This window comes from Amia ocellicauda, chromosome 8 (genome assembly GCF_036373705.1).
Source record: "Amia ocellicauda isolate fAmiCal2 chromosome 8, fAmiCal2.hap1, whole genome shotgun sequence".
NCBI lineage: Eukaryota > Metazoa > Chordata > Actinopteri > Amiiformes > Amiidae > Amia > Amia ocellicauda.
In genome coordinates, this window is record NC_089857.1 from 1,892,462 (window position 1) to 1,953,409 (window position 60,948).

At 41.0% G+C, this 60,948-nt stretch overlaps 2 protein-coding genes across 2 annotated transcripts in view; both read right to left on the reverse strand.

Annotated features, from left to right (window-relative positions):
• il12b2 (interleukin 12B 2) overlaps window positions 1-1,940 on the reverse strand; it is a 6,583-nt gene extending 4,643 nt beyond the window's left edge. Inside the window, exon 1 of the mRNA XM_066711702.1 lies at window positions 1,827-1,940. The gene's annotated coding sequence lies outside the window, so the exon portion shown is untranslated. The remainder of the gene's footprint in view (window positions 1-1,826) is intronic.
• An 18,839-nt stretch (window positions 1,941-20,779) lies between these two features.
• dqx1 (DEAQ box RNA-dependent ATPase 1) lies at window positions 20,780-59,532 on the reverse strand. Its single transcript, XM_066711682.1, has 12 exons — window positions 59,407-59,532; window positions 39,959-40,276; window positions 39,148-39,341; window positions 37,158-37,542; window positions 33,024-33,269; window positions 32,154-32,253; window positions 31,762-31,917; window positions 31,491-31,682; window positions 30,900-31,025; window positions 27,030-27,220; window positions 25,557-25,747; window positions 20,780-23,229 (listed from the first exon to the last, which is right to left on the reverse strand). Exons 1-12 carry the CDS (start codon window positions 59,530-59,532, stop codon window positions 22,983-22,985), a joined length of 2,472 nt encoding a protein of 823 aa, XP_066567779.1. The 3' UTR covers window positions 20,780-22,982.
• Between the last annotated feature and the right edge of the window lie 1,416 nt (window positions 59,533-60,948).

The window sequence follows — 60,948 nt, forward strand, 5'->3', positions numbered from 1 at the left end:
GGTGTTAATGTGGTTCCCCTGCTGGATAACATACTTCTAGACAATTTACTTTAGAACATGCAGCAGAATGACAGAGTAGCTAGAATGCTTTGTCATTCTCCTCTTGTTAATCACCCTCAGTCTAAACTAGTGCAACATTTTTCTACAATCTCTTCCATCTTAATTAATTACTGTTCAATCACCCAAGAGGGCAGATAACAGGTCATTTAAGTTTCAAATAGAGCTGATATAATCTCACATTAATAATGAAGTAACAAATATTGGCATATATTGCACATGGAAAATATTGATTTTTATGTGCCATTTCACATTATCTAACTCTAGATTGTAATGGACTCACTGTACCCTTCCTGTCCTGCCCCAGAGTGATCGACTACCCCAAACCCAATTGTATTCAATAAAATGCTCTGGGTTTCCAGCAGTAAATAATTATTAATACAGATTTATCAGAGCTGATTGGAAAAACTTACACTAGTTTAAAACAAAGCCATTTGTATTATATTAATCATCATTACACTATAATGCTATTGGGAACAAAGGGAATCATACATTGTGAACATTGTCTTTATTGTTCAACAATGTTCAAATCAGTACAGATATCTCTCAGCAGGAATATAAGAAAAGAGCCCTATGACTAGGCTGTTATTTTCTTTAGAAATTTATTTCTTTGGAAATAACGTTGTAGCGTGCTCAGAGAGTTTTGTATAATGTATTATATAATAATAATAATAATAATAATAATAATAATAATAATAATAATAATAATAATAATACTTCATACATGCATATATACACAACAGTTACTCCACTGTAAAACTCTCTGAAATTGTATTCTCTTCTCTTTCGCTAATTAATTTATTAATTTGTTATATAGTCTATCAGTACTTCACAAACTTTTCCATACAATACTGTCTATTTGTCGTAAGTATCGAAGACCACCATAGTATGAAGTATACAGACATCATACATGTTATTGCTTAAAAACATAAACGCATGCACTCGTACAAATGCAATACCAATACAGAAATAAATATATATTTGGGTGGATTTTTTAATGTGAATTTTTGAGAACCAAATGTGCTACTATCCATTTAATACTATTTGATATTAAATAAACGAATATGACAATTGACAGCAAAATATGTACGCCAGTGTTTTAGATACAGGATAGCTAATTATTGATGATAAATAATATTATCATCAATAATTAGCTATCCTGTATCTAAAACACTGGCGTACATATTTTGCTGTCAATTGTCATATTCGTTTATTTAATATCAAATAGTATTAAATGGATAGTAGCACATTTGGTTCTCAAAAATTCACAATAGACAATAGATGTGTTGTTAATTTTCTATCCATGAATTGTCAATTGCCGTTTCAGGTGACGGGGACAAGAACAGCCCATGCTGGTAATTATATTAATATGTATTATTAATTTATTGTTACTTGATTAAATCAAGTTACTATATTTATTTAGCAACCAACCAAAAGGCATACAACAATCAAGAAAACAAATTAATTAATTACTTAATTAACAAATACACAAGCTGTTAAGTAAGGTGGATTTTAAGTAGCAACAGCCAACACAAGAAATAACTATCAGGCAGCATCCCTCAGTCCCTCACTCCATCCTTAACTTCAATTGCATCTCTGTGCACAACAACTATACAGACTCTTCAAATCATGCAACAGCATTTAAATGAAATATTGAAATGTTTTTTTTGTTTTTCTACAAAGGCCTGGCTGATGGAATTGGGATGTCGGCAGTGTTATCAGGACCGCTGCAGGTGTGTCCAGAGTGGCTGGGGAGCAGGTAAACATACCTTGACGCGGGACCTGTGGCCTGCGGGACAGCGAGTGTGCGGTTGTTTGAAGTCCTGGAGTTATGCAGTCTTCGGGATAATGTCGTCAGCCTAGACAAGTCCTCAGCAGTGTTCTCCCCGTTCTGACACCAGCATATATAAGCGCTTTACACATACACCCACTTCACGCCACACTGTTCCTAGAAAGCCAAAAAAAAGGCCAGTGGGGGGCGCTGCGGACCCCACAGAAACGCAACTTCGCAGTGCTTGAACTTTCGACCTGTAAGGTACTGTAACTCTGTAAAACATTGCTCTGAGAGAGGAGAGTCAATGTAGTGATGTGAAAAACAATTATAGTAAATCAAATGAAACAAGAAAATCAATGTACAAATTACTTCTTGCTCTTAGTTAGTTTTACTCTAATTATGGCTGACGTTTTGTTATTTGTATAGGTTTTGCTTTTAGTGTTTTTTTGTGTGTGTTTATGTTTTGACAACTGAAAGATACCCGGGGTATGCGCACTGAACATAGTTAAGTGTAAACGAAAAATAAGTATTTCAAAAAGAAAGCATGCAGCACTCATAAGAAACAGCAAACTTGTTTCAGCCGTGGAAAAACAACAAAATTCCAATCAGGACAATGAAATGCTCATAGAATCCTTAATTCAAAGACTGACCACACCCACATGTATTTACAGTTACCCCTTATTAACCATCCGCGGGGACCATGTCATCAATGGAAAAAGATACCCCCATCCTCCTTTCTTGTACCAACATGGTAGTGTGTATGTTAAGCATACCGCCCCCCTCCCCTCTCTAAAAGTACCTCTGTACTAAGGGATATACAGAAGCTGTTATTACTAAATTAAGAAGAGAGGTCAGCACCCTGTTAGTTTGGCAAGGATCCCAGGACACACCACAGCCTCAGGAAATGATTTTTAACAGTAATATGTCTTGGATTCACTACAATGCAGTAAGAGCACATTGCAAAAAGTCTGCATGACACACAGGGCAGAGGGGAAGATATCTATAATAAAGTGCTACTGCTAAAATCGACTAATAAAATAGGAGGGAAGAAAAAGCTATTCACCCTAACCTAATCCATAATATATACAAAGGAAACCAAAACTATCGTATTTGAACACAACATCCAAGCAGACCAATACAGTGCAGTGGTACTAGTCTCTATTCTCCTCAGGTCAATCCAGCGCAATATCCTGGCTCCTCTGAGGATGGCAGGTAAGGACTTTCAGCTCAGGTGGGCCTCCAGGCTCCTCTGGACAGCGCTATTCTTCAGGACCCAGGACAGCTACACTGTGAAACTAGTTGGGAGTTACGGGGGGACAGACGGGGGAATTACGCGGAGTGGGTGGTATGTTTTCATGGCTTCACCAAAGCAGTTTCTACATTTACACAGTGATAGCAATCACTGTATACAGACTTTCTCACTGCACCGCTCTGCCATCGGGTATCCGGACATGGATTTGGAGCACAGCGTGCCACCGTCCCAAGAGGAGTGCCCGCAGGTCAATAGTTTAAGAGTTAATGTTATAGGCTTTTTAATCTGCTCTCAATCTTGACTTGTCTTATTCCCACAGTTACCAGCACGCAGGAGCAATGAGCACTTCAGGAAGACAGAATTTTATTGTCAGAGCTTAGAAATGCAATAAAGTCTTTCAAAAGAAACTTGTCTCCCAGTCTTTTCTTACACAGTTCTTCAAACTTTGTTACCCTATTTCACAGACACACCAAAGAGCTATATTAGCATTCCAAGGGACGATGTCCTGTATGTCCTTGCTCCTGTATCAAGTCCAAATATCTGCCCCAGTCCTTAAACATGCTGCTGCGAGAGTCTTCCCCAGCTGCTGACTCGGAACCCCCTGTGAGCACTGCGAGTCCTGTTCTGGGTTTCTGAACAGAGCGTCATATAACGCAAGTAGGTCCAGCAGGTGCACAAAGAAAAGTACTTAAGACACTTAATAAAAAGGAAACACGCATGAAAATCTATCAAATATAATAATTAAATAACCACAACTAATACAAGGATAATACTCAAGTAAATCAAACAAACCCATAAACAGAAAACCCCAAAATATTTACAAAACATTATCAAGGTCTGGGCTTTGGCACTTCTTTCGTTTCTACTTCTACTACGCTTATCTCGCCCTTTAACACATACCTAGAGCTCAACTGAATTGCTTGCACTTTTTAGCTCATTGAAATAGAATGTATTCTTATTGTATTTTGAACTGATTGTATCACTGCAATTTGAAATGCTTTCAAGGGTTTCTTATGTAAATCATAAGTTGTCCAGATAATTGTGACCGTTAATAAATAAAATAATAGTATGCTACAGAACAGGAATAGTCTGCAGATTGGTGTTTGGAAACCACTCTTGTAGTGTAGTACAGCAGAGTGTAGTGTAGTGGTGGAATATAGTACAGTGCTGTAGGAGGGTTGTGACTTGTAGCATGGGCTATGTGGATCAGGAGGATTGGAGGTGTGTGTGTGAGATGGTGGCTCTGTAAACTCATATCACCCCTCCCAATTCCAGTTCTCTGGCACCTGATCAGTTTTATATCTCCATCAAACTGACGTAGGCCTGTTTCTCCAGCCCTTTGGACTGTGATTCAGGTGCCTTTAAGTCACCAACTATATTAGACTGACAAACACTCTAAAGAACCCAATAAGACAATCAACTGAATTAATTAATCAATGAAAGCTGGAGCGAAGAGTGAGACAACCCCTAACCCTAAGCCAGGGGTTACCAATCCTGGTCCTGTAGAACCTCCAACACTCTTTACTTCATTGAACCTTAATTGAAGTAACAATCTGCTTAGATTTGATTGTGAAATACAATATTTTGGTTATTTCATATGTTCTTTATACAATTCTTAACAATAGTTAACTTAAAACCCTACTGTTTAAAATTATGAAAAGGCTTTGATTTAGAAAGTTATTAACTCAATTATGTAATTGAAAGCTTCGTTGGAACAAAGGGAACAAATGTAGGGGGTCCTCCAGGAGCAGGGTTGGGAAGCACTACACTAAGCCTAACCCTGTTATACATTTAATTAACACCTGTACTCAGATGAAGTGCATGACATATTCATGAATTAATCCTGTGCTATTCATATATTAATGAGAAATAACACCATCTTATTTTAAAGTATGACCGACATTTAATTGTTTTTGGTTTCCATAATGCAAGCTAATATTGCGCTGTGCCGACTGGGATTGCTAGTTTAGGATTAGGGCAAGGCATTCCATATGCTCAACATCAGCACTCCAATGACGTGTATGAAGTATTGATGTTTTAATCCTGTGGTATTCATATATTAATTAATGAGGAATCACACCACCTTATTTTAAAGAGTTTCCAAAATGTCTAATTAAACAAGTTCAGTTATGGCTTGAATGGGAGCTCAGCTTACTTATATAAACAGAAAAAACAGAAATAAGGAATAAGGAATGAGTATCAATTACTTATTTTTCGATAACCACAAATCAGATGTAAAAATAAGTAAACATTACTTATTTTGCAGAAAAACTGAAAACAGTAACAGTAAATAAGTATCCATTCTTAATTTATTGAGAAACAGTGAAAAAAATAAATTAATCATTACTTATTTTGAGAAATCATAAATAAGTAATGAGTAACCATTACTTATTTTGTGAAAAATAAGGAATAAGGAATAAGGAATAAGGAATAAGGAATAAACGTCATGGAGGTAAAAGCAACACACACCCGTAGAGAGCTCAAAATGTCAAGATGGAAAATTCTGTTTAGTTTACTAATACACTATGATTTTACATAACTGGATCCGAACTTCCGAAATAATGTATACTGGATTAATCATTAGGTAGTTCTGTTAAAAACAATCCTAGAAGACCATCTGAATGAGATACACCCAGAGCAGACTGTGCGGGCTCTGAATGACAGCGGGCGACACTGAAACTGTAAATCAGATGTGTTCGAGAATGAAACGTGCTGGTAGCCAAGAGAGTAAACTTTCAAACGATGTGTGCATTGTAGGAATACAGTGTAACTTCTATGCACAGGAGCTGCACGTAACACTCCCAAATAATGCTTAAGAGGGTGTAGTAACACAGTATATAACTCTGAAATGTACATTATTTTTGAGTTTTTGGTAACCTAAGCTTTTAACCTCTGGCAGTTTTTAACCGCTTACCTTTGTACCATTTCATCGGTTATTCAATAAAAACTTGAAAAATGGGGGTGTTCTAAAACTGGCTAAAACTGACTGGTAGTGTAGGTTTCGTTTCTGAATTGGGGATGGACACATACTCTGAGCCTATAGAGCTGGGTATACAATATTGAAGGGACAATTTAACATTCTATCAACGTCCCCCTGTCCTCCTACAATCATACGCATATGGTTTACATATAGAGTGTAAACCAGTCTCAGAAATTTTTGGATCATACTGAAGTGAGTCAGAAAGTGTAAAGAAGAATGATGCTCTGTAATTTCTGGAGGGTTTTTACTGTATTGAAAAAATACTACTAATAATAATACTGATATAAATTACAATAGAAACCAAGTTTATTTCGTGATTAACACTGTTAGAATCTATTAATACGTTTTTGGGTTTTACAAACATGATTAGTAGAATATTAGCTGGAAAAACTGAACAGACTTATTTTTGTTTTACTATTGTGTGTGCATGCACACAGTCTTTCTTTTCACAGTCAGGGTATAGATGTGGTTTGTGCTGGAGTTGGTGTTTTTTTTTTTTTTTTTGGTTTTATTTTAAAGCAACATTAGTTAGACTTGTGGTCAGGCGGAACAGAAACTCAAATAGCGTGAGCATTTACAAAACATACTTGTATACAAGTAAAGACACAAGTAAAGCTCAGATTAGTATATCTTTGTTCAAATTTTAATAATAGCTAATTGCTAATGTATATTTTCTTAAGCACTTTGCAATTAGAATGCTTGAATCTTCAGTAGAGGTCACAGGAGTCATATTCATAAATCATTTAACACTGTCCCCTATATTGCAATATATTGCAAATTTTGGCCAATAATTTAATCCTATTCTTTTGGGATCCTTGAAATAAGCATACGGTTTCAATATGGTTTTTAACATGATATTGATAGGTATGTTAAAAGGAGTGGTGCCCTTCCCTGGTCCTGGACAGCAACATACTAGTTCCACTTCTAGAAGGAATGGAAATATGGAAGTGATTTTCAGCTGCTTGTTGTAAATGATCATTGAGCTACTGGGTTTTACAAAAAAACATGACTTGATTAATTGATCACAAGTAAATATTTCCATAGTCTATATACATTCATGATTGAAGAGGTGACCTAAGCTGGACACCCCCCCGGTGGAACTCAGGAGAAACACAGGGGGCTGCTAAGATTCTCTTGAACATCAATAAATATTTCCATTGAATAATACTAATAATAATATTAATGTCATATCAGTGTTGCATCAGTCATTGGTCTTGTGGTAGCAGTAGTTAAGAGGATAATGTCACTGAATATTAAAAAAAGAACACTGGTAGCCTGGGGAGACTCTTTGGGATTTTCTATGATCGAGGGAGAAACTCAACAGCTCTGCCTGTGTACTATGTGGTTTCTCACCTCTAATTCTACACCGTCACCCTAAGCCCCGCATTGAAACCCATGGGCTACTGGTTTTAGATCCAGTAGGCAATGAAATTACTCAGTCTAACCTCTTTGCACTTCTTCATATCACTTAGGGCCTATTTTACACAGTCGGTAAAAGATTAACTAATGAGTCAGGGCAGTACACATGCTTATTCCAGCTACTGTAACACCCTGGAAAAAGCCCCGAAAATTTGTCAATTTGAAAGACTGCAGATCTTACTCATGAGTCAATCATTTAATAGCAGCACCCATTTTCCTGAAGAGCGCTGCAGGAAACCCCAATATCCATTTAAATGTTGAAAAGTGCTCATCAAATGCAGCGGTTTTACACAGTAGGCCGCTTTCCTACATTTGAACTATGAAAGGGGTTAAAGTGAATTAGCTGAATTAACTAATTCAGTGCTCAGGCAGGAATGAAAACCTGGGTAGGGCTTCGAGCAGTAGGTTTGAAGAGCACTGCTTCAGGACACAGAAGGGTTTCCAGTTCACTTCAACTCCAGTCCAAGAGGGCCAGAGCATTTCTACTTTTCAGCTGAGCTTTGAATTAGTTAAGGGTCTGATTTAAAGATACAAATAAAAGTTGCAAGACTGGATTTGAAGAGCTCTGGTGTGTACTGTACTATTTGTATTACACAGCTATGGACTTAATTATAGGGCTTGATCGATACGTACATAAGAAAGTTTACAAACAAAATGAGGCCATTAATAACTGAAGAACTAAATTTAATATTTCTAGATACATTTCACATTCCTAGAGTTTTAAAGCTGACTCTGTTTCTCTGTTACTCTCTGGACCTGGCAAGGGCTTACACAGCTTTCTCAACTGTATAGATTATTTATATCATTTCTAATATAGCCATCTTATATCTAAGGCTCTGCATTCTGTTGTTGCCCTGCAAATTGTTGTTTAACAAAACTTGCTCTGTTAGCATCCTTGACCAAGAGGTTATTCATGCATAAAGTCTATGTAGTAAGTAATTTAAATGTCTCTTGTTAATTAGTTACAATTTGCTTAGAAAGCTTGTTTGCACCAATCAAGAAGGAAAGAACTGTCTTCTCTGTCTTGTACACAACCCATAAAATACAAAATGTAACTTAGAATTATTGAGTCTGTCTGAGGAAACGTCTCCTGTCAGGCTCCCCTGCAGCTGCCGGAATAAAGAATCAACCTTCTACTACACACTGAGGCTTGTGCTATTTTCTGCAATTGGCATCACAAACAGGATACTGGCATCGGACTCTCTGGGAATCCCCATCAGTGGACAAACTAAGAAGTGTGAGTTTGTTTTAAACCAGCCTATAGGTTAGAGTTTGTTGCTTGGAATTTCAAGTTAGTTTGAGCAGGAAAAATGTTTTTGAATAAGAGGAGTGTGAGATTATTGTGTGTTTTAGGAGGCATTGATTGTACCTAGGTATATTCACAACGTAGGGAATAAAACACAGTCACTTATCACTACGTACAGTGTACAACAAAAAGGGAATAAACCAGTCCCTGTTCACAATGTACTGTAATAACAAATAAATTAATAAATACATAAATAATTAAAGGTACCTAGCTTGATTTTATATAATATATATGTCTTCCAAACGTATGGATGGTGCGTCCATCTTGAATCATTTGAGAACAAAGTTTATTAATGTAGAAAGCAGAATGATAAAGGGTGGCTTGTCAACAGAGTAGCCGAGCTGAACAACAATATACAATATATACATATCGCGTGACAGCAAGACCTTCATGCAGTCAGTGTGCAGCACAGGATCATCCAACTCAACTGAATAGTACAGAGTGTAGAGCTCCACGGTGCTGACAACTTAGATTCCGTACAAATTAACTATATACACCACGGGGCGCAGGAACGAACTAATGCGCCACCCATGGAACACAGGAGCAGTTGACGCCTGCTGGTTAGACCAGTTAACGCAGGGCAACATGAGCTCTACTGTGTTAACAAAGAAATATATACACAGTGGAACACGAGAGCTTGCTCACGTACTTACCGCTGAGGACAGCAGCAGCGGACTCTTGCTTTATGGCCACAGCCAGAGCGGGCCACAAACCTGCTGACCAAGGAACTATATACATGCGGGCAGTGAAGGGGTACGAGAAGGCCATAGCTGTCGAGCCCCCTTCAGAACCTGCGCAGCCAAGAAATGAGACCCAGGGGGCTCGTCATCAATCCGGACATGACATGCGGAGATGGCTGCCAGATGCACTTTGAGCATGGACGGGGACTTGCCCTGATCCAACAGCTCCTGTAGAAATTATAATGTGACCCCAATGGGGCAATTAATTGGGTTTTGACTGGCATCTTGGCCGTAGGGGCTAAACGTCCGCCAGCGGTAGGAATACTGTGACCTCGTAGAGGGAGCTCTCGTCGACTGAATAGTGGCTACTAGTGCGTCTGACAGACCCCAGGCAATCAGTTGCTCCCGCTCAGGGGCCAGGCCCAGAGCTGGAGGAGGCCCGGATTGGGTTGCCAAAGCGTGCCCTGCACTTGGGACAACAAGTCCGCTCTCACTGGGAGCTGCCAAGGCTCTCTGTGGAGGAGGGCGATCAGGTCTGTGAACCAGAATCTGCGAGGCCACCGAGGGGTTATCAGTAGAACTGTTGCTCATTCTCTCCTGACCTTCCCCAGGACCACTGGGAGAAGGGAGAACTGTGGGAAGGCATAAAGGAGATAGCGTGGCCACATGTAGGCTAGTGCGTCGATCCCTAGGGTTCCTGAGTGGTCTTGGACGAAGAACCATAGTGGGCAATGTGTGGATAGTGCCGAGGCAAAGAGATCCATATCTGCCCTGCTGAACCAGCTACACAGTTGCTGTATCAGAAATGGGTGGAGGTGACATTCAGAGACCGGGGGGCCTCCCTGAGAGAGGAGGTCCGCCGCCATGTTGGACAGGCGTGGGAGGTGAACTACTCTGATGGAGCGGAACTGTGGTTGCGCCCATAGAAGCAGATGGTGTGATAGACAGTACAGTCTGCGCAACCGGAGACCTCCTAAAACCGAGGCCTGCACACACGGATGAGGAGGACTAGCAGTGCTTGTTCTCAGAGAACTGAGATAGCAAGATCTCCTAAAGCCACAGCTACAGGCTGTAGTGTGGGTGCAATCCAGCAGAGGAGCACCTCAGGCGGGAAAGATCTCTTATGAAACACCAAGGCTTAGGCTGGGCAGCCAGGCCTCGGATTTTACTGCCACTGCTATCACTCCTGCTGTGAAGGAAAAAGCCCTGTGGACAAAAAACCAACACCGCAAGCAGTTGGAATATACACTCACCTAAAGGATTATTAGGAACACCTGTTCAATTTCTCATTAATGCAATTATCTAACCAACCAATCACATGGCAGTTGCTTCAATGCATTTAGGGGTGTGGTCCTGGTCAAGACAATCTCCTGAACTCCAAACTGAATGTCTGAATGGGAAAGAAAGGTGATTTAAGCCATTTTGAGCGTGGCATGGTTGTTGGTGCCAGACGGGCCGGTCTGAGTATTTCACAATCTGCTCAGTTACTGGGATTTTCACGCATAACCATTTCTAGGGTTTACAAAGAATGGTGTGAAAAGGGAAAAACATCCAGTATGCGGCAGTCCTGTGGGCGAAAATGCCTTGTTGATGTTGAGGTCAGAGGAGAATGGGCCGACTGATTCAAGCTGATAGAAGAGCAACTTTGACTGAAATAACCAGTCGTTACAACCGAGGTATGCAGCAAAGCATTTGTGAAGCCACAACACGTACAACCTTGAGGCGGATGGGCTACAACAGCAGAAGACCCCACCGGGTACCACTCATCTCCACTACAAATAGGAAAAAGAGGCTACAATTTGCACAAGCTCACCAAAATTGGACAGTTGAAGACTGGAAAAATGTTGCCTGGTCTGATGAGTCTCGATTTCTGTTGAGACATTCAGATGGTAGAGTCAGAATTTGGCGTAAACAGAATGAGAACATGGATCCATCATGCCTTGTTACCACTGTGCAGGCTGGTGGTGGTGGTGTAATGGTGTGGGGGATGTTTTCTTGGCACATTTTAGGCCCCTTAGTGCCAATTGGGCATCGTTTAAATGCCACGGCCTACCTGAGCATTGTTTCTGACCATGTCCATCCCTTTATGACCACCATGTACCCATCCTCTGATGACTACTTCCAGCAGGATAATGCACCATGTCACAAAGGTCGAATCATTTCAAATTGGTTTCTTGAACATGACAATGAGCTCACTGTACTAAACTGGCCCCCACAGTCACCAGATCTCAACCCAATAGAGCATCTTTGGGATGTGGTGGAACGGGAGCTTCGTGCCCTGGATGTGCATCCCACAAATCTCCATCAACTGCAAGATGCTATCCTATCAATATGGGCCAACATTTCTAAAGAATGCTTTCAGCACCTTGTTGAATCAATGCCACGTAGAATTAAGGCGAAAGGGGGTCAAACACAGTATTAGTATGGTGTTCTTAATAATCCTTTAGGTGAATGTATATATATATATATATATATTTTTTTTTTTTTTTCTCTTCATAATTTTATGTTTTGCTCATGTTTTTTTTTTTTTTCCTGTCTCTCCCTCTCTCCTTCTCTGCTCCCTGTCCCTCTGTTCCTCTTTACAGGCTGGTGGATCTGGCCCCTCAGTATTACCTGGGAAACTTGCCTACTAGCGAGGGGAAAGACCTGCTAATGGAGCTCCGGCACAGACTTCCCCCCCAGCAGGGCCTGGGTCTTGAAAGGGAGGAACAAGAGGTGGAACAAGAGGAAGAGGAGGGGGACCGTGTTGGGGCCCAGAGGAAAATCAGGGGTCTAGCTCAGGCAGCGAGCCACGGAACCAGAGCAGCACTGAACTGTGTGTGCTCCAGTGACACTTGTCTTACTGCAGCCAGTCTTGGGACACACTGACCACACTGCCAGAATGACACTGCAGGGAACAGCATAGCAGCCACACAGCTGGGCATGTGAGGAAATTCTCTCTACAGCGTCCATCTGTCTTGCTTGGACTGGGTCTGACTGGATCAGTCCTGACTCTGGACACAGAAATGTCTGCCTCTCCAGCTCTACCAGGAGAGTGTCCTAACTCCCTACCACCGCCTCCCACATTGCCACCACAGAGTAAACTCCCTCCCCTTTCTGTCCAGCTCAGCCTGAGACTTTTGCACGCCTAATGAATGAACTGAAAAATCAATCAATCAATCAATCAATTATCTTCAGTGTCTCTCAGTGCTAGGAGATACCGCAGTGATGTGTCAATCCTGTGTTATGCTTGCTGACTGATGAGGAAAGTGGAGGGCATATATCTATCTATCGCTCTCTTTCTCCTCCCCTCCCCCTCTTCCTCTGATGTAATAAGGAAAATCACATGTGGTTTATACTTGGGTTGACTGCAGATTGAACACTGTATGTAGTCTGCTTGGTATTGTGTAAGTTAAGGGATGAGGTGAACTATGACTTGGGGCAGGACAGGGCCCAGGTACCTGGTATAGCCACCCAGGACAGGTAGTATACAAAGTGCAGACCTCCACTTTCTGACAGTGACCTCAATCCACTTGGTCTGTTCTCTTGTCAGACAGGCACTGGAGACGTGATGTGTCTTTTTCCTGCTGGTGATTTTCAGGAGGGAGTGGAGTGGATGGGGGCAGGGATTAGCTTCATATCAATGAGAACATGGATCCATCATGCCTTGTTACCACTGTGCAGGCTGGTGGTGGTGGTGTAATGGTGTGGGGGATGTTTTCTTGGCACACTTTAGGCCCCTTAGTGCCAATTGGGCATCGTTTAAATGCCACGGCCTACCTGAGCATTGTTTCTGACCATGTCCATCCCTTTATGACCACCATGTACCCATCCTCTGATGGCTACTTCCAGCAGGATAATGCACCATGTCACAAAGGTCGAATCATTTCAAATTGGTTTCTTGAACATGACAATGAGTTCACTGTACTAAACTGGCCCCCACAGTCACCAGATCTCAACCCAATAGAGCATCTTTGGGATGTGGTGGAACGGGAGCTTCGTGCCCTGGATGTGCATCCCACAAATCTCCATCAACTGCAAGATGCTATCCTATCAATATGGGCCAACATTTCTAAAGAATGCTTTCAGCACCTTGTTGAATCAATGCCACGTAGAATTAAGGCAGTTCTGAAGGCGAAAGGGGGTCAAACACAGTATTAGTATGGTGTTCCTAATAATCCTTTAGGTGAGTGTATAAGGCACTATATAGACACAAGTATTATTTTTAAGTGTTCTATTTTTAACGAAATTGAAACCAAAACCTGTTAAAATGGCTTCCTACTAGAAACCAGGATTAAAACAGAAAAGGGGATGCAGATGAATCAGAGAGTTAGGTGACAACTAACATACATTGTCTATTCACACCATGAGAATTACACACTCTCCTAAAAGATTTACCAAGACTGAAACCAGCCCACGGTAATGTGGACTTTTGGGAACAGTTAGAGCGAATGAAGGAAATACATATAATGCACTTAAAAGATGTACATGTCATAGTGAAAGCTAAATGCCCAAATAACATATGGGAAGGTATTAATATAGCATTTAGCATTTAGAAATTGTTCATGGGCTGAGGATGGTCTGAAGAGGATGTTGATGATAAATACAAGGAGTTTAGGGCAGCAATAAAGGATACCCTGGACTCGGGCAATGGAAATTGGGGGGCTATAATGGAAGTTAAACAGCGCTGCGGTGAAACTCCTCACGAGTATGCTGAAAGGAAATTCAAAGCATTCAAAGAGTATTCAGGGCACCCAGATCCTAAGCATAGTGATGCAATTGTTTTGAAAATGCTTAAAGATGGTTTCGGTAAACCCCACACTGACATATTGAGTATGTGTGTGTCTGTGGGAGAAACATAAAAGGCTATTTTGCAGTGGGCAACCGAAGTCAGCACAAAACAAAATAAGGAAAAGACAAAAGCAGTTGCAGTAGATGCGGTAACCACAAACCACAAGTCATGCAATGAAAGATGTTGGATCTGTGATAAAACAGGACATAGGACTCGTAAGTGTTGGAATAAACTCGGCTCAAGGGCAGTGCCCCCCCTCAATGTGCGCAATGCTCTCATAGAGGACAAACAGCAGCACAGTGCTGGCAGAAGGGTGGAGGGGGAGAAGTCAACGCTCCGTGGAACAAGACTCAGAATAATTCCAATCTCAGCGTTCCAACACCAGGAAACGCTGAATTGCTTGAGATTATTAAATCACTCACTAAAAATAAATAGGCAGCATCAGCCCCCTTGGTTGGTACAGATGATGATCCACGTACACTACCATTCAAAGGTTTGGGGTCACTTAGAAATGTCCTTGTTTTAAAATAACATCAAATACAGTGTAGACATTGTTAATGTTGTCAATGACTATTGTAGCTGGAAACGGCTGATTTGTAATGGAATATCTACATAGGTGTACAGAGACCCATTATCAGCAACCATCAGTCCTGTGTTCCAATGGCACGTTGTGTTTGCTAAGCCAAGTGTATCATTTTAAAAGGTCAGCACAAAGCACCCACTAGTGGAATCCTTCACATAGGTTCCAATAAAAAAAAAATATAATAATAATATATGACCCTGTCATGATTACACTCTGGTAGAATATGCCGACCGCTGTAACGGCAACACTCTTGACTATGTGCTGCTCACCCCGCAGCATCAAATTGGTTAAAACAACAGGTAAAAAGTAATGTAAAAGCATATAATTCTCATAATGGCCATGCCCACAGCAGGCCTCGGACCAACAGAAGCCTGGTGGGTGATATTGGTGGTCTTTTTGGTAGTGCTAATTTGGCCATCAACTCCATTAATGCAGCAGCAGACAGGGGATATGAACAATGGGTAAAATCACAGACACTATCTGAAAGGACTTCATCATGCACTCACTGTTACTTAAATGGCAGGTGATGCTTTCCAAAATTACTTAGATACATTTCCAGCTATAATTGTAAATATTACACAATCCACATCTGATGGATGGGCATGTGACATGCTTGCTGGAGATTTGTTTAATATGTTGAAGGATGACATGTTGGATATTCGTAAGGGTATTCTTTACTGCTGTTGACTCTTCTCTTTCTAACTAATGTATGCACTCCTTTGCCCTCAAGTGAAGAATATTTACACTTCTTACTTGTCTACCCTGCTTCTACACCTTTCCAGATTTTCCCTAACACTTTTTGATACAAGTCTGTAGGAACAGTCTACAACGGTTCTGTCTTCAGACTGGGAACAGCAGAATACACATCCCTTTTACCACAAGGACTGCTGGCAACAACCACCGTCTATTGCACTGAAACGGTCCACCCTTTCAGCAGTACATCCACAGCTGTCATCAAAGTCATGCCTTTGAGGGAAGCTATGGAGGCTGTCCAGATTTCCAGTACACAATGGTACTTCCTAACTCCTTTACCACTTTTTAGGTAGAGACCTTTAACCTGCCTTACCAAGCCCACTATGTGTCTACAGGTATCTTACACTATGGTCCTGGGGAACCTAAACATACCAGGCAGAATTCTCACCAGCATGGTGCCACACCATGGTGGCAGGGACAGTTGCTCACTGATAACACCCCTGTCGCTCTAGCACACAAGTTGCTAGAAAACCATGATGAAGGATCTTCACAAAACTTTGCTGGACAATATGAGGTGGAAATGGGAACAAAGAAAGTAACTATTCTGGAAAATAGTGCCTGGGAATGGGATGGAGAATCGACTTTCATCAGTTGGTGGACTATTGGTCAAATGACTGCAGCTGTTTTGCTCATCTCTATTTGTATGCGTTTCTATTTCCGGTGTCTGTTGACTCACATGAATCTTATCCAATGCGTCCCCTATGCTCCGGTCTGCCGGATAGATGCTGGATTGGAATATAGACTCACACTCACACCCACCGCCACAAACGTTGTACATACTCATAGTAAGCACTTACACATATATACTGATATGGACCTTAAGGAGAAAGTAGGAGTGGAGGAGCTGAACACGCAAGGAGGATAGACGAGGGAAGTAGCACATATCAGGGGATGGGAGTTTATTTTATTTGTATTTGTATTCTCTTATTTCTTTTGTACCGTATTCCGGCCACCAGGCATTCATGTTATTTCAGTGCAGGGGCCGACAGGAGGAACTGAAGAATTACATTTAATATTTCTATATACATTTCACATTCCTAGAGTTTTAAAGCTGACTCTGTTTCTCTGTAACTCTCTGGACCTGGCAAGGGCTGACACAGTCTTCTCAACTCTATAGATTATTTATATCATTTCTAATATATCTAAGGCTCTGCATTCTGTTGTTGCCCTGCAAATTGTTGTTTAACAAAACTTGCTGTGTTAGTATCCTTGACCAAGAGGTTATTCATGCATAAAGTCTATGTAGTAAGTAATTTAAATGTCTCTTGTTAATTAGTTACAATTTGCTTAGTAAGCTTGTTTGCACCAATTAAGAAGGAAAGAACTGTCTTCTCTGTCTTGTACACAACCCATAAAAGACCAAATGTAACTTAGAATTATTGAAACTGTCTGAGGAAACTTCTCCTGTCAGGCTCCCTTGCAGCAGCTGCAATAAAGAATCAACCTTCTACTACACACCGAGGCTTGTGCTATTTTCTGCAACTCTTCATAACTAAGGGATCCAAGATCAAGTTGAGTATATTTTTAAATGTTCCCAAATTGTTGGCTTCAGCCACATCGCTGGGGAGTATGTGATGACTCTCTGTGTGAAGAAGTGGTTTGATGTTCCTCTGGTTTGATGTGGTCTATGCCTTTCATGATTTTGAAGACTTGAATCAAGTCCCCATGTAGTCTCCTCTGTTCCAGGGTGAAAAGGTTCAGTTCCATCAGTCTCTCAGTAGGACATTCCCTTCAGACCTGGAATAAGTCTGGTTGCTCTCCTCTGAACTGCCTCTAGAGCAGCGATATCTTTCTTGAAATGTGGAGCGCAGAACTGTACACAGTATTCCAGATGAGCTCTAACTAGCGCATTGTACAGTCTGAAAATTACTGCCCTTGTTTTAAATTCTCACTTTTGACAATATACCCTAAAATTGTTTGCCTTTTTTATTGCTTTCCCACATTGTTTGGGTGGGGAAAGTAGGATAGACTCAAGTTTCTCATGTGTTACTTCTTCTAGTAACACTGCCTGCAGTCCTGACCTGTCTCCGATTGAGAATGTGTGGCGCACTATGAAGTGCAAAATAAGGTATTGAAGGCCCTGTACAGTTGTGCAGCTGAAGAAATGCATAATGGATGAATGGGGGAAAATTCCGCTTGCTAAACTTAACCAACTGGTGTCTTCAGTGTCCAAACGCTTAATAAGTGTTATTAAAAGAAAAGGTGATGTTACACAGTGGTAAAAAGTCGACAGCTTTGATCGTAAATGACTCAATTTGTCAGGGAACCAACCAGGGAGAGTGCATGCATTGACTTGATCTTTTCAAATGACCAAGATAGAGTTAGAGGGACACTAGTTAAAGAACCAATGGTAAACTGTGATCACAATATGGTTAGCTTTGAGGCATTCTTTCAAAAAACAATGACCTAGTCTAAAACAATGGTCTACAATTTTAGAAAAGCTAACCTTGAAGGTATGAGGTGGCACTTAAGAGTTAGACTGGAGCACACTGGATACAGATTCAGTTGAAAATGGATGGTTATATTTTAAGAATATACTACTTGAGGCTCAGGAGAAATTTGTACCAAAACTTAGCAAATTGAGGACCAAAAACATTGGCCAGAATGGTTTAATAGAAGTATGAAAAAAACTATCAAGAGGAAGAAAATGCTGTATAGCGCGTACAAAAGGGATACAGATTAAACAAAATACAAAGAATATGTTGAACTGTAATGAGACCTTAGGAAAAAGGGATCAGGAAAGCAAAGAGGGAAATAGAAAGAAACATAGCTCTTAGAGCTAAAACTAATGCAAAGAGCAAGAGGTCAATAAAGGAGGAAGTGAAACAGATAAAGAGCAAAAATGGAAGCATCTTGAAAAACAGATAACATGCCACAGGTTAACAACAAGTCAAGTCAAACCCTAAGAGAGATCAGGATAAATGAGGAGGAGGTACTAAAGGGACTAGCAGAATTAAAAACAAACAAATCACCTGGGCCAGATGTGATGTTTCCAACAGTACTTAAAGAAATAAGGGAAATTATTTATAGGCCGCTAACTAAAATATTCCAAATGACACTTAGAACAGGGGATGTGCCAACTGACTGGAAGACAGCAAATGTCATACCAATCCACAAGAAAGGGGACAAAACTGAGCCAGGAAACAACAGACCAATCAGTTTCATCTGTATTATTATTAAAATTTTGGAAAAATTGATTAAACAGAAAATAGACGAGCATCTTAATGAAAACCATATTCTTGGAGATAGTCAACATGGGTTTAGACGAGGAAGATCATGTCTTACTAATTTATTACAATTTTTTGAACATGCAACTGCCATTCACATGAGAGCTTATTATTATTACTTGATTTCTTAGCAGACATCCTTATCCAGGGTGACTTACAATTGTTACAGTATATGACATTATTTTTACATTTTACCCATTTATACAGCTGGGCATTTTCTGGAGAAATCTAGGTAAAGTACCTTGCTCAAGGGTACATCAGCAGTTTCCCCAACCTGGGATTGAACTCAGTTTTTTTTAACATACAACTGCAGCTGTAGATCATGTGAAAGCATATGATATGATAGACTTAGATTTCCAAAAAGCTTTTGATAAGGTTCTACACCAAAGACTGATCCTCAAATTGGGTAATGTAATTCAGGGTAATGTAAGTAGATGGTTTATGAACTGGTTGATGTATAGGAAACAGAGGGTGTCGATTAGAGGAGTCGCTTCTAACTGGAGTGAGGTTGTTAGTGGAGTTCCTCGGGGATCAGTACTAGGGCCTTTGCTTGTTGTAATCTATATTAATGATCTGGACTCTGGGATAGTTAGCAAACTTGTCAAATTTGCAAATGATACTAAAATAGGTGGCTCAGCAGATGCATTCTCGGCAGCACAGATAATATTCAGTTATGAGCCGACATCTGGCAGACAAAAATGTCCAATATAATTACACTATGGGAGGAAGAACTAGGTGAAGTAACGCACGAGAAAGACCTAGGAGTCTATGTGGACAAATGTGGCAAACAATGTTACGGTATATTGTCAAAAGTGTAGAATTTAGAACAAGGGCAGTAATGTTCAGACTGTACAATGCACTAGTTAGACCTCACCTGGAATACTGTGTACAGTTCTGGGCTCCACACTTCAAGAAAGATATCGCTGCTCTAGAGGCAGTTCAGAGGAGAGCAACCAGACTTATTCCAGGTCTGAAGGGAATGTCCTACTGAGAGAGACTTGGGGAAATGAACCTTTTCACCTTGGAACAGAGGAGACTAACATGGGCACTTGATTCAAGTCTTCAAAATCATGAAGGGCATCAACTACATCAAACCAGAGGAGCTTTTCCAGATCAGCAGGGACACATACACCCGGGGACACAAATGGAAATTGGGCTTCAAGGCATTCAAAATAGAAAACAGGAGACATTCTTCACACAGAGAGTTATCACAATCTGGAACAGATTCCCCAGCGATGTGGTTGAAGCTGAAAATTTGGGAACATTTAAAAATAGACTGGATAGGATCCTTGGAACACTTAGTTATTAATGGACACTAAACGAGCACAATGGGTCGAATGGCCTCCTCTCGTTTGTAAACTTTCTTATGTTCTTTATAGCTGATAATTTTCCTCCTGAAAAGTGACATAGGTGACTTTGACCTGTGTCGAGCTGCCAGATAAGGATCTCGCATTCTCGCTCTGGTTTCACTTTTCACAGACAAAGTTCAGGAGCACATTGAGCACACTTATACAAGGAATATTTGATGGTGGTGCTGGTGGTGGTATTATTATTTGTATTATTATTATTATTAATAATAATCATCAGTAATGTAGGGGTTATCCTTGGGGAAAAAAAAAAAAATCGATGGACTAGGTCAGAACCTCCCCCCATAGCTCGCGGGACATCACAGAGCTATCAGAGTAGCTCTCAAGTTCAGAAAGGTTAGAGACCCCTGGTGTAGAGTATGCAGCAGGAACTGGCAAGGTCTTTTTGACTACCAATGAACATCTGAAGGGTAAATTCTCAAAATTCTTTCAGAACTCCTACTTTTTTTTATGTGTTTATAAAATCCCTCTGTGACTAATTTTCCTGGTAAATAAAGACAATGGAGAAACACACCACTTCTGGGGACCATCCCTGGATATCTATCAGGAGGCTGAGATATCATCATATATATATTTATTTATGCTTTCATTCAGATTAAATCAACTTCCATGCTAAGAATTGTTTTATTTAGCCCTGTGTGAAGAAGGAAGTACAAGTGGAGAGAAAGCCCCTAATTCCCAAAGCCACAGAAGTAGGAAGCACTCACTTGCCACCCATTCTATGACACTCCCACACTCTGCTGGTCTCTGACAATGCGATACTGTGGTTCTGTGAAACTCCCACACACAGCCTCCCATTTTCTATTGAGTCCTGACTCACTCTCTCACTGTTTTCTATAGCTTATTACACAATGCAGTCCTGTGAATTGCTTTACATGGTAGTGAAACAGTATAACCAAGCAATATATATATATATATATACACACATTTTAAGTAAAAAAAAAATATATATATATATATTTTTTTTACTTAAAATTTATATGAAACAAAATTAAATTAAAAAATAAATACAGTAAAACAATTAAAACACATGGGACAATAACATAAAACATTATTTTAGATTAAACAAAAAATATTAGGTTATTAAAATGCAGCTTTCACACTTAAACCCATAAATACACACTCACCAGGAATAACCATCACAAGTTCAACCGTGACAAGCCCAACTTTGACAAAACATACACTAAATATCAGAAGGTTCTCACCTGAGAAAGCTCAGACTCACCCAGGCTGACCACCAGCTTACCCAGCTCTCTCATGCATCCATTCTCACCCTCTTACCATCTCTGTTAGTGAACGAGGATTGTAGAAACAAGGCATCCAGTTTGTAAGTAAAGATGCGTTCAGCTTGCCTCTCGTATAACAGGATCTCCTGGGCATAGGCAGTCTTGTATAGGGAGCACAGAAGGGAGTCGGAGGTCAGGGACAAATGTTTCACCAGCTCAGAAACCATATTCAAACTGTATTTACGCAGAAATTAAATGTTTGCACTTACAATTACAATATAATTTTGCATAGTTGCAATTTAATATAAAAAATACTTTTAACAGTATAAGTAACTACACACACTACACAACTATCACTATGGTGAAGTTGACCACTGAACCTCCCTAGCCCCCAAGTACTGTTGTCAAGGAAACCCCACAGACAGACACCCACAGGATTTGAGTCAGTCAAATCAGTTTTACTCAGGATGGGAGACTGGAATACAAAAGGCAGAGCTAGCTGCAGACAGAGAGAGAGACTGGCAGCTGCACCACAGAATCCATATAAATCACAAAAGCTTAAAAATGTAAACCAAAGACAGATGGAGGCTGATACACACAGGAGAAATCCTTCAATATCTTCATATATTTTATATGTAGTAGAAACACACACACACACGCACGCACACGAGTTTAAGGTGGCCAGCCTTTTTTAAAAGCATGCCCGCCCAACTTCTCAAACTTCCTTCAGATACAGACTCATGAGGAAACAGCAAATATAGACCAAAACTAAAGGAAATGGAAAAAAAAAAAAATCACATTGATATGAATCTAATCCCTGCCCACATCCACTCCACTCCCTCCTGAAAATCACCAGCAGGAAAAAGACACATCACGTCTCCAGTGCCTGTCTGACAAGAGAACAGACCAAGTGGATTGAGGTCACTGTCAGAAAGTGGAGGTCTGCACTTTGTATACTACCTGTCCTGGGTGGCTATACCAGGTACCTGGGCCCTGTCCTGCCCCAAGTCATAGTTCACCTCATCCCTTAACTTACACAATACCAAGCAGACTACATACAGTGTTCAATCTGCAGTCAACCCAAGTATAAACCACATGTGATTTTCCTTATTACATCAGAGGAAGAGGGGGAGGGGAGGAGAAAGAGAGCGATAGATAGATATATGCCCTCCACTTTCCTCATCAGTCAGCAAGCATAACACAGGATTGACACATCACTGCAGTATCTCCTAGCACTGAGAGACACTGAAGATAATTGATTGATTGATTGATTTTTCAGTTCATTCATTAGGCGTGCAAAAGTCTCAGGCTGAGCTGGACAGAAAGGGGAGGGAGTTTACTCTGTGGTGGCAATGTGGGAGGCGGTGGTAGGGAGTTAGGACACTCTCCTGGTAGAGCTGGAGAGGCAGACATTTCTGTGTCCAGAGTCAGGACTGATCCAGTCAGACCCAGTCCAAGCAAGACAGATGGACGCTGTAGAGAGAATTTCCTCACATGACCAGCTGTGTGGCTGCTATGCTGTTCCCTGCAGTGTCATTCTGGCAGTGTGGTCAGTGTGTCCCAAGACTGGCTGCAGTAAGACAAGTGTCACTGGAGCACACACAGTTCAGTGCTGCTCTGGTTCCGTGGCTCGCTGCCTGAGCTAGACCCCTGATTTTCCTCTGGGCACCCAACACGGTCCCCCTCCTCTTCCTCTTGTTCCACCTCTTGTTCCTCCCTTTCAAGACCCAGGCCCTGCTGGGGGGGAAGTCTGTGCCGGAGCTCCATTAGCAGGTCTTTCCCCTCGCTAGTAGGCAAGTTTCCCAGGTAATACTGAGGGGCCAGATCCACCAGCCTGTAAAGAGGAACAGAGGGACAGGGAGCAGAGAAGGAGAGAGGGAGAGACAGGAAAAAAAAAAAAAACATGAGCAAAACATAAAATCATGAAGAGAAAAAAATAAATAAATAAATTATATATATATATATACACTCACCTAAAGGATTATTAGGAACACCATACTAATACTGTGTTTGACCCCCTTTCACCTTCAGAACTGCCTTAATTCTATGTGGCATTGATTCAACAAGGTGCTGAAAGCATTCTTTAGAAATGTTGGCCCATATTGATAGGATAGCATCTTGCAGTTGATGGAGATTTGTGGGATGCACATCCAGGGCACGAAGCTCCCGTTCCACCACATCCCAAAGATGCTCTATTGGGTTGAGATCTGGTGACTGTGGGGGCCAGTTTAGTACAGTGAATTCATTGTCATGTTCAAGAAACCAATTTGAAATGATTCGACCTTTGTGACATGGTGCATTATCCTGCTGGAAGTAGCCATCAGAGGATGGGTACATGGTGGTCATAAAGGGATGGACATGGTCAGAAACAATGCTCAGGTAGGCTGTGGCATTTAAACGATGCCCAATTGGCACTAATGGGCCTAAAGTGTGCCAAGAAAACATCCCCCACACCATTACACCACCACCACCAGCCTGCACAGTGGTAACAAGGCATGATGGATCCATGTTCTCATTCTGTTTATGCCAAATTCTGACTCTACCATCTGAATGTCTCAACAGAAATCGAGACTCATCAGACCAGGCAACATTTTTCCAGTCTTCAACTGTCCAATTTTGGTGAGCTTGTGCAAATTGTAGCCTCTTTTTCCTATTTGTAGTAGAGATGAGTGGTACCCGGTGGGGTCTTCTGCTGTTGTAGCCCATCCGCCTCAAGGTTGTACGTGTTGTGGCTTCACAAATGCTTTGCTGCATACCTCGGTTGTAACGACTGGTTATTTCAGTCAAAGTTGCTCTTCTATCAGCTTGAATCAGTCGGCCCATTCTCCTCTGACCTCTAGCATCAACAAGGCATTTTCGCCCACAGGACTGCCGCATACTGGATGTTTTTCCCTTTTCACACCATTTTTTGTAAACCCTAGAAATGGTTGTGCGTGAAAATCCCAGTAACTGAGCAGATTGTGAAATACTCAGACCGGCCCGTCTGGCACCAACAACCATGCCACGCTCAAACTTGCTTAAATCACCTTTCTTTCCCATTCAAACATTCAGTTTGGAGTTCAGGAGACTGTTTTGACCAGGACCACACCCCTAAATGCATTGAAGCAACTGCCATGTGATTGGTTGGTTAGATAATTGCATTAATGAGAAATTGAACAGGTGTTCCTAATAATCCTTTAGGTGAGTGTATATAGCCTGTCCTGACCATCTTTACCTTGCGCTTGTTTTTATCCTGCTGACATAAACGGTGCTTTTGAATTAAAAAGTTTAGTAACTGGCAACATGTCAATTGTCTTATATATATATAAAAAAATAATAATAAAAAAACTGTATTAAACTCAAGCCCGCCTGACCATCCAACTGCTCAAGTGAAGCAGAAGCACTGCGCTGCCGCTGACTCCCTTGGAGAGCTTATGCAGCTTAGTACTCAGGTGATGGGGTGCTCCAGAGAATGACAAGCTTTTTGGATGTCCCCATTATACCTGGTTTAATTTTTGAACCTACTGTTGAGGCCATGTTGCACTGATCCACCTTCTCCAGGCTATCCTGAAGAAGATCAGGCAATAGATGGTGAAGGTGCCGATAGTGGATCCTCGTGGCCTTGAAGAGATATGGTTCTTGACTCTGATCCAACTGCTCAATGTGGAGCAGTGGCAGATTCCGCTCATGGTGGACTCACAAGCCCCGGACAAACTGTGGCACCCCAGTCTAGGCCTCTTGCAGCTTTGGGGTTGCTCCCTGAGTGTTTGTCAGACCTAGGGCTGTCCCATCTGTAGTTCCAATTAAACTGAGTACTGAGAGCCCCCTCTACGAGATTGCAATATTTATACCGCTGGCAGTTGATTCAGACTTTGTGTCTGAACAGAGGTCAAGACCCAGTCTCCTGCCCTATAGCAGTTATTTAGCATTTTCTGCAAGACCTGCTGGTTGGGGAATTTCCCATCCATGCTTAAGATCTACCTGGTGGCTATCTCGGCCTGCCCCATAAGAATTGAGCAGGAATTGAAGTAGAGAAGACAGATGGCTATAAATATAAAACAGAGACACACATTGGCATAGACTAGCACTAGTCTAACAATGGCAGAGACAGAGGGACAGACCGCCTCACAGATGCTGACAGAGACTGAGGTAGGAGAGGGATACACAGTCACAAACACTCACATCTCTGGCTGTATCTCAGAGACTGTGCGGATGCAGTTGTTCTGGGAGATGGTGAATTCGTGGTAAAGCACCCAGCTGGGCGGGCGGGGCTGTGGTCTACGGGACAGGTACCCTGAGAAGGGGTGCAGGTGAGCGACGTGCCGGTGAGTCAGCAGGAGGTAATTACCCGAGCCATCAACATCCCTTGCCACCTGGGAGAGAAAGAGAGAGGGATTAAGTGGTTAGGAAGGATAGTGGTAGTAAGGGAGAGTGAGTGGAGAAAGGAAGACATTAAATATTATTTTCCAACCAAATTGTGTCAGAGAGAAAGATTAAGATTAAGAAAATGGAGAGCTGTGTGTACAGAAATGTAAAGTTTGTCTGCAGAGTGTAAGAGTATCATTATTTGAGTGTGTCGGCAGAGCTTTACTGTCAGTGTATCTGAGTGATGCGTGTGTCACTGAGTTCTGCAGTGCATCTGTATATCACAGTGTTGGTGTATCAGTATTTTGGTCAGTAGAGGTGTCTCAGTAGCCTGGTCATTGTTTTCAAGTGTGTCTGTACTGTAGTTAGTGTATCCAAAGTGCTGTCAGTGTGTCTGCAGTGTGGACAGTGTATCAGTAGTATGGTTAGAGCCTTAGTGTGTCTGCAATGTGGTCAGTGCTTCACTTCGTGTGAAATGTAGATTGTGCCTCACTATGTTTGCAGTGTGATCAGTGTGAGGATGTGTCAGTGAAGTGTGGTTAATAATGATGATATCTGTTCTTTTCTGTATGCCTGCATTGTGGTCAGTGTGTCTGCAGTGTGTATTGTGTCTCAGTGTATGATGGGTTAAAAATGATTATATCTGTACTGATGGGTTGATATGGATTATGTTTGTTTGCTATTATCTGTCTGCTCTATTTCAGTATGTATCTGCAGAAGCATACTTTTGTTGTTTGCCATTCTGCAACTCCCAACCTTTATACTCTGTTGTTATCAGTCTGCATTAATGCACAACCTGTATACATTTACCATTCTGTACATAACAGCAACTGCAAAGGCTAACCGGGGCTTTCCAAAAAGAAACAAAAGACTCAGAAGACAGGTCCTAGATAACGATCTTCTAGAGTACAGATAAACAAATCCGGTGGAATGTACACAGACAGCTAATTCTTAATAAGCTTGTAACTTTATGATAGGCCGCTGTCTGATTCTAATGCTTGTAAAAATGCTTGTAACCAAAAAGATGTCAAATTTGTGTGGACTTAATCAGACTCCTGGTCTCTGTGTAAATTCACTTGAATAAAGCTGATTGACTGAAAACTCCTGTCCAAAGAATTATTTCCAACAGTATGTCTACAATGTGGTCAGTATTTCAGTATGTAAGCAGTGCAGTAAGTGCCTGTGTGTTCATTGCTGTGCATATGCATTGTGGTCAGTGTTTCTTTAATGTGTTAAGTATGTGTGCAGTGTATATAGTGTGTGGGTGCCTAACTGGGGAGAGCAGTCAACCTTGAGGAAGTAGCCAGAGATGAGTGCCCTCTTGATGTTGTTGGCATTGCTGGGCTGGCCGAAGGCGGGAGGGGATACGGGCAGCTCTATGCGCTGCATCACATCCAGGAGCTCTGCCCTGATCACCGCTGCCAGCCGCAGTGCCCCAGGACTCAGGAAGTTTTTCACACACCAGCCTGCATCCTCCTGGTCTGCAACATAGCACACAGAGCATTAGCATCACACCATCTGTGAAAGTAATATTAGCCGATACAGTTAGGTCTGCACTGTGTGACATTCTCATTGGTGGCACAGCATAGTGAAATCTATAAACAAATTTGAAGTCAATTTCTCAGATAAAGCCAGTAACATGATCAAGGTTTCATTCACATTCAATTCATTTGACTTCAATTTGGCCAAATAATAGCACTTGTTAGCAATGTTTGAGCAAATAAAAAAATAAATAAAAAAAAACTGGCAAGCAGTTTGCAACCATAAAAATATATGTATACATTGTCCAAGGAGAAAAGTGTTGTGTTGTGTATGTGGTTTAAATCAAATGGAGAGAATCACAATTAAATCAATTTTCATCCCAGCTTGTGACATAACAAAATGTGAATAAGTCCTTGAGGGGTGAATGCTTATCCATTGTAGTATTACCTTTAAATAGTTATTTTATAACTTAATACCATTTAAATAAAGTTTCTATTTATCACTGCTTGCAGATTTCATACTTAATTGTACTATATAATTGCTTGTAATAAATTGTAAATCATACTATTCAAGCTAATTAACTGATTAAGTGAATGTTTTCTATTACTACAGTCACTATCAGGGAAAATAAAAAGATTGTTGATATGATGATGATGATAATGATATGAAGGCTGAAGGACTGAAATACAATTTTAAATACCACATTGTACAAAAGCATGGTTCCCACTCTTATTAGGAAATCATTTTCCAGGGCTTTTCAAGGACATTTTCCATGACTCGTATTTGGATATACAGTGCTTGCTATACCCCGCCCCCCATTATAATGCAACCCTCATCTACCACCAGCATAGAAAACCATTGTTTTTATTCCCCCAACTATATTCCCTTGGTTGTTGACTGACTGACTGACTGACTGACTGACTGACTGACTGACTGACTGACTGACTGACTGACTGACTGACTGACTGACTGACTGACTGACTGACTGACTGACTGACTGACTGACTGACTGACTGACTGACTGACTGACTGACTGACTGACTGACTGACTGACTGACTGACTGACTGACTGACTGACTGACTGACTGACTGACTGACTGACTGACTGACTGACTGACTGACTGACTGACTGACTGACTGACTGACTGACTGACTGACTGACTGACTGACTGACTGACTGACTGACTGACTGACTGACTGACTGACTGACTGACTGACTGACTGACTGACTGACTGACTGACTGACTGACTGACTGACTGACTGACTGACTGACTGACTGACTGACTGACTGACTGACTGACTGACTGACTGACTGACTGACTGACTGACTGACTGACTGACTGACTGACTGACTGACTGACTGACTGACTGACTGACTGACTGACTGACTGACTGACTGACTGACTGACTGACTGACTGACTGACTGACTGACTGACTGACTGACTGACTGACTGACTGACTGACTGACTGACTGACTGACTGACTGACTGACTGACTGACTGACTGACTGACTGACTGACTGACTGACTGACTGACTGACTGACTGACTGACTGACTGACTGACTGACTGACTGACTGACTGACTGACTGACTGACTGACTGACTGACTGACTGACTGACTGACTGACTGACTGACTGACTGACTGACTGACTGACTGACTGACTGACTGACTGACTGACTGGACACACACACAGACCTGCAACAAATACAATTATTCAATTTAGCATAGAAAACTTTAAAATACCAATATGAAGGTATAGTAAAAGTCCAAACCGGTCCGTAAATGAATACCGATATATAGTTTTTTACGGTATACCGCCCAGCCCTAATGGGCCACGTCCGGCACAAATCACACATCAACTGACATTTTCAGCAAACTGGTGCTTGTCAATCACAGAGATCTGTAATTGAGGATGCACAACTTTCTATTTGTGCATCTGCTAGAAATATGCGTTTTCATTGGAAGCTGTTTCCACTGCTGATGTAGGAGTTTCTAAGTGAAAGAAAGTCTCCTGTTGTGAACCTAGAAATCATGAATAACATCTCCATAAATTAAAAATGCCCTTCATATACAGGTACACAAGCCCATAAATTCTTTCTTCTTTCATAGTGGAGACAAATACGTTTTGATATAGCTGCAAAAATCCACACAATTATTATTATTAGTAGTAGAATAATATTTTGAGCCATAAAATTAATGAAGCATTGAAGTAGTATGTATTTTATTTCATACTATACCTCAGCAGCCAGCTTTTTCACGATTACCTCCATTACCTTTTTATGTTGGACGCTGATGTCCTGTCGCCTGGGTCAAACCAATACTAAGGGGAAGGCAGGTGGGGGTAATGTGATTATTTAGAAACGTGAGTCTGCACCTGACCTTAATACATTTCGCCATATGAAACGTTTTATAAATAATAGTGAGTGAAAAAATATTTAACTTGCCTCCCCTAAATTCAATAAATAAATAAATAAATAAATAAATAAATAACAAATGTTAGCTGGCTATCTGACATTAGCTGGCAAGCAAGAGAGCAAAATTGCTAGGTATAATTAAACAACTGAACAGCAGATTGAAGAAAGCTTGCTCACACAAGTAAACTTATTCTGAAGTAGTGTCTCATTCATCTGTGACAAATATTTGTGTTTACATAGTCGCTTACATCTCTCATTTCACATTTCTGCCCGAGTTAGGAAAGAAACTCAAAACTCGAGAACAACACTGGGAAAGAAGTGGGTACGTGGGGTATGATCGTGTGGGTTAAATGTTGTGATTGACACCACAGCCCACCATTCAAAACAGCTATCTGGGTGGATTGTTTCAAAAAACAATTTAACTGCTGTGTAACTTTTAGCTTGTCACTGAACACCCCATACTTGAAGGACTTTTCAATTTGCTTACATAGGAAATGAAAGGAAACAAAGGCTAAATATGTTTTTGTATCCTAACTTCACCATTTTCCATGACCTTTCAAATATTTCCAGGACATTTGATAGATTTTCACATTTTCCATGTGTTCTCCATAACTGGAAAAACAGTCAATGAATTTCAAGATTTTACAGGTTTTCCAGGACACGTAGGAACCCTGAAAAGAAGTGTGCAATCATAATACACACTCGGACATTTAGACAAAAAATGCAGACACAAAATGATGACATCATAATGCATACATTTATCTTCTGGTCTCTCTCCCTTAATATCATCTGCTTCAGTTTCTCTTCCACACAAGTCATTGGGTAAACATTGGGCAAGACAGGAAATCTCTCTCCATAGCTCCCTGTCTTTTAATTTCCATCTCTGTCACTCTATTTCTCAATCATATTATTTCTGAGGGAGTGTGTGTTGTCATGGAATGATTCGGGTTACAAATGCACCAGTGTGTCAGTGGGTCAGCAGTACAGTATCAGTGAGTCAAGACATTAGTCTAGCACGTGCATGGGGAGAGGGGGGAGTGAAAGGGGTGATGACCCCTGTTACTTTGACCTGCCACCCAGAATGTGCCCTTCACCCCGAGTCGAGTACCTGCCCTTCTAATGTCCTGTGCACAATCCTGGTATCTGTAAGTGAGTTAGTGTCCCAGTGTACCATCGGTATCAGTAAGTTAGTGTTGCAATGTATTACTGTGAGTGTCTCAGTGTTTGAGGGTGTGTGTTATAGGGTGCTGGGTGACTCACGCTGCAGGTAAGCATTATAGACGTTGATGAGGGTCAGGTGGTCTCCCTCAGGGTGCAGCAGCATGCGGCGGTGGGTGGCCGCTGCCTTCTCACTGTGGGGGGGCGGCGTCACAAAGCAGAGGGGTGCTGAGGAGGGGGGGGTACAGGAAGGAGAAATTTCAAATGTTATACACTTCAATTTCTGTAAATGTATTTAGCCTCACACAAGCTTAGAAAGGTTAACACGCACAAAAGCAGACACTCTCAGACAGACAATCAGCTCGTCACACACTCACACTTCACTCTATCTAAATTCAGTTCATGAAAATGAATAATAAAAAAATATAAAGAGAATAAAGAAGTATAATATTGATTTACACATGTGTAAATACAGCATGCTTCTATCTGGAGTGTGCAGGAGTGTTTAATATCCAATGTGTCAGTGACTGCACTGTTTGTAGTATTCAGTGTGTACAGTATACAATGTATATAGTTTACTGTGTGTGCAGTATGTATAGTAAATAGTCTGTGCACTATAGGTTGGCAATGTGTGCAGTATACAGTGTGTTTTACTTTGCAATGTGTGTGGTGTGTGCTATTTCAGTCTGGTACCTGTGAGCATGGCAGCGATAGTGAGCATCTCACTGACACAGTCGAACTCGCAGGCAGCGATCAGGGCCTTGGCTAACTGGGGGTCCAGCGGCAGCTCAGACATGATGATGCCTACCTCTGACAGGTTCCCATCATCATCTAGAGCAGCCAAGTAATCCAAGTCCTCCAGAGCCTGCATCAGAGCCTCTGGGGCTGGGAGGAGAGGGTGAGAAGTGTCAGTTTGAGTGTGTGTGTGTCAGTGACCTTCAGAGATGCTCAGCATTGCCCCCACCTGGCCTGTCTAGGAACTGGCACTGGCCCATGTCTGCAATATCCAGCCTCTTCAGCAGCAGCACCAAGTGACTGAGGTTCTCCTCCCACACCCCAGGGCATGGCTGCTCAGACATCCCCTCAAAGTCTGTTTGCGGATACAGCCGGAAACACAGGCCTGGGAAATGATAGAGGAGGAAAGGAGGGGAAGAGGAATCAAGGAAGAGAGATAAGGTCAAGGGGGTAGAGGAGTGGTGAAATCTGTCCATCTGTTCTCTGAAACCAATTTGTAAAAGTTTAAAAGTTCAAAAGTTCAACTAGAAGCAATGCAATTATTGATATAAGTCCAGTGTGAAACAATACAATTACTTTCTCTCTACCTGGAACAGAGCACTGACAGATTGCACTGCCTACCTGGGCTGCTGCTGTTCACCCTTTGTCTGCGCAGCTCCGCCTGGCTGCTGCTGATTGTCCGGAACACCTGGGAATATGCTCGGATTCGTGGGTTGTAAACCTATAGGAGAGATGCAGAGCAGTGCACTGTGGGTAATGTAGTTAGATGCAGCAAGCTGAAGCCCCAAACTAACAGAGATACAGAACTGTTTTATCACAATGGTTGATGTGAAACTAATTTCTGCATCTTGTTTATTACATAATATTGGTGTCTCACAAAGAAGGTTCACAACAGGGACAGAAACACAATGAGAGACAGACAAAGTGATGCAAAGGGCATGTGCGTGTGTGTGTGCATGTGTGTGAGTGAGTGAGTGTCTGGCATTTAGAGTATGGAAATCAGCTAGCTGTCCTTCCCCATTTGTTGTACCATATATGGAAATATGTTTCAGAGAGAAAATGCTAGTGTACATCATCTCGCCATGTGTGCTGTTTTTAATCACGCCCTTAGACACACTGTGGAAAACAAAATCTTCTTACTCACCTGCATCTCTCTCCCCTTCTCTATTTCCATCTCTCTCTCTCAGCACAGTATGCAAACTAGGGCGTGGGATATCAGCAGGAATGCCCCTTTGCGGAGTCTCACTCACCCACTACCACCTCTATCTCACACCATCTCTCCCCTCCACCCCCTCTCCTCCATCCCTCCCTCTCTCAGTTTCAAGCACAGCTCTCTCCCTGTCTCTGTCTTTGTCCTTATCTCTGATCCCAAGACAGACGGTGTGAGATAGACAGACAGAGTCAGAGAGAGGCAGCTATACAAGAGTGAGAGATTAACACAGTGTAAGAAAGATAAAAGACAGTCAGACAGACACAGTCAACGTGACTCACAGTTTTGAGTGCAATTCCAGTGTCCACCACGAAACGAACATTGCTGAGGGAAAAGGAGGCCTCTCCCAAGGTGTCAGTCAGCACGACCTGCCGCCGCCCGCTCACTCCCCCAGTGGCCTCCACCTCATACACACGCTGCACTGCTCCACCCAGCCCCCTGTGCAGTGGCAATACACATAGCTCCCCCAGCTGGGGGCTCAGAGCAACGGCTTCTGTCTCAATCAGGGCAGCACACTGAGAGATCTCCTGCAGATTATGGACATGCAGAGAGAGGGGGGGGGGGAGAAAGAGGGAGAGTGTCAGACAGGGGCAGAGAGATAGTGACAGGCGGAGAGACAGGGGAAGAGAGGAGAACAGAAAGTGAGAGATAGGGGGCCAGAGATGGAGAGGGACGGAGAAGCAGAGAGGATACATTTAGAGAGGAGACCATTCATCAGACAGACCTCACTCATTCTGGTTGCAGCAGCAGCAGCTGCTCCTCAACCAGCACCTTGAACACTGGATATGTGAAATTCATTTTACTATAATGATGTAACTTAGTGATGCCAATAAAGCATTTGTTTTTTATTTTAATGTCATTATTGAACAACATCTGATGAATTTCCTTAAAGTGGTGTACAACTGCCTTGTACAACCAAAAGCAGTAATCACATTTGTTGTGGTGTGGGACAATGTACATTTCCATAATACAGTAATTGTGCAAGAGTGGTTTGGAGCACACTGACAATTCAAAATGATGTTCCTGCCACCCTAGTCTCAATTCCGTAATCCTATCAAGGAGTTATTTTCAGCCTTGAAGTGGAAGGTGTATGAATGCCACTTATATGAGAAAACCACACTTCTGCAGACCACTGATTAAGCTTGTGACAATATTACAGCTGGATATGTAACTGAAGAATGTTTTTATACCATGCTGCCTACAAAAATGATGAAAACAATGTCTATGAAAATCTACAGCCACAAGCACAAGAGAGGCTTGATGCTCATAAGAACATAAGAACAAAAGAAAGTTCACAAATGAGAGGAGGCCATTCACCCCATCATGCTCGTTTGGTGTCCATTAAAAACGAAGTGATTCAAGGATCCTATCCAGTCTGTTTTTGAATTTTCCCAAATTGTCGCTTCAACCACATCGCTGGGGAGTCTGTTCCAGATTGTGATAACTCTCTGTGTGAAGAACTGTCTCCTGATTTCCATCTTGAATGCCCTGAAGCCCAATTTCCATTTGTGTCCCGGGGTGAGTGTGTCCCTGCTGATCTGGAAAAGCTCCTCTGGTTTGGTCGACGCCTTTCATGATTTTGAAGACTTGAATCAAGTCCCCACATAGTCTCCTCTGTTCCAGGGTGAAAAGGTTCAGTTCCATCAGTCTCTCAGTAAGACATTCCCTTCAAACCTGGAATAAGTCTGGTTGCTCTCCTCCGAACTGCCTCTAGAATAGCAATATCTTTCTTGAAGTGTGGAGCCCAGAACTGTACACAGTATTCCAGATGAGCTGTAACTAGTGCATTGTACAGTCTGAACATTACTGCCCTTACTGTTCTCAATTCTACACTTTTGACAATATACCCTAAAATTCCGTTTGCCTTTTTTATTGCTTCCCCACATTGTTTGGATGGGGAGAGTGAGGAGTCCACAAAGACTTCTAGGTCTTTCTCATGCTTTACTTCATCTAGTTCTATTCCTCCCATAGTATAATTATAGTGGACATTTTTACTACCTGCATGTAATACCTTGCACTTGTCCACATTAAATTTAATCTGCCAGGTGTCAGCCCACAACTGAATATTATCTAAGTCCCTCTGCTGAGCCACCTATTTTAGTATCATCTGCAAATTTGACAATTTTGTTAACTATCCCAGAGTCCAGACCATTCATATAGATTAGAAACAGCACAGGCCCTAGAACTGATCCCTGTGGAACTCCACTAACAAACTCACTCCAGTTAGATGCAACTCCTCTAATCGACACCCTCTGTTTCCTATACATCAACCAGTTCATAATCCATCTACTTACATTACCCTGAATGCCTACAGCTTCCAATTTGAGGATCAGTCTTTGGTGTGGAACCTTATCAAAAGCTTTCTGAAAATCTAAGTATATCATATCATATGCTTTCATCTGATCTACAGCTGCAGTTGCATGTTCAAAGAACTCTAATACATTAGTAAGACATGATCTGCCTCGTCTAAACCCATGTTGACTATCTCCAAGAATATGGTTTTCATTAAGATGTTCCTCTATTTTCTGTCTAATACTATTTTCCAACATTTTTCAAGTAATGCAGGTGAGACTGACTGGTCTATAATTTCCTGGCTCAGATTTGTCCCCTTTCTTGTGCATTGGTATGACATTTGCCAGCTTCCAGTCAGTTGGCACATCCCCTGTTCTAAGTGTCATTTGGAATAATTGAGTTAGCAGCCTATAAATAATTTCCCTAATTTCTTTAAGTACTGTTGGAAATATTCCATCTGGCCCATGTGATTTGTTTGTTTTTAATTCTGCTAGTCCCTTTAGTACCTCCTCCTCATTTATCCTGATCTCTCTCAGGGTTTGACTGGACTGATTGTTAACCTGTGGCATGTTATCTGTCTTTTCGTTTGTAAAAACCTCTGTGAAATACTCATTTAAAACATTTGCCACTTCTTGTTTGTTTTCTAAGATACTTCCATTTTTGCCCTTTATCTGTTTCACTTCCTCCTTCATTGACCTCTTGCTGTTGTAATATTGAAAAAAGCTCTTTGCATTAGTTTTAGCTCTAAGAGCTATGTCTAATTGTTTTAGAACTGTAAATTTACTAGAATTTATTTATATTCTGTTGTTCACTATAATTATTAGCCCTTTAGCAATTTGCAATTTGAAAAAGACTTATGTATACCACGTTTATTTGAATTTGATTTAATGGTCGTTGATACAATTTCTCCTTGGATTACTAAACTCAGTTTTTTTGTTCAGTAAGATACAAGTTCTATTAAGATATACTTACAAATCTCAACTTAAAACTTGGGTATTGTAAACGTTAGTGGATTTTGCTGTTGGAGTGATAATTATATGTTTTTTTTTTCTGTTTTGGTTTTGAACTTTTTCACATTCTTTTGAAAATTGCATTTTATGAATAAAAAAATAAAAAAATGTAAAAAATAAACTCAAATAGGAAATTATAAAACAGGCAGAACAAGTGTGAGATGAGGCCAGACTTAGTTCAGAATTCCCCCACCCCACCCTCCTCATCAGGCTCTCAGACTCAGTCTGAATTACTAAGGCTCTGCTGCCCCCAAATGCCACAGTGCTGACACTGCAGGGTGGACAGGGGACAGAAGCTGTGATGCAATTTAATGCACTGTAGGAAACTTTACAATATGTATCTGCTCCAACAGGTAGTTTTTAAAAATTAAAGGATTAACACATTAGTAGATAGATAGACACATGGCTTAAGCCCACAGAAAACCACAGACACGGGCATAAACACAGTCATTCTATATTGAAAAAAAATCCCTGCTCTGCACTTAGTACACCACTGTGAACCATTCTACTGTTTGTTAATGCATTTTGGTATTATTATTATCAGGCTATATAATATTATTATTATTATTATTATTATTATTAATAAAACTAATACAGATAATTACTTTCTTAGACACAATCTGTCAGTCAGGTGAATCTCTCAGGTGAACACTCCCACTCAGGCAAGGCACTGAGGAGACTTGAACTAACAATGGTAAAGCACATGATGGACAACATTTGTTTGCCATCTGGCACTCTCTCTCTGTATCTCTCCCTGGCCAACTGACAGGGAGTGTCAGTCTTAAAGGGATGGCTGTCAGTTTTTAAAGGGACACAGCAGAGGAAAGCTCTCACTAATACATTCTTCAGCAAGCCTGAGTATATGCCTTTAAATATGATTAACTCTGTAGAACAGCACGGCTCTTACTGCCTCGCTCCCAGTCAGCTAACCACTGTCCCATACTGACTTGCCTGCATGCCTCCTTCTCTCAGAGCTCTGACCACTAGCCACACTGCCTACCTCAGATACCTCAGGTCTAACTTCTAGCTCACATTCTGTACACTTCCCTCTCTATACATTCTCCAGGTCTATTCACTAGCCCACACTGCCGCCCTTCTTCCATCCCTCTGTACCTCTGGGCTGGCCAAGAAGACCAGCACGTCTCCATTCTCCCTCTTGCGATGAATGTCCAGAACCATGTGACAGGCTGCAGCTGGGCGCTCCCTGCCCTGTGGCTCCCGGTACAGTGTCTCAATGACAATTAGGGGACTGCGGGAGGGCAGGGCTACCAGAGGCACCCCCTCCCCCAAGAAAGCAGTGAGGCGGGGGGTCAAACTGGGTGAGCACAGCAGCACCACACGCAGCTCTGGGCGCTGTCGGCAAACATCTCGCAGCAGCCCCAGCAGGGCATCTGAAGCCACAGTGCGCTCCTGCACTTCGTCCAACACTACCACCCCATACTGCTGCAGCAGCGGATCAGACATCAGCTCACTGAGCAGCACAGAGTCGCTCACAAACCTGGAGAGAGAGGGAGTGAGACGGAGAGATATAGTGCCTATAGGCCTTTTCACATTTTGTTGTGTAATCCTAAACTTTGTATGCATTTAAATGGGATTTTATTATTTTGATTTACACAACCTACTCAAAACTTTGAAGAGGCAAGCACATTTTTATTGTGAAGCAACACTTAATGGAATTAAAAACAAATGAATTTACATGGTTAGAGACATATATAGTCAATACCTGGTATAACCACCTTGGCAGCAATTAAAGCTGTGAGCATTTGGGGGTAAGTCTCTACCAGGTTTGTATTATTCATCAATTCTACTTCTACAAGTTGGATGGTTGGATGGGGATCGTTGGTGGACAACAATCTTCAGGTCTTCGGATTCGGATTCAAGTCTGTGGTTTTGATTGGACCACTCTAGGACATTCATTTTCTTGTTTTTAAGCCATTATATTTATATTGAAGTAGGTATTCCTCAAGGATTAGCCTGTATTTAGCTCCATCCATTATACCCTCTGCTCTGACAAGCTTATCAGTCCCTACCAATTCAAAGCATCCCTATATTGTGATGCTGCCACTACCATTCTTAAAAGTAGAGATGGTGTTACTTGGGTGATGTGCTGTGTTGGGATTACACCAAATAGTTATATTTTTGTTTAATCAAACCACAGAATTTTTTACCACATCTCTGTAAAGCGCTCTGTGGCTACCATCTGAAGTGCGCTATACAAATAAAAATGGACTGATTGATTGATACATGTGGTTTCCTGCATGCCTTTTTGCAAATTCCACATAGGAATTGCAAAATTGTCACTCTTCCATACAGGCCAAATGTGTGCAGTACTTGAGCTATTGATAACACAGACAGTTTCTCCCATCTCAGCCATGGAACACTTTCAGAGTTGTCACTGGCCTCTTGGTGACTTATCTGACCAATGCCCTTTTTACCCGGCTGCTAAATTTGAGAGGATGGCCTGCCCTAAGCAGATTCTGGATGGTGCTGTATACCTTCCAGTTCTTATTAATTGTCTTGACTGTGTTCCAAGGGATATCCAATGCCTTTGAAATCTTTGAATACCCCTCCCATCCATGTGCCATTCCACAACTTTAATCCTGTAGTTGTTTTGAAACTACAAAAATACTGGTAGTATCTTTGTTTTTAATCCAACTGTGGGACCTTACAGAGACAGGTGTATTTAATCTGAAATAACGTGAACCCCTTATATTGCACTTATTCTGTGAATTCTGAAGGCAACTGTTTTTTTATTTTTTATTGTTGCTTTCCCCCCACCCCCCACATTGAAAGTATGGTGTAGGTTGTGTAGATCAGAAGAAGAAAAAAACGAATTAAGTGTATCAAGATTGCGACAACAAAATGTGAAAAAGTCCAAGGGACAGGGAATACCTCCTATAAGCACTATTGAAAGATGGTCAGACAGCACTTAGTCATTCATAAACTTGCAAGGAGATAGGGAGTGAAATTAGAGCTATTAGAAAGTGCTAGGGCACACCCGAGGTGTGTACTGCAGTATGAGTCTGTACCTGAGAGCAATGTCAGCAGGGTGTATTAGGAGACTGTTAAGGATTTAAGGGACCTGGCCATTTTTAATCTGTACCTGAGCAGGGTGTCAGGGGTGCAGCAGTCCTCGTAGGGCACCCTGTACCCAACCTCCAATCCCAGGCTTAGGTCCATCTCGTCTGCTACACGCAGAGCCAGGCTAACTGCGGCTTGGCTGTGGGGCTGTGTCACAGCCACCAGTCCCCCCGAGAACTGCAAGGACAGAGCGTACTCTGCACACCACTGAGGGACCTGGAGGGGCAGAGAGTGAGGCACACTGCAGCTGAGATAACACTCTACACAGTCCTGGAGTACCACCTACCCTGCTGTTTTTTGTTCCAACTGAGCTCTCAATTACTTAATTGAACCCTTAATTGAAGTAATTGGACTACATTTGACTCTTTAAATTGTGTAACTGATAAAAAGTTGGTTCCTTAATCATTTCCTTATACACTTGTTTACTTAACTGTTAAAAAATATTAAAAGACTCAGACTTAGGAAATTAGTAGTTAAATTAAAGGTTAAGTAATTGAGAGCTTGGTTGGAACAAAGACCAGCAGGGCAGGTGTTACTCCAGGACAGGTTTGAGAACCAATGCACTAAGCAATTGCTCTGCATTTATAAGCACCATACTCAATACCTTAAAGGGTTTAAAAAGGGGCCAGTTGGGTTGAAGTACAGAGGGACATTGAGAGAGTCAGTGTGAGTAAAAAACATGGGGAGATGGGTAGACAGTAAGGGGCCCAGTATTTCAGTATGACTTAGTGTGACAATGAACAAGAGTAGTGGGGGACAGTACAGAGGGGTAGTGGGAAACAGTGTGGATCAGGGAGGGATAGTGTGTGATGCGTGCTGGGATGGTGTCTGACCTGAGAGCTCTTGCCTGCTCCATTCTCCCCAGACAGCAGCACCATACTGCTGGCCTGAAGGCTCTCCAACAGGGCGAACTTGGCTGCCCAGATGGGCAGCTGGCGCCGGGCCTCCAGCAGCTGGTAGTATCGCGAAGAAAAGGGTAGGCCGTCATATGGGTTCACCTCCAAATCGCCCTCTGCCCCCTCCAGCCCCTCGTCCAGTCCCTCATCCCCCTCTCCTGATAACAGGGAGCAGGTGGAGAGGGTGTCTGGGGCTGGAGCTGCAGTGCTGGGGACGGGTGATGCCGCCAGCTCTGTGTGTGTGTATCTGTTTGTCTATTGGACTGCTGAGCAAGTGATCACCTGTGCAGAGATTGAGAGAGAAAATGGAGGGAGAAAGAAAGTTAGTGAAAAGGCCAGTAAAATATTTAAATAGTATTAGGCAATAGCTGCAAAATCCAAACTGAGAAAAATAAACAAAAAATGGATCAACAAAAAACAAGTGCTTGACAACCAATGCAAAACAATAAGAAATGTAGGGATTACAGGCAAATTGCAGAGTTAAGAAATCAATGTTAAGTGGTCTTTTATTTTTTTCCAGAGCTGTAGAACTGCACCAAAAATAGCAACAGGCACAAAAATACTACAAATTCACCCAAAAAATTAAAGCGATGTCACAAAAAAGGAAAATAAGTAATTACAATTCCATCTGAAAAACTTGAAGAGAACAGACAACTGGCAATTCAAAATGGAAATTAAAAACTCCAAATACCAAGAAATCCCAGAGAACACCAGAATCAAATTTGAATCTAAATAAATTGCAAACATTATTAAATATAGGCTAACCAAAACCTTCAGGACATTCCCATAACACTGAAGGAATTAAACCAAATAAAAATCTTGAAATCTAAAAAATCCAGTGGGACAGACAGATGCTTAACCACTGCAGGAGGTCCTGCTGAAGCTGCATGAAGGCTGGGTGCTTCCCTGCCCTTTGGAAACAAGGGCTCATCACCCCCATCTACAAGAGTTGAGACAAGCTGGTCTGCTCCAGCAACAGAGAGATTTGTGTGAACAGTCTGAGGAATCCTGAACAGTAGAGTGCTGAGCTTCCTCACAGAATACAGCATGCTGAACAGAAGCCAAATCTTCTGACCAAATCTACATCATGCACAGTTCTTCAACAGGCACGTGCACAGCTCCACCAAAGGAAAGTGATCACCTGAAGTGAAAATAAACAGCAAAAGGGCAGAATTCTTTGAGCAGGGCCATGGAGTGACACAACTACAGACTGTAGTTCTGTCAGAATTTTTTCATTGGGTTAGCAAGGAAGGACAGTGCACTGAATCTGGTAAATGTACCACAGTAACTCACTTGGTGGAGAAGGTGTTCAATAATTTCCTAAATAAGAACCTTTTAATTATTTTAAACAGTAGGGGTTTTAAGTGAAGTACAAAATTGTATAAGAAACTTAAGGGACCAACTTTGTATCCATTATACAATGTAAGCAAATTACTAGTTAAATTAAGGGTTAACACAATTTTCTAATAAAATGCATATTGTTATCTACCACGTTTAAATATTCAATTTGTTTATGAAGATGAAGCAGCCTTTTGGTTTTCTGTAAAAGCATTTAAAATATATTTTCCATGTTTGTCTCTCTGCTATTACAGTATGTGTGATCAAGAGCACTCACTCAGATTCAAACCACCATCTCAGGCACATCTCTGAGCACCTGCTCACAGCTCAGAGAAGTACTGTATCAGTGTAAGTCATACACTATGAGACCTGTTACATATAGAACATGAATGTGATGGAATGGACCCATCCCTAGATTTTAAACCTAACTGAAAATATTGAATATTGAACCTTGTCAGAGGTTCTAAGAGTATTACAAATGTAAAAGTGTTTAAATAAAGTTTGTACTTGCCTGTTATGAGGGAGGATAATGCCAAGCCAAAATATAAAGGGTACATTTAAACAAAATAACTTTTCATTCTTTGGTTTGGGTTGAATAGGGGTGTGGGAGCTGCCATCTTTGTTTGGGAATGCTGGGAGGTTTCAGGGGCCATCTTTTTGATAAATCTGGAAGAGGTTGTAGAAAACAACTAAATTATTCTTACTGGTAATTTAATTAATCGTTTTTTATATATTGATAATGTCACTAAATATATTTCTTGGGTATTGATTGTGCCAATGAAATGGATTTAGAATTGTATTTTCTTTTTGTTTTTTATACATTTCCATTTGTTTCACTGGCTTGCTCTAGGGGAGTGGGCATGTAGCTGGGGTATAATACCAGGCGGTGGACGAGGTAGTTGGGTGGTGCGCTACAGTGGAGGTCACGTGGTAGAGTGCATATTTGTTGAATGCAAACCTGAGTCAATGTAGCTCTGTGGTGTTAGTTATCCTGCTATGGAGTTTTCTTTTCTGAACTGAGTTTTGTTTTGAAACCTCCTTATTCTTTTTGCAATTTTTTTTCTGTCTACGACTGTTCTTGTGTTTTTACATCTGACCCTGGGTCTACAACAACTAATATTGAAATATACTCTTTGTTAATATGGTTATTGTTAATATCTGTGAAAAAACTCTATATTTATTGTTGCTCGTTGCACTGTTTTTCAATATGTACAAGAAAATAAATGCTCTGGAAAGACCAATCTAACTTAATCGTACCAATAAAGCTTTAAAACAAAATGTGAGAGAGGAATTAAAACACAGTGAGTCTGTGTAGACCATCCTATCCCAGTATTTGTACTATTCCAGTCACTTGGAGAATGACAGGAATTCTCCCTGCAGCCTCAGAAGCTGACCAGCTAACACAGTGAGACAGAAACAGCGGGCTCACTGCACTGCATAGCACCATAGCTCTGCAGCACAACACCCTGTTTCTTCTACATTTTCCACAGCCCCCCTGTTACCCAGCACAGGCCAGGATCAGCAATGCACCCCTAGTCCAGTTGAGAAAAAGGAGAGAGGGACGAGTTGACACTGCATTTGTATGCATTGTATGGCCAGTTTTGTTATACATTACATCATTGTTAAAAGTGCTTCTTTAATATACTGTCTTAAAGAAAGTGGTGGTGCCCTCTGTAGATGGACATTGAAGCCATGTATTGTCTTGATTCCATCTTTTCATAACAGATTTAATACACTGGCAGATGTATTTTAAAAAGGAGTGTTGTGTGTGGGTAACAGCATTTGCGCTCCACTAAGTTCTCCATGTCAATTTCAGATTATTTTTTTTCCTGGTGTAAAGGTGCGCTCATCTCACCTGCGCCCAATCCCACTGAATGAGCACAAACTGTTGACTAAAATATGTTAATGAGAACTGCAGGTAGTCTGCGTTGGTAGTTTCAATTTTAAGCACAACATATTGTCCCTCGCAGCCTAAATCGAGGTAATAGGGTGCACAAGTCCAAGCTGCAATTCTACATTGGTATCTGCAAAATGGCTTTCCAGATGCTTTGGCGGGGAAGATGACATAGACTATATCCTGAAAACAAAATGTATAGAATACATGGAAACTTTATGGATGCTACTGAGCAGCAAATATGAAAATACAGATTCAACAACAGAGATTTTTGGGACAAATGCGTGAGATTTTAGGGACAGTCTGTGAGAGTGTGAGATGGGGTCTAAATGCATGAGACTCATAGTGATAGGACCACACTCAATGCTGAGTTTCCGTTTAATATGTTTTGTAACTGGGATTGGTAGATTTCATCAAGCTGGCAATTCAAAAAGTAGATCTCACGTCAAAAAAGGTAGGGCTCCCCTGATCTAGAATCACCAACCAGAATGAATCAAGCAATTCCTATATTAACTATGAACACAGCACTACATTTGTATGCCTAAGGGCTGTCACAGACCTCTAAGTCTAACGGTGACCGTTAAAGTATTTCACAGTCATATCAAAATGTATCGTTGGAAGTCACAGATGCTTTGATTCTGAATGTATGTGTCATTCGGTTCAATATGACAATACATTTGCTTTCCGATTTCAGACAGAGATCAAGAAAAGACCCAATATGAGTTTAGAACATGTCTGGAATCCCAAAGGTCAAGGGATGTATAGACTGGACTCATATTGCAATAACACAACCAAACATTAATGAGGCTGCTTTCAGAAATCGCATACTGTAACCACTCCTTAAATGTGCAAATAATGTGTGACAATGTATCATTACAAATATTATCGCAAACTACCCTGGATTATATAACATATTGTATGCATATCAGAACACATACATTTACCACCATTATTATTCACTTTCTTAAATCAAAACAGTCCACTAGGTTTGAGTGACGGTTCTTCCTAACCCAATCAGTGAGCAGGGTGGGATGATCTGACATGTCAACACTATGCAACAAATATTTTACTTTACCATGGATGGTATCCACACGACTGAGTGGGGTGCAACTACGTGGCTTTGTACATATTACATCTTGATCAATGGTGCCAGTAATTTTGGAGGGGACTGCATATACAGATGGGTGACAAATTAAAGGAAAAACCAACATAAAGTGTCTCAGTAAGGTGTTAGGCCACCACAAGCTGCCAGAACAGCTTCAATGCTCTTGGCACAGATTCTACGAGTCTCTGGACTCTACTGGAGGGATGGAACACGATTCTTCCAAAATATATTCCCTCATTTGGTGTTTTGATGATGGTGGAGGAGAGCACTGTGTAACACATCAGTACAAAATCTCCCATAGGTGTTCAATTGGGTTGACTGCGAAGGCCATAGCATATGATTCACATAATTTTCATACTCATCAAACCATTCAGTGAGCCCTCGTGCCCTGTCTATGGGGGCATTGTCATCCTGGAACAGACGACTCCCATCAGGATAGAAATGTGTCATCATAGCATAAAGTTGATCACTCAGAATAACATTGTAATGATTTGCAGTGACCCTTCCCTCTAAGGGGACAAGTGGACCCAAACCATGCCAGGGAAATGCCCCCCACAGCATAACAGAGCCTCCGGACCCCCTCACTGTAGGGGTCAAGCAGTCAGGCCTGTACAGTTCTCTTGGTGTCTCCACACATGAACTCGCCCACTTGTCCAGAACACGAGCCAGTCTTTGTGACTGGAGCTCCTGCCATTCATGCCATTCTTTCTTGAAGTGTGGAGCCCAGAACTGTACACAGTATCCAGATGAGGTCTAACTAGTGCATTGTACAGTCTTAACATTACTTCCCTTGTTCTAAATTCTACACTTTTTACAATATACCCTAACATTCTGGAGAAAGTGAGGAGTCCACGTAGACTCCTAGATCTTTCTCATTTGTTACTTCATCTAGATCTATTCCTCCTATGCAAAGCAGAAATAATAAAACAGCCAAAAAAGTCCTTTCCAAGTCAGGCTGTATCGCTCGTAGTGTTGTTCTCGGTTTTTGTTTTTAAAAAGAAACACAAACCAAACCCATAATTGCTCTGCCTCCTCCCATAAGAGGGGATGGACTTCACAATGGCCAGGTTTTACAAAAAGCTCTGGAACGTGTCCAAGGGCAGAAGCGTCCAGCACGGCATGGACGCTTAAGCCAGTGGAAACGAGGCCTTAGATCCTTTCTTCTTGACATCTTGATCCAAAATTGAGGTCAACTGTGCATGCTCAGCATTTGTATACATGCCACAGAGCACGATAGGATGTTAATTGGTGAATTGTATCATGCAGTACACCTGTTTGGATGCATCTGCATTCGTTATGTTGCTCCACTCATTTATTCAGGCTTTTCCATTAATTTGTCACGCGTCTGTATATATGCATGAGTGTGTTTGTTTCTTACCTAAACATAAACTGGGACACACACAATGCTCTTAATGAATACAATGCCCCCACCAATTATGTGAGTTCCATCAGTCTGGCACTTTGTTATCCGAGGAGCTGAATTAAAGTCGTTGTGAAGGTTAAAAGAAAATGAACATGATATTAAATATTTTACTCTGCATACGCAGCAGGTGACTCTTGTGTTATGTTTCAGTGCTGTATTGGGTAGGAGGTTTTTTATGAAGAAGGAACCATTGCTGTATCTGAATGTAACTGAAAATTCAAAACAATAAAACATTTCATATAGCCCTAGTTAAGAGAGCTAAGTCAGCATTCAAACTCGATCTCCTGACACAAGATAAGCAAAGGTACTGACCAGATTTCTAAAAAAGGCTTCAGCATAGCTACAATTACACAATTATATTTTGATACTGCAACACAAGTTAGTTAAGTGGATCAGCAACAGCAAATCTAATTTTCTGTAATGATTATTTATTTTATTTGTTTGCTCCCTGGGTTTTATACTACCAATGAGTTTGTGAAATTCCTCTTTAGCGCTGTTTCCATGTCAGTCAATATCCCGCCCTCTGGGTACAAAGTTTATAGCCCGGCGTTGTGTAATATAGCCTATGCGATTGGTATCAAAAGATTCGGGGTGATAAAGTCGTGAACATTTAGTTATTTTTATGACAGGTTATTTAGGTTTTATAATTGTATACGTCTGCTTAAATATGTACATACTGATGTACATCAGTTTACACAGTTTATCGTGATAAGTTTATTTTATTAGTAGTTTTTTCTTGTTTATGTATAAGCGCTCATTGTGAAAAAAAATAAAAACTTACATTTTCAATGTAAATGCAGCATTTCTGCCATAAAAATGTTGTGTGTGATGTTCATATATAAAACTATTAATTAATTTAAGACTTTTTTTTTTTTTAAGGACCCTGTATAATAAATAGCAGATACAGTACGTATTAAATTCAGTAAATAAAACATGGTCACTTTTAAGGTTTCATTTGATTTAGATAAACTACTTCATAGTGTCCTACAACAATTCCAAAACAGCCTTTTAATAAATCCTACAGTGACCCAATCCTACAGTAGTCTTTTCTACTCTTTCAATCTCAATCCTTTTTATCGATAACTCCGGCTATATGCCTGTAACTTGTAAGCAGACTTCGTACAGAAAGCTACCATGCCCAGAATGCATCTGTGTAGACTACGACCATTTAGCCAATGAATGCTCAGACTCGTGTTGCACCCTACCTCAATAAGCCAACAGAGTAATACATTCTGGGCATGGTAGTTTTCTGTAGGAAATAGCATGCACGCTGAGTTCAGTGTGAAGGTTACAAATGCTGCTTGAGCTGACCAGCTTTTGAGATAATTGTTTATTAAAAAAAAATTAACAAACAAAAAAAAGTGTTTTTCATTCTCCCATTCGACACGTAAAATTCCAGACTTTTCAAGACTTTCATGATGGAGGCGTGATTTGTCAAGCATTTTCAAGCCCTTGAAATCAGTTAAGCATTTTCCAGACTTCCAGACTAGCGTAGGAACCCTGAGTAATTTGCTTGCTTCTTAAAATAAAAAGCTTCTTGCCAAGATCAACAATCTCGGAACTAAAGTAGGAGAAAATCTGTGAGTGGCTGTAACACCATAGGGGATGAAGCTGGGCAGACCAACAGAGTTCATGTAGATCTTCTTCCAACAGGTGCTTGGGAAGGAGGTGCTATGCATCCCTCCTGTGCTGGATAGAGCACCAAGCCCTAGAGAGAAATCTTTGAAGGCTTCTATTCAAGAGAGATCTCCTCCAGTCTAAGCGGCAGACTAAATACTGTACAGTAATCACTGAGTTTTATACTTTCTTTTTCAGCATGTGCACCAGACTGTTAGTGTTAGTGCACCAGACTATTAGACTATCCTCCAAGTAGGTGGTATGGTGGTGGTGGCTCTCTCTTCCTTCCTTCCTCTCTCTTCTGTAATGATTTTCTGTTTTAGTCACAGAGAAGGCATCTGAGATTAGGATCCTACAGGAGTTTTATGTTTCTGGTATCTCAAACAACATCCCTATATATTGATGGCTGTAGCAACTGGCACTAACACTGGTAATGCTGAGTTCCAGGTTCCATTCCAAATATCATAGTAAAGCTTGGGGAGCAGCAATTTTAGTGCATAAATCCACTCTATTAATTTCCTTCCAGGTAATTGCAGGTCCAAATGGTCGCTATATTGTTGACACAAGTACTTTTTACATAAGTTAGTATTAGCTAATTGGAATGACAGCTAACTATCCTTTTTCCTTACCTAATGTGCACACACACCACTTTTTACTTGGGGGGGGGGGGGTGTGGGGGGTGCATGAATTGCAATCTTAACCCCAGAGTCCACCACACCCTTCAATGACAATTTGTTAATTTCTTGAGATGTTTGGGGCTTCTGATCTGTGACACTATTTTTCCAGCTGCTTGACGAATACTTTTTTTTAATGAACCAGTCCTGTATTAGCAATTTTTTTTATCCTAAGATAAAAATGCCTTCTGTTGTATGTTCTTGTACATAACCCCCAAGGCACATTTCGTTACTCAGACCAACAGGTCCCGAGTGTGGTGGCTCTTAGAATTAACTGATGTTATTCTGCAGTTAGATAAGCAACATTAATTCTCCCACACAAGAACACTATAAACAATAATTGTCCGTTTAAACTGAATGTGATGTTCTCTCAACTAATCAGACAGAGAAATTACTGATTAGATCACAGCATGCACTACTTGAACATGAAGACAAGGCTAGCAATTTTTTAGCTCATCAACTACGTCAGTTGGCTGCATCACATTTGATTGCTCATATTAATTCTCAATCACGTCTGCCAACAAATGACTAGACTGACTAGACCATAATAACTGGAGATAAAACATTTATTGAAAGCATTTCACTCTTCACTTTATACTAATCAGAAACACCTGCTGATCCCACAGAGCTAGATTGTTTATTTGTATTGTTTTCCTGTTACACTTTTGGATCCTGACCATATTAAGTTCCATGTTTGCTGAATATTTTACATCCCAGTCCTTACTTCCTATAATAACATAAGAAAGTTTACAAACGAGAGGAGGCCATTCGACCCACCATGTTCGTTCTGTGTCCATTAATAACCGAGTGATTCAAGGATCCTATCCAGTTTATTTTTAAAAGTGGTTGTAGCTGAAAACTTGGGAACATCGATGGGGAGTTTGATCCAGATTGTGACAACTCTCTGTGTGAAGAAATGTCAACTGTGTTCTGTCTTGAATGTCTTGAAGCTCAATTTCCATTTGTGTCCCTGGGTGCATGTGTCCCTGCAGATCTGGAAAAGCTCCTCTGGTTTGAGATGGTCAATGCCCTTTATGATTTTTAACACTTTAATCAAATCCCCATGTAGTCTTCTCTGTTCCAGGGTGAAAAACTATGCTGCACCAAGCATCCATCTCTGTGCTTCTGTCAGGTTTAGTGGTAATATAGTTTTAGCCGCTAAATTTGGCTTTGGTCTGAATTCTTATTCATGGATCAAGCTATTATACACCTCCTCATCAGCTTCAGTTCACACAAATAACATCCAATCAGGGTTGCCCTCTTTCTCACCTTCTTTTTGCAATTACCACTGAACCTCCTGCAATATCCCTACATGGAAATAAGCATGTAAAATGAATAATTCAGGAGCTGGGACCAAGCAAACTCTATGTGGATGATCATCTGTTTTATATTTCAGATCCTTTCTCTTCACACCTGAATGCAGTAGCTGTCCTGGAGCAGTTTGGCAAATTTTCTGGATATAAACTCAACCTACACAAAAGTTAATTGTTCCCTATAGATTTGGCAGCCCTTCACTTCTCATTTGAGAATCTACCTTTCAAAATTGCATCCAAAACCTCCAAAATTCGGGGGTATCAGATACACACTCTTACAACAAGCTCTTTACTCTTAAATTGACTTCCCTCATAGAGTGCACTTAAAAAAGGTCGCATCATCTCTGTCAAAACACGCCCTAAGTTACTTTACTTGTTTCAGTTTGTCAATATCCTTGATCAGATGGACTGTTTGTCAGAATCTGGAAAGACTTAGGCCAAAGAACTAAAGTAAAGGGGAAAGTTCAATTTTACTATTGGTCAGCTAATATCCAAAACCTATTGCATTGGTCATGCTGTCATCCTCGGATGGACAGCTCTTCATGGAGTCAGCCTTCTGTCACTTTTCTTCCCTATCTGTCCCTATCTGTGTTCTTCTCTTCCTCTTTCAAGTTTTCTGTATAGTGATAATTTAACGGTGTGTTAACTCCCTTCGGATCTAGTCCCAGTTTAGGAGGTGATATGACATGCAATTACTGTCTATATCTGCCCCTGTAACAAAGTGGCTCAATTTCCTCTACTTCCTCCCAAAATTACTACTGATTTGATTCTAGAATACAATCCTGGAAGAATAGGGCATTATAAATTAATAAGTTTGTGTTAAATTGTCTCTGTATTTCCCTTCATTGTCCACTTCTGGGAATCTAGTACTCTAGCTAACTGATGACATCTGGGAATCATTTTTTGCTCGTGTACATTTCTTTTTCTAATCTGAATCTAACATGCGTTTTTTCAATTCAAGATCTTACACAGCTTTCATCACAAGATGAAAACTGTACAACTGACCAGTACTGTCTGACAGTGTACCTGTATTGACTGATGAGTCAGATGGAAAAGATGGTTTGAACATTTTGTTTGTCCTCCAAGGATTATTAAATACCTCAGAACTGAAAGTAGTATTAGCCGATAGCCTGCACTGTGTGAATTACTCATTGGTGGCATGGCAAATTTAAACACATTTGAAGTAAATTGTTATAATGTGACTGGATTTGTCTCAGGTAATGCTGGTTATATGCCCAAGGCATATTCTTTTAGATTTATTGCCAAATTCAATCAATACATTTGACTACACAAATAATTTTCCAAAAGCAGACAAGAAATACATTACCCAAGAAAAAAACTACATTTTAAAAAACACATTACAGAAGCAATTAAACAAGAAGGCTGTATGTACTCCTTGAACCAATAAAGTTGCCACCTGAACCATGCAAAACACAAGGGAGCACTTTGTATTCTGCTGCTGAGTATTATTCCAAATATATGCCTTTTTGTGAATAATTAAATTAAATTACATTTCAGAACCTCTTGAAATTGCTTACACTTGTGCAAAGTTTAAAATAAGTTTGCATTTAAATTGAATAATTATTTCCCAATTTAACACCAAAGGCTAAAAGATATTTGTCAGTTGTTACAAATCCTGTTGATGCTGAAAGAAGCTTTTCCTCTTATGGCCAATTGTTTCTCTCTCAATCTCTGACAGAAGACAAAGTTTAACAACAGAGGAAACTTAAACTGAATAGGAAAATATAATGTAGGGAACACTTTCTTTAATAAAATGTGACAATTAATATGCAGCTTGCAATGTACCTTTAATTACACTATGTAACACAATTTTTGTTCCTGGGTAGTAAGTGTTATTTCCTAATTGCTTATGCCTCAAAAGTATAGAAAATTGATATTATTCCCCAAAAACTTTGCTTTTGTGACCAGGACAGTGATATTTTGAAATGTACCTATTTCCAATGAGAAAACGCGGGAATGTGTGTCTTTTCATTCACTTAAAATCAGAAAAAAAAACATATGAATTCAAATTAACATGTATTTATACTAAAGTATTACAAAAATTACTACAAAAGATTTAGAAGCGAGTAGTTTTTCGAGATTTACAACAGTATAATCGTAAGTCTCGAAAAACTACTCACTTCTAAATCTTTTGTAGTCATTATTAATACATCTGAAATTCTTGTGTTGCACAATAATTATGTGCTGTGTTTCATATTGAATCCTTTTTCAAAATATTTGATGCTTGTATCTAATAGTTAAATGCTCAGCACCATACTGTGTGAGGCTGTCCATGTATCTTTGCATCTCCTATCTGGTGCTGGTACATTCCCAAATGGCAGGGTGAAGGTTCAATTCCAGTTTTTCCATTTCAATTCTGTTTGCATTTCTTCTTTCAATTCAATTGAATTCCAGTAGAGCCTATGTCAATGGCAAAAATAATTGGAAATAGAATTTTAAATGGGTCTAAATTGACCCCAGCCCGGACAAACGGTGCATGTTTCATGTCCGTTATTAGTCCTGCATTCTCTCCCACACCCACCACTGTGAATCTCTGAGCCAGTGAGTCTCAACAATTCTGACCTCATGGAGCAGCTGAAGACTTTCTTAGAAAGAGCAGAGCTCATGGCTGAATGAACCAACAAAGAGCAGAAGTCCAGCATGACTGCTCTCACTGCCACTGATATGCAAACCAGCTGCAGCAATAACGAGACCACAGATAAAACAAGAGGCTGATTTGAAAAAGCTGCACAGCGCAACTCCACTTCATTGTACCACCATATATTACACTGTATTGTACTGTGCCACAGTAAACTGCATTGCACTATACTACATTAAACTGTACTATGCTACAATACATTAAACCCCGGTCCCCAGAAACTTGTCTCTGAATAAACTGAATAAAAAATAAAAAATAGAAACATCACATAACAAAGCCAACTACGTATTTATATGAAAAATACTCCTGCAAAAAACAAAAACATACAATACTATTAATATAAGTTCTGACAGCACCCTGGCCCCTACACAAACACATTGTTAGCTCTCGCTTCCAGCCTGGCTACTGACCCTCATCTTCTGGCACAGTTAAGTTTTTAACTGGCAGTTCTGTATAGTGTCAGGGTAATTGTTAAAGTTTAGAGCTTAATAAATACATAAATACATAAATAAACACTGAAAAATTGTTTGTTTGTTTTTCCCCCCTTAATCAGAGTGTACACATTATTCTGGGTGTCTCTGGGTGTGGTGACAAACAATGTGTTTGAGTATCATGTGACAGTGCTGTCCCAGTGTGCTCATGGGATTACCTTCTCCTTGGCTTGCAAGGGAGCTCTGCAGCTCAAGGCTCTGTCAGTGAAAAGGGCTCAGGGCAGAGAGTGCAGTCGTGGGGCCATTGTTGTGGTGTCGGAGGGGTGTGTGGATGGAGGTTGGTCAGTCCTGCTGAAGGGGGCTGTAGTCTAGTACTCTTAGTTAGAAAGGGGCATCTATACTTAAGTCTCTCTCTCTTCCTCTCATGGTCTCCTTCCCTCTCACTGTCACTCTCTGTAATACAGTCTGTATCTTAACAGCCCAGAGAGAACCCCACCCCTGTCACCTGCCCAAAGGTACAAAGTTCGCCAGGAAACTTGTATGGAACAGAAGACGTGACAGGACAGCTACACACAGCCCAGAACACTATACCCAAAACACAATCTATACAAACAGCACAATGGAATGCAAAAACTCAACACCACAGTCCAGAAAGCACACAGCCACCTATGGGGCGCCAAATGTAAAACATTGCAGAGGTTTTTTTTTTTAGTGTCTTTTTTCACACATTTAACTTCAATCTTGTGTTTTTTTCCACAGTTAGTAAATACTTAATACGTTTTTTCCACATTTATAAAGATTTTTTTTTGTTTATAAATACTTAAATAAATGCTTAATCTAATTTAACTAAATCCTAAATCTGAGTCACAAAATATAGTTATAAAATATTTAGTCTAACTATAAATGTTAAATCTAAATGTAAATGTTAAATTTAAATATAAAAGTTAAATATAAATGTTAAATCTAAATGTTACATCTAAATGTTAAATGTAAAAGTTAAATATAAATGTTACATCTAAATGTTAAATATAAATGTTACATCTAAATGTTAAATATAAATGTTAAATGTGGAGTTTGTTAAATTATTATATAGCTAACATGCAAATCCAAACCCGACCCTCTGGTGCCGGTCAGCCTCTCACAGCAGTGGGGGCGGGGCATGATCCCGTAGATGTCGGTGGTGTATTGTAGTGTAGTGTAGTGACAGCGAGTCCAATGTATAATTTGTTCTGTTATTATGAAAAGAGAGATCCTGTCCGCACACTGCATTGAACAGGAAACACAGGAAAGTGTTTCTGAAAGGGAAGTCAGACATTTATTTATTTGTGGAATCAGGTTTTAAAGGCTCAAGAGAAAAAGCAGCAAACCTTTCAGCTTCATCAGTGCTTAGCAAGCACAGCTCCCAAAGCTAAGTTTTTCTGTTATGAAATTAAATTCGGGGAAATTAAAAGCATGTTGAAACTTAAATGCATATCTTTCGAGGCATTCTAAATTAAACTGTCTGAATCTCACGATCCTTCCTATATTGAGTGTTTTATACACAAGTATCCCTCAATTCATCTGGTTACAGGCATGACCCGGCCACTCTCACAGTGCGCTGGTTCAGTGAGTGTACCACTGGTGACCAGGACTGTGTGTTATTTATTATAAATACAATAAGAGTGACCACTGATGACCAGGATTGTTTGTTATTTATTATAAATACAACATGCTGGTGTGATTGTGGGCCAGTGTCTCAAAGTGGTAAACGAATCTCTGCGAGTTTATACTTCACACCCTGGGCTGCTGCTCCGCTGGCCGCTCACTGTATAGTAAAGTCCTGCCCTGACCTTTCCCGCCAAATTTACTTCAGAATTTTAATGATTTTAGAAATGGGTTTTAGATTTGGATTTAAAAAAAAAAATGTAATCATAAGTATTACAATTCTGAATGTTTTTTATTCTGTAATTTAAAATATTTGTACAAATAAAAATGTTTTACTGGGAGCCAGTGTCCACTCAGTGGATCAGTGACCAGTAGCTCCAGTGACCGCATCAGGGAAACGCAATCACACAATTTGTTGCCCCGATGCACCGAAACGGCTCCCATTACAGGGTTACTGAAGACCCGCCCACTGCTGTGAGAGGCTGACTGACCAGAGGGGCGGGGCTGGATTTGCATTTTAGCTATATATTTATTTTGCAAAATTCACATTTAACATGTATATTTATATTTAAAATTTAGGCTAGATTTAACATTTAGATTTTACTTTTACATTTAACTTTTACATTTAGACTAAATATTTATTTTGTGACTCAAGAGATTTAGGATTTAGTTAAATTTTTAATCAAACGGTAAATATTTATTTTTCAAAAACGGAGCTAAAGCATTGAAGTATTTATGAAATCTTTATAAATGTGGAAAAACGGCAAAGTATTTACTAAATGTGGAAAAAAACACAAGGTTTAAGTTAAATGTGTGAAAAAAAGTGTGCGCTGTTTTACATGTGGCGCCCCATAGCCACCAGCATTCAAAACACAGAGTACAGCTCCCTCACACTGCAGGTCAGGGTAGTAAGGAACCTACAGCAATAGAGACAGACACCTGTTATGTTAAAAGGGGCTACACCAATAATAGTTAATTAAGCATTTAATCAACAAATAATGTAATCATGCATCCCCTGCCCCGCAGCCGCCCAGTATTTCCAGGGCTAGTAGTATTACAGGCTTTACCAAACAACCTCGTTTGTGCCTCCTCTCTCATTCTTGGTGTTTTGCCCCAGATGTATAATCTGTGTGGAAGCTGCTCTTTTTAATACGGCATATCTCAATAGATCAGACAGGAGGGGAGATACTGGAGATGGAGAGATAAAGAGTGATTGGGGGAGGTCTTATCCTCTTAATAACTCCTACTGAAGCTTGGTCATCTCTGTTCACTGCCCAAGGCTTAAACTGTTCTGACACAAAAAGCATTGACTCTCTGGTATAATAATAATAATAATAATAATAATAATAATAATAATAATAATAATAATAATATATTTTAGGGTTACATCATCAGTGCCAAATGCAAAGAGTTTATGTTAAATAAGAACAAAACGATAACCCAATCTGTGTGTTTGTGAAACCTATAGGCTATCCCTGTATCCCTCTTTCTCCCCTCGTCCTGCTCCAAGGCGGCTGTTTGTGCGTAGCTACGTGTCAGCTGGCAGTCGCAGAGTAAACAATGTGGACAGAAACAATAGCAACTTAGACAGAAACACAACACAACAACTGCCTCTTCCTCACCTGCTCTTCATCCTCCTGCTCCTACGAACGGCACCGGCTCCGCTCCAGTCTGCGATTCTCCGGGAGTCCGTGTCGACGGAGCCGCCGAGCCGCACCGCACTCACACTCTTCCTAATGGACAGTGATTGTGGGGCTCTGTCTAGGGCGACACTGTGTTTCGCCGTCAGTGTCACAGTGTGTCTGTGTTTCGGTGTGGGTGTAAGCGATCCCCCCCGAGTGCTGTGTGAAATGAGTCCGTATTTCTTGACTGTCTGGTCGGGGAGGATCACTACTCAAATTCGCTGCCTTGGAGGCTTTCCACCGCGGCCATGTTTCCCGTCTCACCGTCTGCAGGTGGGGCAGAGGGGAGGAGCTGCTGGCTAGGCTATTACTGTCGGCCGTCAGAAAAAATAAGCTGGTTCGGATATACTAACTATAGTAATATAAAGTGTATATTATTTACAGTACAATCTCCGGTCAGTGGCCCGTATCTCTGACTCAGACAAACGTATTGGTAAATATTGTATCTCTCTGTTCTAAACCCTGCCATTGAAAAGAACTACAACCAAAGATAATTTCCACAACTATAGACTAGGTGCCACTAAACAATCATACAAATTCAAACATGAATTAAGATGGGATATTTATATAAAAATAATTTAAGTGAACTTTAATATTGCTTAAATATTTAGGTATAAGAAAATATAAAGTTAAATCTAAAATCGAAGTTTATTAATAATGGGTAAAAAGGCCATCAACTGCCTACACCCATCCACAACTTCAACAGCATCTTCATATTTGTATGATAGTAAATGTGCAAATGATCTATTTAACTGCATTAAAAAATAATAATTGTAAAACCAGTTTTTCATATTATCACATCGTTTTTTTTGTTAGTGTTAACAAGGCAGTAGTTGAAAGAGGGCCACCAATTATAACTGACAGTAATAACAGACAGTTAGAAAAAGTAATGAAGCCTACAAGCATAGGCGCAGGTGCCCCCCCGCCCCCCACCCCCAATGTTGAGAGACTATTAAATTGTGTGGTCCACAATATTGTATGCCCCAGCGTACCCTCCAATTCTGAAACGAAACCTATGCCTCTGACTACTAGTCAAACGTTGTTGTTTTGTGTTTTGTTTGTTTCTGTATTGTAGTGAACCAGGCACAGTACTGTAAAGGGGTGTAGTGGGGTCACGCTGGGAAGTTTCTGTGGGGATGGGATGGGAAGTTCTGTGGTTTGGCGTGAATCAGCTAGGGGAACTGCCAATTGTGAGCGTGCATAATTGATTCTTTTGCAGTGTATGCTCGCAGTTGGCAGGTATTAGGGTAGACAGGAGCAGGTTCAGGAGAGAGTTAATAAATATGCCCTGCCTGGTGGGAGAAAGACAGAGTACCTTAGTTCCTGTTTCAGTGCAGGCAATAAAGCTGTATTTTTTGACATGTTGTTTGTATTATTTTTTAAGGGTAGGATGTGGCCAACAGTACCCTGTGTTAATTTCCATGTGTAAACCATGTGTTCGAGTATGGTATTAATTAGTGTTTCTGAAAACACTATAATATTAATGCTCTTATATATTTAGTACATACAGACAAGTGACAAATTAAAGTTAAAACCAACATAAAGTGTCTCAGTAAGGTGCTGGGCACTACAAGCCACCAGAACAGCTTCAATGCTCTTGGCACAGATTCTATGAGTTTCTGGAACTCTGCTGGAGGGATGGGACACTGTGGGTCTCTAACTGGGAGTAAAACACAGTCCCACAGCTCAATATTTATCAATAACAGCAAAAACAGGACAACATTTGTTTTTTAAATATTGATTTATTATTTTTTCTCTATTCACAAAGAGGTCCAGTGCCTCCCTGTTCTTTGGATACCCTGTTCCGTATGTGGGAAAAACGCAGCCTTCAATCAGGTTAGTGCATTCCTTGCAATGCCTTTATTTCATGCAGCGTGGAGAGGAACAAATGCATTGAAACGATATAAAGTTGCTGTGACTCGATACAAAAAGACAGAGACTTTTATACAGAAAAGTAAACAAAAGTGTGGTTATAATTAAGTTATTTCTATGTTATCTTTTAAACAAGTTAAGCAGAATATATTCCCTGGCTAATGCATAGATAAAGGAAGAGAAACTTAAATCACACAGTTTGACAACGTCTGCTCGATAATTCTTAGACAGGGTCCAAGGTACCTCCTGGCCTGACACTAATCTTGACGTATCTTCTTAAAGTATAAGCCTCGCAAGAGAGAAATTCAAACCTTCCTTCCATGACAACACATTGTTGTTCAGTGGGTAGGTGAAGGGAGAAACAGAGGGATGGGGCTACTAAGGAGAGGTGGGTTCTGGGGGTGGTGGCTGGAGGGGGGTGGTTTTGGTTTCTCTGCAGGCAGGGTGTGCTGCTATTGAAAGACGGATTGTCTCCATGGCCACTGCTCCCTGTCTGGCATTCTGAAGACTCCATCACCTCCCGAGCAGGAGGCATCAGATGTGCAGCTCTCTAAGACAAGCAGACACACATACACACAGAGACACACAGTGAAATATATTTTAAGTTAAATAACCTGTTCAAGTCTTTGTGTTTATAGGTGCTTTTTAAAAACATATTCTGTATAGCAAAGGTGGTTAAGAAAGCTGAATACCCAAAGTAACTACAAGCTCTGATATATGTCAATCAAAACATATATATTTTTAAATTATTTATACCAGAGTTAGTCCTACCCCTGATCTATACTGTTCATTGTGACCTTTAAATATGTACTGTTGCACATGATTTCTGGTGCTGTAGAAGCTGGGTTTTGTATATTATGGAACACTCCTGAGCCCATCCTTAAACTCTTAAACTGAGAATCAAACCACATACCCCACACACAGTAAGCACACACATAGGCATAGCACATACACAGCACTGACACACCCACAGTACTCATGGACACATAGCATGCACTCCCAGAAGTAGACATATTTCTACACAACACACCCCATTTTTCAATTTTCCTCAGCTCTGACATTGGTCTGACGAACCAAAACGTAATCACTTTGTCACTGCATGTGTGTGTGTCACAGTGTGTGTGTATGCGGAGTGGTGCAGTGTCTGACCTTCATCACAGCAGACCCCCAGAGCAGCACAGTGCCCTCTCTCAGGTCCGCAGGCTCTCCCTCCAGCTTCACAGGGTGAGGCTAGGTAATTCTCCTCTAGACAGCGTGCGGTCTCTGGGGTGCCCATGTAGCAACCCAACCCCTCCCCACAGCAAATATTGGGACCAAAACAGTGGCCCCTGTCCCCAGGGCCACATGCCATACACTGGAGACACACAAGGTGAGAGGGAGAAAAAGAATGAGATGATACTATGAAAGAGGGAAGAAGGAAGAGAAAGAGACTAAGAGAGGTGGGTATAAATAAAGGTTTTGATGCACAGAAAGTGTTTAAAAGATTTTAGCTTAAGAATATTTTATTTAAAAGAGCAAATTGGAGGGAACATGTGACTCACTGAGGATATATGGATGCTTGAACCTAAAGCTCCACTATCCACCATCTATATTTCCTTATTTCCTCCACTATACTTACTTATTTGCAACTCTGAGCTAATGAAAATAGGAAAGAGACGGAGAGAGGGAAACAAAGAGGCAGTAAGGAAAAGAGAGAAGAGATAGAGTAAGAAAGACAAAGAGTGATGTCCTACCTGTCGGTGTCCGTGGCCGGGCTCAGGGGTGGCTCTCTTACCCCCTAGGGGGCAGTTGGAGATGAAGCAGGCAGAGCAGAGGGAGAGCAGGGCCAGGAAGCAGACTGCACTGGGCATGGCAGGCATGACTGATGGACTGACAGGCAGAGAGACCAAGATGCACAGAGGGTGAAAGACCAGGTTCAAGAGCTGAGCTGGTCCGGTTCAGAGAGTGGGAGTTGCTGCCTCACTGCCTATGAGTGTATGCCAGCCATGGGCAGAGTCACACTATTTATATTGCCCACAGCTGGGCTGCTGGCCAAGCTAATGAGGCAATTCTGAGGCAGCTCAGGGACAGGGGCTGACAGAGGTCAGTGTTAGAGACAGAGCAAAAAGGAGAGAGGGGGCTTGAGGGTCAGTGATCAGTGATTTCACTGGCTACTCACCATCTCTCATCAGCCTCAATTAACCACAGACTAGTTCAGAGGGGTGGGGGTGGGGTGTGTGTGGGGGGGAGTACTGTGTGACTTACACAGTGAGGACTCTGTGAAATAGATGGACAATCAGTAGATTTCTAAGACTCCAGCTCTATACAGTCCTGATGCTGACCAATCTTTTTTCCTCATTTAGCAGTGGATTGCATTAATATTCACCCACCAAGGATGTTGGTATATTTTAATCTGGAATGAAAAATTATTGAATTGGAATTTTGTCCCTTTGATTAACATTACATACACAACAATGCGAAGGTGCAAAATATATTTTTAATGTGAAACAAAAGGGAATTAAACATTAAATCTGAAATGTGTTAGTTGCATTTTCACCCAATACTTGTCAATACTTGGTAGAACCACCTTTGGCAGCAATTACAGCTGCGAGTCATTTGGGGTAAGTCTCTACCAGCTTTGCACATCTGGTTCCTGTAATTTTGCCCATTCTTAGAAAAATTGCTCAAGCTCTAATAAGTTGGATGGGCACCATTGTAAAACGATAACTTAAGTCTCACCACAGATTCTCAGTTGGATTGAGGTCTGGGCTTTGACTGGGCCATTATAGGACACTCTTATTCACTTCTAGAGTATGTGGGGGCCCCAGGCAAAATAATTCCTGACAGTGTTGGTATTTTCTCCCGTGAAAGCGGGGGGGGGGGTTCGCACAGTGTATTCTCCCGTGAGAGCGGGGGGGTTCGCACAGAGTATTCTCCCGTGAGAGCAGGGGGGGGGGGGGCGGTCGGAGTTTTCTCCCGTGAGGGGGGGGGTGGTTTCGCATTTTGGCCCCCCATCCCCCCCCCCACAACCCGAGGCCCCAGGCAATTGACTGGGATGCCTACCCCTTTGCGATGACCCTGGGTATGCTCTCTGACATACTCTGGGGCCTTCCATGTATTTGTATTTTCATGTAGATGTACTTAATCTGAGGTTATGTGGCAATTGAATTGCACACAGGTGGACTCTGTTCAGCTAATTATATGACTTCTAAATGAAATTGGCTGCACCAAAGCTTAATTGTGTCATAGAAAAGGGGGTGAAGACTAATGCAATCTTTTTTGGGAAATTCATTAAA

Bases quoted from the DNA above. Each gene is read 5' to 3' on its own strand.
- dqx1 (XM_066711682.1), bottom strand. From the start codon at position 59,532: ATGCCTGCCATGCCCAGTGCAGTCTGCTTCCTGGCCCTGCTCTCCCTC. The intron at 37,543-39,147 runs GTACAGATTAAA...CTCTCTCTCCAG, and splicing joins ACCCCTGACACCCTGCTCAG to GTTTGTGAGCGACTCTGTGC. The intron at 31,683-31,761 runs GTGGGGGCAATG...CTCTCCTCCCAG, and splicing joins CCAGTTCCTAGACAGGCCAG to CCCCAGAGGCTCTGATGCAG.